At 42.2% G+C, this 68,344-nt stretch overlaps 2 protein-coding genes across 8 annotated transcripts; both read left to right on the top strand.

Annotated features, from left to right (window-relative positions):
* The first annotated feature begins 8,300 nt into the window (after window positions 1-8,300).
* On the top strand, window positions 8,301-19,428 carry LOC310864392 (lysosomal amino acid transporter 1 homolog). Of its 4 annotated transcripts, none has more exons than XM_083773081.1 (9): window positions 8,301-8,525; window positions 8,748-9,196; window positions 9,815-9,944; window positions 12,540-12,633; window positions 13,204-13,313; window positions 13,678-13,779; window positions 14,872-15,057; window positions 17,022-17,171; window positions 17,225-19,428. In XM_083773081.1, the coding sequence occupies exons 2-8, from the start codon at window positions 8,991-8,993 to the stop codon at window positions 17,124-17,126; spliced, it is 933 nt and encodes a 310-aa protein (XP_083629207.1). In that variant the 5' UTR covers window positions 8,301-8,525; window positions 8,748-8,990; the 3' UTR covers window positions 17,127-17,171; window positions 17,225-19,428. The 4 variants fall into 4 exon arrangements, with proteins under 4 accessions (XP_083629207.1, XP_083629208.1, XP_083629205.1 ...); XM_083773082.1 differs by having other exon boundaries at window positions 17,022-17,173; window positions 18,062-19,428; XM_083773079.1 differs by having other exon boundaries at window positions 17,022-19,428.
* Window positions 19,429-24,405: 4,977 nt separating this feature from the next.
* On the top strand, window positions 24,406-59,977 carry golim4a (golgi integral membrane protein 4a). Of its 4 annotated transcripts, none has more exons than XM_083773789.1 (16): window positions 24,406-25,111; window positions 39,467-39,541; window positions 40,203-40,252; window positions 40,361-40,414; window positions 40,725-40,875; window positions 42,067-42,149; window positions 42,738-42,821; window positions 44,427-44,606; window positions 46,452-46,739; window positions 47,551-47,939; window positions 50,705-50,781; window positions 52,615-52,676; window positions 55,428-55,637; window positions 55,923-55,991; window positions 56,299-56,391; window positions 58,341-59,977. In XM_083773789.1, the coding sequence occupies exons 1-16, from the start codon at window positions 24,925-24,927 to the stop codon at window positions 58,500-58,502; spliced, it is 2,214 nt and encodes a 737-aa protein (XP_083629915.1). In that variant the 5' UTR covers window positions 24,406-24,924; the 3' UTR covers window positions 58,503-59,977. The 4 variants fall into 4 exon arrangements, with proteins under 4 accessions (XP_083629915.1, XP_083629914.1, XP_083629917.1 ...); XM_083773788.1 differs by having other exon boundaries at window positions 47,533-47,939; XM_083773791.1 differs by lacking the exon at window positions 46,452-46,739.
* The last annotated feature ends 8,367 nt before the right edge of the window (window positions 59,978-68,344 follow it).

Raw genomic sequence — 68,344 nt, 5'->3', positions numbered from 1 at the left:
CCCTCCCGACCCCCAATATAAATTGACTGCTACAATAACCTTAATCATAGAGACAATACACCATAAATAAATACTGAAACCAGATATAATCATTAGGGAAGGTGTATGCATGTACTATGTGTACTATATGTAAACTCTTCATTTCCATTTTCCAGCCTTCAAGACTTTTATGGTCCAATGTGGAACACCATTGATTGATTCTTGATTGACTATTAAAATAAATGTGTTCTGGAAATGTACCCTGCCCAGCTGCCGTGTTAAGTGGTCAGATGGGTGGGCCCCGATCCAGAAAAGGTTGAGAACCACGGGTTCAGACATAGTTTGACTTTGTGTCTTAGATGAACAGAATTGGCTTGATTCCAAACTGAGACAGCCCAACGTATGAATGTTCATATTCTTATACGACAAAGGTAGCACGACAGAAAATGACTTATAACACTAGACATTGTTTCTATTTTTAGAGATATTTAATTTACCTCCAAACTTGATACATAGCATTGAGGAAATAGATTTTTCAATGACATAAAAAAATACATAATTAATAATAAAGTAAAGGTGGTAATGTTTTGATTATTGCTGATAGAATTCATGGATACTACTGTAGCACTGGCTGAATAACATGGCATATGCATCATTCTCATTTTAGAACCAATATTTCATGATTTCGTGATAATGCCAGCCGATGTCTCCAAGAAGTAGACAGGTCCACAAACACGTTTCAGGCATTTTATTGACCTCCAAAAGTGTCTTTAGACATTGCAAATACAAAAATAACTACTGGCCAAAATAACATTAGACAATTAGGAAACAAAACGAACTGTAACTGCGATGAGGCCCTGGCTCACAGTTCTAACCTGTTGCTCTTTCACGGCTAGCCTCAAGTGAGACTGAACTGCCTTCAGCTGCAGCAATCCTGCTCTTAACCAGGTGGGGCAAACCATCCCCTAATTAGTAAGTGGTAAATTATCTACTCAACCACACGGCTATCTAAGGCCTACGAGTAATTCTTCCACATTACTATCTTTTAGAGGAATATACATTAAACTACATTTCATTTATAGAGCGTAAGACAACATAATAGAATGGAAATGTAACATAAAAGGAACAAACACCCCTCCTCCTCCACAGTACTTGGCACCCTCCAATCTAGAGAGGAGTGCCAGCCCTGCAGAGGGGAGACAGGTGACAAACAATGCAACCTCAGTGTCAATACAAATATAAACATATTTAAACCTCTTGCAATCATTGTGTGGAATAATAACAATGTCATTTGTACAATATATATAGGGCACAGGCCTGCCTGCAGTCTTATCTGTTCTGAGAACTGAGTTCTATTGAGACAGTACTGGGAGTAAACTTTTGATTTAATAGGTCATAATTTCAAGTACTGCTCCATATTTTAGAAGAACGGTTTGATTTGTGCAGATGCTCGTAATGTTAAAAAAAAAGAATCTGTCATGGGACATTCATCCATTTCTTCCACAACACTAGTCTCATCGAAAGACCTGCAAGAAGCCTTTCCAATCCATTATCTTGTTCTGGCCAACAAGGCTGGAAAATATTAATTAATTTACACAAGACAGTGAAACCAGCTCAATTGTAGTCAGTTGTGGTTGGATTGTTTGTTAATTCTACAAGCCACAGTACCGCAGTACTTGTGTGAAATCTATGAACAATCAGTTGTACAACCCATCTCATGTGATAGAAAATAGAGATACTGGTGATGTATTCATTTATTTATCCATATTGCTTAATAAATGGGTGCATTTTCACATGCACCCAGGTGGTACTTCCAACATTTAGCTTCCTGAGCTTCCTGTCAGATCTGTCACGACCCAAAGTTCTGCGTTTCTAACATTTCCCATCTATTTTCGAAAGTCAGGCCACACATTCTACATCACAATGGTGTGATGTTTTAACTTTGTGGTTATTCCTCTGTAACTGGGCCACCAGCATCCTCTGTATAATTGATTGTGTGAATGTCATAAATAAGTAAGGATAAAGTCATAGAGAAGAGACTCCCTAAAGACCTTTTTGGAAATATGCCTACACTGCAGCCAGCAGCGGAAATAAGTAAAACACTTACTCAAAGTTAACCCACAGGGCGTAAAACAGGAGAGAGAGAGAGTGTGTGTGTGTGTGTGTGTGTGTGTGTGTGTGTGTGTGTGTGTGTGTGTGTGTGTGTGTGTGTGTGTGTGTGTGTGTGTGTGTGTGTGTGTGTGAGAGAGTGTGAGTGTGAGTGTGAGTGTGGGAGAGAGAGAGAGAGAGAGATACACAGAAGGAATAGAATCAAGGCCACAGTCTGTATTATAAAATGTTACTTCACAAATACACACGAGACATGCACAGTTACACGCACGCACACACACACACACACACACACACACACACACACACACACAAACAAACAACTGATATGAATGACAAGCAGTAAATAAATGGCATATGCAACAGCAGAAGCTAAGCTTTATAAACAATGTTGTCTGTCTGTACAAGAAAGATTAGCCTATTCCAACACAGAAATATAACCAATACATCATATAATAATGTGTATGCCTAATAATAACATATTTTTGTATTTCTTATCCACTGACATTAACCCCCTCACGTATTAGAAGGGCACTATGAGTCACCAGAACCAAGATCAGGTTTTTTCGATTAATCTAAATCTATCATGGTTCAAATGCAGTTTGAAGTTACAGGAAGGGGGCATGTCTGATCAAATGAATATCAAATATCTAAATACTGAATCGAGCAACTTGGGGCGCTCACAAATGCCTGAGTAGACGATAAAAGACCAATTTTTAAGTGAAATATCCCTTTAATTAATAATGTATTTTCTCGTGCTCTAGATTATAAATACATTTGTGTGCATGTGGAACCCAACATACCAGCAACATTCACATATATTTTGTAACCATTCTTTATGAATTAGGCCATGCATGGGCAACTGGCAGCCCAGGGGCCACATGCGGGTTAATGTGGCCTGTATGCAGGTTAAAATCACAAATCAGAATACTGAAATATTATCGATTTCAGCTTAGATTGATTTAGTATTTATGTTCATAAAGTTAACATTAAGTATAACTATAAATGCATTTGAAATGTAATAAAAATGTTACTTCAGGATTCCAATTCAAAAATAGAAAAAAAAGCTGATATATATTTTGTGTGACAGAATAACAAAGTCGGGCATTAATTTAGGAAAAAAGTTAAAATACAGATATAAGAGGTTTCTGCCTGACAACGTGGCCCTCTGGAGAGAGTGTGGAACTATAGTGGCCCTCTCCATATTCAAAGTTGCTCACCCCTGTATTATACTCCCCAGGCCAGTACCCTCTGAATTCCATAGTCCAGACTCACAGACAGAGCGCTCAAGAAAGCATCTTGTTTTTACAGTGTGGGGGGTGTCAGGCAGGTAAATGGAGCTTAATCCACCTTCTCACTAGCCTGATTATCAGACTGTAGCTTTCTTGAAGCTTCCACTCAGAGAGTGGGCGGGGTCTTTGGGCTGGATCCATGCAGGCTACCTTCTTTTCAATGTGCACAGCACAGTAAGATCTTCGGTGTTACTTTATCTCTAGACCAAAACCACCCATAAGGGTCCATTTGGTTTCCTTTGTGCACTCTTTTAATTAATTATCACAAAAGACATTTAGGCAAACACAACAGTCGGCCTAATATAAATCTATAACGTGAACTATATTTCTGGAGGCTGTAGGGCCTGTGCCTGTGCCAATTTCAGCAGCCTGTTTTTCAGCCACATAAGTTTCATTTATGCAATTTGATACATTATAGTCCTACTGCAATGCGCTCTTTTCAGGACTGCCTAAGAAAACAACTGACAGACTACAACTTGTCCAAAATGCAGCAGCTAGAGTTGTAACTAGAACTAAGATGAGAGAACATATTACTCCAGTTTTGGCATCACTGCACTGGCTTCCTGTTGTTTTTAGGATTGATGTTAAATTAATTTTACTTGTCTATAAAGCTCTCAATGGTCTCGCACCTTCCTACCTACATGACTGCCTGCCTAAATATGTCCCAAACCGGCCCCTAAGGTCTTCCACTGCTGGCCTGCTCGCTTTGCCTAAAATAATGTCAACTAAAAAATACGGGGAAGCAGCTTTTTGCTTCTACGGGCCGTCGGCATTGAACAAGCTCCCACTGTTCCTTCGTCAGGCAGCCTCTGTAGACATTTTTAAAGCTCAGCTCAAGACCCACCTCTACAACATTGCTTTTAAGTGATCTTTTATTTTTTGTTATTCACGTCCTCACTGTATTGTATTACTGCTTGTTTTTTAATGTCGTTGCCTTATTGTATCTGTTCTTATCTTTGTACCACCGCCTTCTCCTGATTTGACACTGCGTTATTGTCCTATTGTTTTAACTGCATGCCTGTTTTAATGCCGTTTTGTTTTGCTTTTGTTTTTATTATATTTTCTGCTCTGTAAAGCACTTTGAGCTACATTTATGTATGAAAGGTGCTATATAAATAAAGTTTATTATTATTATTATTATTATATGACAAGTCTTTGATATATTAGAGGGAAAAATAACAGGTGGTAGCTGCCAACATGGTGATGACTACCTGCTCAGTCTGTAGTTCATAAGCTATGAGATAATGAGCATACCCCCCCCCCCCCCCCCCCCTCCCCTCCCCACCTCTCTCTCTCTCTCTCTCTCAGAACTCTGACCTTGAAGAGACAGATTGTATCAGCTTTGTCGGGCGGTGTAGCCCCATTTGACCGTCCGAGATGAGATACAGCGGGAGAGGTTCCGATTGGTCTGTCTGGATGTGCGTCGAGGATGTATGCTACCTAAACTTATCGTATAGGCTACATGCCCCCAAATTAATTCCACTGAATTTCCATATGAAAGTGAAAAGAGATGGGAAAGAAAATGAGTGAAATGTCTGCAAACAAACCGAAATGCAATTATAATATGATTGCATTAGCCTCAATAGTCTGTACCTAACATTAGCTAGATGTAACATAACGCAATTCATAATTGAGTAAATAATGAGAACAAGATATATGAATCGCCAGATGATGCAGGCAGTAAAGCACTTGTGGATGGATGGTCAAAAGGCTGTTGGATCATACTGACGGTGATGTAAGTATAGCCTAAGCTTAATTTTCTTCAGTATGGGACCGTCATGACTCGTGCCTCATTCGGCCACATACAGCAGCCTCGCCTCCCGCGGGGCAACTTTCCCGACATCCAGGAATGGATGGCATTCATGTTAACCCCGGCAACGCGTCTCTATATACGACCAATGACAGAATAACATGCCTTAAAGCTGCTTCAATGCAGGTGAATTATAGCCTACTGACAGAACGCTTACCTGTGCTCCGTAGAAGGACGCTGGGTTGAAGGGAGTCACGTCCAATTTAAGATCGCTTTAGTTTAAAGCGACAATCTTGTGCACACATATCCATGCACGGCTCCAAGTTGTCCCACAGGGCAGGCATTGTCCCTGCTGTGCTCAGCATGGGTGAGGGCGCCATCCTGTGGTGGATGAGAGGGAGCAACAGGTGGATGGATGGATGGAGACAGGTTGTGGTGTCACGTGGAGGTGGAGAGAGGAAATAAGTATTGAAAACATGTATGAATTGCATCTTTGGAAATAAACATTGTAAAGTTGCCAACGGCCAAGGCTCCAAGAACAGTCAGAAAAAGTAGGTTAAGGGTTTTTATTCTCCCAAAACTCCTCCACTAACCACCAGACAGTTTTCTTCAGTGCAATTCACATATCAATTCAAATATCAAAAGCAAAAACTAAATACTGGCCAACAATAGACCAAATAAATAAATACTTAAGCAAACACAATTGAACAAGACCAAATAGGATGAGAACTCTCTTCAGGTTAAACCGTTAAACCATGGTCAGACAAGGCCCTATAGCTCTCCCTTAGGACTGTTACCCATGTTAAAGCCCACAACTAACTGACTAGTCTGTCCCTGCAGCCTCCATTAAATAGGAGTGGATCCTACCAGCACAGGACAAAATCAATTAACATTTCTTACACATAAATAGTTATAATGTATAAAAGTAACCAGTCACAGGGCAGCCCGTGCCCTATACACACACACACACACCACACAGACTGTGGGTAGTGGGGCTCTCTCTAGGTCGTCCTCAGACGAGCCCTCCATCGTCGTTTCCACTGCTTTCCAGTCATCCCGATTCTCCATACATCCGGCCAGTTCGTTGGTACTTTGCACTCCTGCATTGCTCTTGAGTACATCCACGTATGTTAGCGTGGGGCGTCCTCGTGATCGATGCCCGTGTGTTGGTTCCCAGAGCACCAGTTTGCTGGCTGGCAGTTCTTGATGTCTTTGGCAGTGTCCTGCTAGTCTCATTCTCCTGGCTGCTATTTTCTGGCTCACTCTTGGTAATCCCTCATACAGAGTCTTGTTAGTGACATGTACAGTCATGCTGATGTTAAGTACTGCACGCAGCATTCTGGTGTAGCACCCGTCAAGGGACTTCTGCAGGGTTGGCTTCAGGGTCCAGCATTCACTGCCGTATAGGAGAACAGACTCCACTGTTGCGTAGAAGAAGCTGAGTTTGATTTGTCGGGGGAGATTGGAGTTCCATACACTGGGCAGACAGGTCCTATCATATAATGTCAATACTGTTGATGTATGCATTTACAGGATGTACAAATGAAATGATACACACAGGGAAAACATTCAGTTTATTAACCTGTGTGTTTATTGTAACCTCAGTGTTTGTATGGCCTCTCCAGTGCTGGCACTCTTCTATCTGAATCTGAACTGCTGAACCAGAGCAGGGCTCAGCCATTCAGTTTAAGAAGGGGGGGAAGGTGCCAAGTACTGGTGAGGAGTAGGGGTGTTTCACAATGTCAATTATCAAAGTTTGTCACTCTATTATCTGGGGAAATGAATGTAACCCCATATGATGATGAATCTAAAATAGAACATCTAGGTTCAGCTGATACCTCGATATCTGTGAGCTTGTAGAAAAGCTGTGTATATTTAATTGCTTCTCTGTTGGTGGTAGAATCCTCTCCTATAAAGGGGAGACTGCAGGCAGAGCTAGTCAGTTATGCTCATTGCTCGGGCAGGCATCATGCTGACAGCCCAGTGAGAGAGCTGCTAGGGCCCATGTCATGGGCATAGCCTAGTGCAGTTTTGTTATTTTTCCTTTTTCCTGTGCTAAGTATTTTTGAGTTCTTTGTTTTGTATTTTGGCCAGTATTATTTTTGCTGTTTGATTTTTCCTTGTGAATATCTGCACTGGAGCTGGAGTTTTGGAGAGATAATTAAAATCCACCAAAAAGCATTGCTGACTGTTTTTGGAGCCTTGGCCCTTGGGCAACTTTACATAACCTAAACATACTAAAGATGTGTTACAATTAAACAAATATAAATAAGCATGAAAACTCAATGACAAATACTCAAAGCATAAGAAGTAACACCCCTCTCCTGCACAGCACTTGTTGGCCCATTCCTAATCAAGGGAATTTCCACCAGCAGTGCAGGAGACACAACAAATCAGTGATTACACTTTCAATACACAAGGTTAAAACATTAGTCCTTTCATATTATAGAAATCAGTTTCATGTGTTCAATTCATTTGTATATAGGGCACGGGTAGCTCTGGTCCATAGCCTTCTACTGCTTCTACGATTCTGCCCTGCGCACTAAATGAAACGCATTAGAGCTATGGACCAGAGCTATAGGGCACGGGTTGCCCCGTGACAAACATACTGAGAAAAACGTTGACACGTTCAATACTCATTTCACCCATTTATATATCCTATTGTGTGACCACAATCCATAAACAATCCATAAACGTGACAACTCACTGTAGCAGCTACACTGTAGCTGCTACAGTGAGTTTTAGCAAATGTTGACACTTTGTAGAAATGATTTACATAGCCCATAGACTGGCCAATAACCGCATGGCTGCATTCTAAACCACAGGGTTATGTATCATTATCAACTTATCCGTGTATTGCAAACATACAGTAGTGTATAATGAGCTATAATGCAGGTTGCTGTTTCAACCATAGAAGACAGAAACTTAAGAAATATAAATGATACAAATGCTACAGCACGGTAGGCTACAAATAAAACAACAAATGACTTGGCTGAAATCAGCCAAGCGTCGTTAATTACCTTTTTGTTTCCCAAAGACATCATGACATCACAGACATGTAGACTTTTTTGTCCCCTTTTTATTGTCCATACTTCAAATGAACAGCAGAGAGTGCTCAAGCCCCAGAAATCCAGAACAAACGGAAGTAAAAGGTTGTTGCCATTCCGGGAGGGGCTGGCTGGTTGAACTTGATGAGATAACTGAACTGAATCCAGTAATATGACACAGCACTGACAGCAGACACACAGCTGATGAACAAAACATAACATTAGGAACTGTCATCCGCCATAGCGTCATCTGAAGTCAACAGTGCCGAGTGTTAAAGGGAGCATGATGGAGCGAAGCTGCACTAACAACAACACGCGAAGGCACAAACATCAAAGTAGTAGCAGCAGGTGAGAGATTGTTGAAGCATTGTTGTCCTGGCTGGTTCAAGTTCCAGCGTGCTTTGTGTGGTTTTATAATGTGCACTGCTGTGTACACAAGGCGTTGATGAAGTACATTAATTTGAGATGTTTTACAATTATCATTTTGTGTAGCTCAAGCAAACGCAATACTTGAATTTGCATTCGTGTTATTATTCTAGTTTCCCCTGTCTTACTCTTTCTATCTCGCAGACTCCTCACACCTGTGCGTCAGGTCACCACTCATCCCTGGAGGAAAGGGTGGTGTTGAGGTGGTGTTGGTGGTGGTGTGTTCTCATTGGGATCAGGACAAGAACAGACCCGATCATTATAGCTTACGTATTTTCCGAGCGCGGCAGCAGACAGACCGACCGTCAAGTTCTAATCCATCTCTCACAGTATAAAGGGTCTTCTCAAGTCGAGGGGGGTGACGGAGAATCGAACGCGGTCGCCCCCATGGCCTCCGCCCGCTTCCCAGGGAAACATGTAGACGTGGCTGCTGCTGCTAACTCGTCCCATCCACCAGTGGGTCGTCCGCTGTGTGTGAACGGGACGCCGTGGATCCTCTATCTGCTGGAGGAGTGTGTGGAGAATGTTTGGGAGTACTGGAGCGTGGTGATCGGCCTAATATCCATGTTCTGTTTTCTGCTCTCCACTTTGCCGTGAGTATGATGATGGGCAACAGGAGATAACTGGAACATGTTATTTTGTTGTTGGTCAATTAATAGTTCCAAGACTGGAACTATTATAGGCCTATACAGATAAGTATACATCTGTATAGGCTATATGAAAATGGTTGGACCCTTTTTATATATAATTTTTATCCCACAATTTTATCCCATTTTTCACCCAGTGTCAATTATATAATGTAATCTTGGGGGGGGGGGGGGGGCAGCGGACTGACCTCATGCTTCCTTATATGCATGAGGAGTCCAAGCTACTTCTTTTCACCTGAAAGGGGAGAGTTTCCCCGTCTGGACGTAACACGTTATTCCAACCAGTTCCTTTCCCCTCCAGTGAGGACCCTGATGTAAACAAGTAGTGCTTTTTCTTTCTTTCTTTTTTTATCCTCGTAGCAGTTTTTGCCTTTCATTGAAATGTACCCATTCTACATACTGTGAATTAATGTAGGCCTATTAATCAATCCATGTGAACAAGAATACGATTGCCTGTCTGTCTGTCTGTCTGTCTGTCTGTCTGTCTGTCTGTCTGTCTGTCTGTCTGTCTGTCTGTCTGTCTGTCTGTCTGTCTCTCTCACTCTCTCTCACTCTCACTCTCAGTCAGGTCTGTGAAGCTCATCGTAATGGTAAAGTGGAACAGGCCATGTCTTTTGGGTTCCTCTTCTTCCTGTTCAGTGGAGACCTGAGCAGCTTTGCAGGCTGTTACCTCACTAGCCAGCTTCCTATTCAGGTAAATGCATGCTTTAAGTTCTCAATTAGTTACCAAGGTTCAATGTTGTGCTTTATCATCTTGTGTATAGGTACTGCCAGCACTCCTGAATCCCGCACAAGTCTCCTGCATTTCCCCAAATTCACCAGAACACAGGAACTTACATCTACTATGTTAAAAGGTTTCTGGAGGAGGACCCCCAGAGCTAGCCCTAGAATGGGTCTTGTTGTTTCATACAGTATATACAGTATTTCACATACAGAGCCATAGAACACCCTGCTTGATTTCTGGTCGGACTTTAACACTCCTTCAGCGCCACCTGGTGGTCACCAGTAATGTCTTTGAGTGGCAATTCTCCCATTATAAAGAAAGAAAGAATTTGTAATTCTATTATGCATGTAATGTGCATGTCATCACCTGTACACCAGATTAGAGGAATTTTCTAAATATGGATGAAAAAAAACGTCCCTGGCACTCGGCCTAAATGTGATAAATGCTCCGTTTGTACTCACCCATTAAATAATTCCAAAGACGTGGAGTGAAAAATGGTCCTCTAGTTTTATATCCATTCTCCATCCAGTTCTGGCACAAAACGTGTATTTAGTCAATTATCTCCACTTTTTCAAGAGATGCACATGGACATCTTTCTCTCCGGGCGAGGGGGGCCGGAATAATCGATGAACTGATTTTACAAATATGTCCTGTTTACCGCAGACGTCATCACCAATTGACCAGGGAAACACAAAAGTTTGGGTCACACAATTGGCAGGTGCTTTGCGATATGTGCTGGGTAATTAATCACACCACCTGCCAATTGTGTGACCCAAACTTTTGTGTTTCCCTGGTCACATGGATATAAAACTAGAGGACCATATTTCACTCCACGTCTTTGGAATTATTTAATGGGTGAGTACAAACGGAGCATTTATCACATTTATGCTGCACATCTTTCATTTATACCAGGACCTGGTGCAAGCGATCTATGCCTGTGATACATGAAAATTTACGAAGTATAATTAAATGATCACAGGCATTCTAGGTCTACCCCAGAGCATGCAATTATACAGATATGTTCACTTAAATAATGAATGGTTATTATTAAAGATGCATGGGTCTTGCATTGCTTCAGTCATCAAATCAATTTCTGTAGGCCTACTTTTTGCATTTTAATAGCAGAAACTGTACCCATCATTTTCCAATGCTAGGTGGCGGTGGATCAGGGGTAGAGTGGCCGGATGGTAACCGCAAGGTTGCCTGTTTGAACCTGGGCTCCCCCAGGCCTCATTCACACATCCAAACACCAATCAAGCAATGTTCGTTTGTTTTTCTGGGCCACCACAATGCTTTTCCAATGGGAGTCACATGGTTTGATCAAACAATTGTGTTTGATTGCTGATTGCTCCCCTCTCATCAAACAAAAATGTTTGGTCAAACCATGTGACTCCCATTGAAAATGAATTGGAGCAGCAATCAAACAGCAATCAGACATCACACACGGACAGAACATTTGTTGTGTAGGTGCAACAAGAATACTATCTCATGGATTCTCACAGTCCAATGTTAGCCCTGACCAATGTAATTTGGATTCCATAAAAGCCAGTTCAAGCCAGCTTGTCTTATATGGCAGGGGTTCCCAAAGTTGGGGACACTGATGGTGGGGTCGCAAAATTATTTGGGGTCATCAATAAGATTTTTACAAAAAGAAAATACACAAAATGAGTTAAAGTATTACAGTATTACAAATACATTTTAACCATAATTGTTAACAAATAAATAAATAAATGCTCACTAAACGTGTATGTTCATGTGCATAAAATTACCCCCGGTTAGGCTGGGGTCACAAGTCAATGACAGCATTATTTTGGGGTCGGGGGCTGAAACGTTTGGGAACGGAAAGATTAAGAGTATTTGAATTGGTAAACGAGCAATAGAATAGAGGGTATGCGCATGCTTAAAGTGAGTGTCAAAGCAACATGCAAAGTGAGTTTAACATTGTTTAACATTGTTTATTGCAATCAGATATGACTTTTCTGTGTGGATGTATGGGCTGTCAAGGCCAGAAAGTAGTTTTTTGCCACTCAGTAGGCGTTCCTGCGTAACTTCCTGGTTTGATGATGATGTCACACGCATACCCTCTATTCAATGTTCAGAAGCATCTTCCATAAAACCCTAATGGTCTTGGATATTTCTTAAAGGCACAGTCGCAATCTGTGATTTATGGTTATGTAGAACAGCAGGTACAATTTTACCAAAACAACATAATCTTACATATTGTGATAATTGTTCAGGAAACGGTGCTTGTGATGGATGGGGTTCCTTTCACACCGTTTCACAAATCACAGATTAGGACTTTGCCAACAAAATGTTCAGTTGTGAGATTTAATTTTGCTTTTATTGATTGAAATATGTAAGAATTGCTGTATAAATTGTAATTGTACTAATTATACTTAGAATGATTGTGATACCGTTTCTGATATGAATGCAATTTGAACGATTTCATGTTATGTCAAAGCCAGAAAGTAATTTTTGGTCACTCAAAGTAGGCGTTCCCACATAACGCCCGGGTATGATGATGATGTCACACGCATAACCATGTTAAATCTCTCTCTCTCTCAGATATTTACTGTAGTGTTCTACATCTTCACGGACATGATCCTCATTTCCCAGTTCCTCTACTATAAGATCAAAAACAGCTCTACCAGAACTAGAAGTAAGGCCTACTGTAACACATCCATGGTCACATCTAATGCACTGATATTTAGATAGTGTTATTGTCATTAAACAATACATGAAATGCACTGAACTGAATTTTATATATATATATATATATATATATATATATATACACACACACACACACACACATCTAATGTACATGGAGCATTAAACTACTTATTAAGGGGTACAGCTAAGCTGTAAGGTGTGGTACAGATGTGTGTGTGTAAAAATAAAGGGAGGCTCCGCACACTCAACTTCAGGCATGCCTGAAGAAGGTCTAATGACCCTAGTGATTCAACGCATGGAATTCAATGGCCATACCACACCAAAGGGTCGTGGCGGTTTTAGCGTTAACTCCTTGCAACCGTTTGGACCAAAGTTGCATGGTGACCCTTTGGTGTGGTTAGGGCTTTAGGACCGAAAGCTTTCTATTCCAAAAAATAAAATAAACATATGTTTTTGCACCGTTTTGAGTGACTCAAAGGAGTATATGAAAATACTACTGCATGGCAGTAGTATTTATTGTTTGTTTATTGTTTTTGTCTGTGTCCGTGTCTTCCAGAAAGCCCAGTGTTGAAGTGGCTGTGTTTGCTGTGGTGTGGTTCCGCCACATTAGTTCTCCTAGTTCTGCCTAAGCTCATCTCGGATGACGAAGCCAGTTTATACACACAGGTAAACAGAGCACTAAGTTGATCTATCACGTGTGTGTGGGTGAGTCTGACCATGTGTGTCTAAAAACATTGTACTTTTATAATTGCATTAAATTAAACAAATGCATAGTTTTGAATCTTACTAGATCCTTGCTCGATATCCTTGGACCCCGAAGAGTACTAGACCAGAGTTTATCAATGTTTTGACCAACATATTATGATGTAAAAAAAGATAATTGAAATCAATTTGAACTTTTTTTATTTGATTTGCGAATATTTGACAATTTGAAAAGTAACTTATTAGCAAACGAATACTTATTTGAGCCAAACCGATATAACATACATTGATCTACTTCCTACTACCCTGTCTCTTTGTCTTCACCCAGATGCCTAATACCTCTAAAGCAGTGGAGATCTCTGGCTATGTCTGTGGATACCTGGCTTCCATATTTTACCTCTCCTCACGTTTCCCCCAGCTCTATAAAAATGTAAGTAAAAATGGGACCATTTAGCAAAATCCAGGATGATGTCTAGACTATACACCTAGATACCGTAGAAAACTGTTAACGGTGTGTGTGTGTGTGTGTGTGTGTGTGTGTGTGTGTCAGAGAAAATATATGAATGTTTGTGCCAATGAGAGAGTGTAAGTGTGTCTATCTAAATGAGAAGCAGATATCCAAGACAATAGTGTTGTTGTGCTGAAGGACTATCTTGGCCTGAGGCGTGCTGTTGCTGCTGCTAATCACTAGAGGAAATCGTACCTCCTGGGGGATTTATACCAGAGAATGTTCTGGGCAGACAGTTACACACACACACACAAACGTTCCCCGAGTCAACATTTGCTCTTGGAAAATTCATGCATAACATGGAAATTTCTCTCAACAGAATGAATGCCCAACCTTCTAACATTCATAATGAAATGTCTGAACCATCTCATTTGTCCACAATCTTTACTTAACACCTTTATAATGTGTCTATCAGCAAATAAAACAGACAATTAAACAGCAGTCTAACACAGATGCACATTGTGTTGCCAAACAACGTTTCCACATTGTACACTGTTGGTTTTAGGTTGCGTAGGATAGAATCTCAGACCCATTATTGCATCAGAGCTGATGATTTAGCTGTGGCCTTTTAACCCTGCCAGTTCCAGTACCATAGAGTTCACTTGTTGACCAACTGTTTAACTTTATGCCAGTTGGGTGTCTAAGTCACCACACTATACTCCTGCCTTCCATTTGCCCTGAGATGTGCCTTTTTTGTAACATTTAAAATAGAATTATTTATAACTACTGACAAGTAGTCTCTTGAGATAGACTTGTTCACACAATTTCCAAATGCTTCTGTACAGTCTGTACATTGGAAGTACTGAACATACAAAGAAAATCAAGCCTCCCCACACTTGCATTTCGCCTTTGCAGTCACATAAATAAACACTACATTGTGATTGGTTGCCAACAACTTCCTGTTCTTGACTTTTACGAGACTAGCTATACTGTAGTTGTCTGGCTTGAGAGACTACTTGGTCAGTGGAACAGAACAACACTGTACACCTGTTATGACTACCCTGTCCATTGCAGTTCCAGCGCCAGTCCACAGAGGGCACATCATACTTGTTGTTTGCCCTGGCTATGATGGGTAACGGGACGTATGGGCTGAGTGTCATAGTGGTCCTGCCCGCCCTGACGGGCTCCAAAACCAGCTTCATCATCAAACACCTGGCGTGGCTCATCGGTAGCCTTGGAGTCCTGGTCCTCGACTTCTTTGTATCCTTTTACACAGAAGTCCAGGCAAGTGTTACGCCTGATTTATACTAATGATTTATATAACCGATCTACAAGCTCAAAATATATTGCATCGTGGCAAGTTGTTAGATTGTAAATCGGCTATTTTCAACGCACGACACCAGCACGGAACTTGGTATAAATCACCCTCTATATTAACTTGTGGGCATAGTCCATCATGCGCTCTGACAGCCTGGAAGCTACATTAAAACAAGAATGAACTAGAAAGATGGCACTCGGTAAAATGCATGTGCATTGTGCACTAACCCTATATATGTACAGTAATTGACAAGATTTGTAACTTACACATGTTGGGGAGAATCTGGAGAATCTGTTTGGAAGTTATATATACCCTTTTGTAAAATTCCACATACACCACCAAAAGCCCCGTTGGTCAATCTATGTGAAAAGTCAATCGGTTAGATCTAGCAGAACTCAATGGATTTCATGCAAATCCATTGAGATATCCTGCTAACAGAAAATAAAAAAATAAACCTAATGACGTGAAAACATAACCCCATCTCCCTCCATTGGCAGCAATAATGAGATTGGATATCGATGGTAAATTATAATGTATAAATACTTAATATAAATGAAAGCAATAGAATACACCCGCACACTGTGTATTTGCTTGGTACATGAGGATTTTCTTATTTAATGAAGCAACGTTTCGCTCCCTCCAGACCTTCCTCAGGCATGTGCCTCAGGAAGCTAATGCCTGAGGAAGGACCGGAGAACCGAAACGTTGCTTCATTAAATAAGAAAATACTCATATACCGAGCAAATACAGTGTGCGGGTGTATTCTATTGCTTTCATTGATGTCCACTGGCCTACGCACCTGTGCATACGCCTGATTTCTAGGTGTGCGAAAGTTCTCTCCTATACTTCATATAAATGGCATTAGTTGTTTTGACAGACTGGCAAATGAGCATATTTTCTCGTCATCTTTGAAGTAGTTGTATTAAGTGTGTATACTGTATCGCTGTCAGAAACCTTTTCTTTTTAAGGAAATGGAAAATGGAACCTGTGTTCCATTTCTTGTTAATACCTTTCATTGACAAAATATTTAGACAGAATTAACCACTTTTCAAAATCGTGAAATAATAACAGATCTACAAGCTCATACAGTATTGTTGTGCGCTTGTATACACTATTTTTGCTACTTTTAACAAAACATAAAAAGTTGAAATATGACGATACAAGGTTCCTGCCCGACATTCAAGCATTTTAGTGCAACACCATTCAATAAAAATATACAACACAGTATAATGCAGCTTGAAAAAAACAAAAACAAGATTCTTAGATTTATTATCACAGAGAACCACAAATGACTACACGGCCAATAATAATAGCAGAGTTAGCAAGTTAACGGTTCATCTCTCCGCAACATAAGAGTCAATGTTCTTGGTTGTGCTTTGCTGACGCTCCAATGTTACTTGTCTGAGGGGGAACTATGTCCGATAGCCAAAGATGTCATCTTGTCGTACTCTGAACTTTATATTTTTGTCTTTGTGAGACTTGCATATTCGCTAAGGCACAAGATAAAATGTAAATGCATTCCAGCCAATTTTTGTCTAGAAGCATCCTTAAGGTTTTTACACACCGGGAACATAACGAATACATTTACCAAAGATGCTAAACCGATACTTATAGTACAAACTATATCCATACGAGTTGATAATTTTGATTCAAACATTGGCCTAGTTTTGAAAACAAAAAATGTGGTATCTTTTTCACTGTAACATTTCCATTCTGTGTATGTATTCATGACACAAACAACACTTTGAGGGGAAAAAAGAAGAAGGGGGGACGGGGGGACGGGGACGACAACTTTCCAAGGCACTCCTTCATGGTGTGTAGAAGGACAGTATATGAAAAGATAGTAAATACTGGAGTAGAGCATGTCTTATTTAATAGTGTTCTTTATGAGCCTTAACCATGTCAGGTGACTGCCCAGTTCATCATGTATAGGAAGAACAGCAGCCTGCTGATCAAAGTCCCAGAAGTGGAACCTCTTCTCTGTGAAGAAGAGGAACTTTCTGTTTTCTAGCATCTATAGCTGACATGAACGCTCTTCTATGGTCATTCCACCACACAGTAAGAATTCAATAACACTCTTGTATAGAACACTATGGTCATTCCACCACAGTAAGAAGTCAATAACACAAACAATCTCCTTGTCCTCTATTGATTATTTGGTAAGAACCTTCTTGAATGAACGCTGATGAGGATCTTGAACACTCCGTAGAATGTAATTATTAAGATTGCTTTTATTATTTCTTCTTTTCTTTTCTTTATTACATTTGTTCTAAATCAGTTCTGCCAGACGATTCCTGGCTCAAGTTCTTATCCATCAGCTACCTTTAAAATACCTTGATAACTTATTGAATCAAAGTCTCATCATTGAAAATGTTAATGATTTACATTTGACTGAAACTTATCTTCCTTCAGTTTTCACTTGGAGAATGGTGACTATTTTGCGTGGTTTTTGGACTATTTTGGTACTGCAATAAGGAACTACTGTAGAATTGTGCTAGCTGCCAAACTTTACTGAGGTTTATAGAACCCCAAAGCCTTACCTGTACATTATTACCTGGACTACAGTGCCCGGACATGATTTCAGCACAAAAGGAAGTGTCCATGCTAATTAATGCTAAGTAAAGTTAGTGCCAAGCAAGCCGGTGATTATCAAAAGAAATTGAGATAACCGGTGCTTTTATATTGAATTTATTACGTTTAAGGTTCAAGGTTTCTTTATTATCTTGTGGACGTGTACATAAGAGTAAAATACTATTCACCAGGCTGGACAAGCAGAACGCAACAAGCTGTGCACACGGGTTCAAATTACCATTGAAGAGTTTAGTAAAAAATCTCTCCCCTGAGGGGAAGGATAATTCTGAGAGATGGTGTGTAATTCTAGTGTGCACCATTGTTGTTGCTAATTGCAATACACAGACTTTTGTGTTTATTTTTTCCTACTTGCAGGTATCTCTTCACCATGTTTTTGTTGTCTTTTGGGACAGAGCCATTAAACAAAGACCAGCATAAAACTGGGATCGTCATACTAGGGCAACAATGACCAGGAATATACAGTATGTATAAAGTCTGTTTAACTAGGCCTACCGCTTGTCTTCATGCTCCAGTGTCCTCTATGCAATGTTAAATGTGGGCGTGTGGGCCTTTCGTCTGTGCCTTTTTATGGCTTTCTTTAATTACACGTGCTGGAACCTCTTCTCTTTCTAGACTTTTTCTACGAACTCCACTCCTTAGTGACTAGTAGTAATAACTGTCCTATTAGACCTTTAATTGAATGCCCCCCACCCGCCCGCGTTGTGACAAATTCCTTTCAGGTTGATGTGTGCGTGAATGGAACAGATCTGAGTAGCCAATGGCTTGCTAGAGTAGTTTGTCTGTGAACAAGCGGGCAAGAATATGTTTCAAGCATTTACAATAAAACGGTTTTGTCAAGTGCATTACAGCCAAGACTAGTGGTCAGTTCTTCTTACGCGATCAAGGGGTTCATTCCAAATAATGACTTTGTATTATGCTACAGTGTGTTTCATTTTTCATCCAAGTGTAGTTCTCATGTTTTCTTCACAAGGTGATTTGGGAAGGAAACAAAGGTAATGGAGCATGCACCTCCACTCTAGCCCAGGTGCTGGACAAATGGCAATACAAGAGGAAGAAATGGAGTCTGCAACACTAGTAGAAAACACTCAGCTCCACTGGTTTATTGATTCAACGTTCAGGAATGTTTCCTGAAGAAGATCCCAGTGATCGAAACGTTGAATCAATAGTTGCAGACTATTTCTTCCGATTTTGGAAGGAAACTAATCATTTGCTTGGTGTGACATAATGAATTAGCCCTTCGCTAAGTCCCTCCCCAATGCGTCCTTGTCCAATAGGCACGTTAGCAGCGAGGAGACGGGACAAGCTGTTCTTCTCCCCCATAGAGATGCATGTTAAATGACGGGATTTCTCCATATAAATAATGGATCATTTCGGTAGCAAAACCTTCAAAATGTCTTCTAAATCTATTCAACCAGGCCTGCAGTAGGCTATGCACTGGACAAATGTGCATGACATTATTTAAATGAACTAGAAATACGAGGAAATGACAGAGGGAGAATGAACTTTTAACGACCACCCGACCAGAGTTTTCATGGTGCACGGTAAGACTACGTCATTAGTATTATTGCCATCACCTGGGTGGGTCAGTCGTGTAACTTTCTCGACGTTAAGCTGTGTATGTGTTCACTGTTCAACAACACAGCCATGCAAAATAACACTGACAGCTATATGAGGTGGCGGAAGCTTGACCTGCATAGCAACAGTTGCTAAACTGGACAATCGCTTTTTGGGGTGAAATTTAGCGAAGGGCTAATTAACCAGCACCTGCAGACTTCACTACCTAATTTATATGGACATGTTTTTCCTTTTTCCTCCTTCCTTGTGTGCATGACAAAAATTTAGAAAATCACACTTGTGTGAAGTGAGCGTCACCTTTCAACAAAATGATGAGGGATTTGGCTATCCTATGCACAGCTTTGTATGTCTATCTATACCTTAAATCCTAAACATGAGTGAAAGTTATTCATTAAACATTACAAGGTTATTTTGATATCACAGTTACAGTATCACAGCTTTATGTATATTGTATATCACAAAGGGGTCTCAAGCCAGCTATTAGTTAACGTGACCACTAATATCAGATTTTAATTGCATGACAAAAAATGTTTTAACAATTTATTAATTGAGAGATTTCATGAATTTCTCATATTCTTGTTCAGCCATGAGTCCATCAAGTTCACTGGGGTTGCCAACTGTCATCTTGATTAGCCACCCAACATCATAACGGGACTTATTCACAAGTGCAGGATTGTGTTCCACTGCTGTGTTCATTTCAATCACCTCCCCAGTAAGCGGGGAGTGTAGCTCAATGGCGGCCTTAGACCATTCCAAAGTAGCAAATTGTTCCATTCGATCAATTTTTTTGCCAACTTCAGGGAGATCACAGTATGTAAAAACCCCCGTTGCAGAATTACTGATGCCAACTACACCCTCCACTCGTACCCACTCATGATTCTTTGTGAACTGTGCTGTGGACAGTGGTGGAGCTGTAGCCGGTGTCTGAAATATTGCTGCTGCTGCTCCTCCATAGAAGCCGAGGCACTGAAAGTTGTGCCATTTGTGGGAAGGGGAGCAGTTTTGTGGAAACTTTTGCAGAATAGCACTGTAGCACTACTCGCATAATCATCTTCACTGAGGCCAACTGCTAGCTAGCTTAGGCTATTTCAGCTATTTCACTGACTGAACTCTTATCGGTCTGTGTTTGTGGTTTAGTTACATCATGATGAGGTCAGTCATACCCAAATATGAAGCCCACAATATCTGGGTGAGTCCAGGTTGTCTAAGGGAACAAAAACAAACCTGGATGACCTGCTCCTCGAGCAGGGTGTTACCATTGCCGAAAATACTGTAGGAATATCCCTCCGTCATTGGTGGGGGTAAGGGCAGTGTGAAGGGCACTGCCGCCTCATCCATCCCTGGAGGTTCAGGATTCAGATGTCCAGAATTCAGTTGCCGGCTCTGAGTTCAACAGCACTAAATTCCTGAACATTGTGGCTTTGAGTCACCAGAGCACCATGGCTCTGGTGAGGGTTTGTTGGAACCACACCGGTGGACAGTAGCACTTGTTGTGGCCAATGTCACCAGAGCACCATGGCCAGCACCAGAGCTCTGGTGAAGGTTCATTGGAGCCACGTCGTCTCAGGGGGCGGCGGGACTCGTGGCGAGGTTTTCCCATCAGATCCCATGCATAAGTCTGTGCTTTGAGAAGATCGAGTGCCTTGAAAGGTCCCCTGGTGGAGGAACATCTGGTGCAAGCTGCTGACAGTATTCCTTGGCCTGGTCCACAGAGGTTCTAATCCTACAGGCCAGGTTTATGATCTTCCTCTTGACACAGCTGGTCTGTCACTTTATATATGTATTACAACTAAGTCCTTCAACTACACTGAATAATTGGTTCAGGGCCTTTCTAACACCTTCATTCCAGTCATTTTAGTCACAAATATTTAGTCACAAATAATATTTTGTGACTAACTCAAAACACATTGAATAGCAAAATAGCATTTAGAATAACACATTAATACCAGTAAGAAGCCCTTAGGGCGAGAAACGAAAGAGCAATGTTGGGTGCACGCATCCGCCTGGGTGACTGCTGGGAGAGAGCTGGTGCTTTGGCATGGGGGGTCGGATCAACATATGGAATGAATTCTGTAGTGGCCATATATGGAGCGTGTCTTGAGTGTACAGGGTTTGATGAAGTCAGATCAACATATGGAATGTCAGAACAGGAAGGACGGGTGGGGAGGATCAACATATGCAATGTCAGAACAGGTCAGCTCCATATATGGAGATCTAAGGGTTTGAGGTCAGATGTAGAGTTCCTGGCCAGCTCCATATGTGAAGATCTAGGTGATGATCCAGTCTTCTCCATGTATGGTTATCCAGGGTTAAATTAAGTCAGTGTCGTGATCTTCATAGTAGAGGGTTTGATGATCTCAGATTGACATAGAGCGTGTCACGAGGCATGATGGACTGACAACCATATATGGAGATATAAGGGTCTTCATGATGTCACGTTCTGTCACAAGGCATGACCATATATGGAGGTGTGATGTCACAAGGCGTGACCTTATTATATGGAGATGTGATGTCACGAGGCGTGACCATATATGGAGATGTGATGTTACGAGTGTGACCATATATGGAGGCATGGGTGACTAAAGGATGGATGGACGGAAGGGAGATGCATGTTTTCATAGTAAATGCGATTATTATTATTATTATTATTATAGAGCACCGAAGTCTGACGTCAATATCGGTAGAGGGCGCAAATCCACAGGTTCATGTACTTTTTATTTGCATTGTAATCCCCATAGGGGGATTTTAGACCGCCTCATATAAGAACTGTGTTTGAAAAATAAACATGTCATCTCGGCCGTTACACTCATATAGATATGAAGAATTAACTGACTGCGAGAAAATGCTATTGTTACTGCTCCTGAATTAGTTACATTTTCGCTAGAAACAGACTGTATCATATACTGTATGGGTGACGGACGGTCGCAAACGATCCAGAGACACCTCCCCGATAATAACATTGATACAGCTTGTTTATTTTTGGACCACGATGCTTATATGAAATGATTTTAAGATGACCCCATGTTATTCTCCATAGAGAAATTACTTATGTGAACCAGGGGAATCGAGGGGATGAGCGAGTGACGTCGGCGCTCCATTATAATTATTATTATTTTGCATTCAGAATTTTAAATGCCTCTACTGAGTTTGTTCTCATTAAAAACAATGTAATTCTGTCTTCTAATGAGAGCATTCACTATGTCATGCCTATCTATGCCTTTTCAGTCTAGCTTGGGTTTTTATACCTTTTTAGAAATCATAGAATGTTTCAGTTACATATCTATTATTTAAATTGTTGATTGTTCACGTCAATGTTGACACTGTATTTGTCTGAAAGATGCTTATGTTAATAGACTACTTTGTTGTTTATTTTTCTAAATGCATCCGACCGTATCATTTCAATTATCCTTTTTTTTTGTATTCATTGCTCCATGCTCTAATGCAATGTTGTTTTTTATTGTTAATGTCTTCCAATGTGGTTTTTAACTTCATAATACTATGACAATAAATTGCAATTTTTTAAAATATGTCTTTGTGTCTGATGTATTGCGGTTAAAGCCTCACCGTAGAGTATATATTAATACAATATAACTAGTAATGCACAAGATAATCTGTAGCGTATTGGAATCGGCCATAATACCATATCGGTATCGGATCGGTCTCAAAATAATGGATAATCGGATATTGGTCATGACTTCATAATTTATTTGTGCACACCTAAATATAACTTATACAATTGGGACGGTTGTATTTTGTCTCCCTGCTATTCTTTTGAGACATTTAGATTGTGTCGAAGGTCATGTCTCAGTGAGAAGGCCGGTTCTATTATAAGCTCAATGGTGGTAAAAATAAAATAAAACAGTAGGCCTACTTATGGAGGAAACCAAGTTCAACTCTGGGTACTGTAATTACTGCATTACAGTACTGTAATGCAGTGGTTCTCAAACTTGTTTGGCTTCAGTACAGTACCCCCTTTACCTGATTTGTCTGACCAACATTTTTCTTAGAATACAGCTAGAGGAAACCATAAAACTAAAAGGTAGTTTATCATCATAAACTACCTTTTGAAGACCTTAAGAATGACTGACATTACATTGAAATTGAGTTATTTTAAATTGTGGCAGGCATAACGGTTAATTAAGTCCAATTTAGATATCAATATGTTCAAATAATGTGCATGCATTGCTTTCTATTTAATAACAGACATGCTAGTTTTTTTTATTAAATCTGTACTTTACATATATGAGCAGGTTCACATAGGCACAGATTTAGTTAGTTACAGTTAATATAACACTAGAAAAGAAACCCCCTGAGCATGCAGCTGAGCTTCAGTCTGGCTAATTAGATTTGGGACCCCTGCTGGTGGTCCCAGGTCAGAACTCTACGACGTTGAGAACCTATAGTAAAACCATTTTAAACGTCATGTATGACGGACAGACAGTCAGACAGACAGAGAACACAACGGACCTGATTGATTGGTGAATTTATTAACAGATTGGAGAATTACAGTTACAAGCACGTACTCAATACAAAACGGTTAACTGAGGACGACACCATAGTATTACACTTGTTTACAATAGGGCCCAATTCATCATAACAATTTGAGACGTACAAATACCGGTATACTCTTCTTTATAGCTAAAAACAGGACATCATCATAGAGGGGTAAAATGGGGGAGGGGGGGGGGTGCACCCGGTATAGGCCGCTATAGTATGCATCTAGCCTGGCTTGGCCAGCCTCATAGCGGGGATTCACTGAAGATTCTTCCCCATATGCGGGGAAGAAACTTTGTTTTTATTTTCATTTTTTTGCGGGGAAGAATCTTCAGTGAATCCCCGCTATGAGGCTGTCCAAGCCAGGCTAGTATGAATCCACCCTACATCGGGTGCATACAGTGAGGGGGAAAGGGGGTGGGTGGTGGTAATCCTCAATCCTGTCCTGCAACTTTTACCCAGAGTCGGACCCACAGAGTCCCAGACCCTCCACCCTCACATTCCAGGAACTTTTTGACAGAGCTCTGCGGTGACCAATTGGGTAAAATGTCTTCCTTTGTGGGGCGGGAGTAGGGTAATTAAGGCCTTGTTTTCGGAGGGGTGGGACTTCCTTTTAGAGTTGCATTTGGATGGCAGGCAGCTGCTTTGCTTTTTAGGTGACACGTAACTACACTAAACTAGGTGCAACGTAGGCCACCGTCTAAACAAATTAACTATTTTCCGCTTCTGTTGGGCAGCAGCACTTTAGTTCAATCTGTCTAGTCGTAAAGGATTACGCGAATGGTGCTGCGGACTGTTGCGCTGCCTTTGCCTTCTTGCTTTTCAGGAAACAACGGGAGGAGTTTGATGCGAGTTGTTCAAGTCAAAACGAAAAATCTGAGCTTCAGCCCCTCTGAAGTAACTGGAGGGGGGTTTGTGTGGATGTGGCGATCATGCATCACTGAGAAGTCCTTCATAAGATCACTGATCACCTATACAGTTTAGGGACCATCGGTGAAGTCCTGTAGAAGAACATCTGGAGGACATGCAGTGAGGGGCAGAACAGTCGGGGGGGCAGAAAAGTGAGTGGAAGTTTCCAGCAGGCAGCAGACACGGGGTTCGTTCGGTCTGGGGCGGAGGGGAGCGGGAGGTCCACCGCCACTACCACCATGGGTAGCGGGGTGTGCTCGCGGAGGCAGAGGAGGATTTTCCAGTCGCTGCTGCTGGCCACCGTGGTGTTCGGTATGATCTACGGGGGGATGATCTCGTACGAGATGCACAAGCAGCTGAAGAGGACGGAAGCGATGGCACTGAAGTACCAGCAGCATCAGGAGTCCCTCTCTGCGCAGCTTCAAGGTACTGTAAACACACCTCTCATGACTGACGAGCGTTGTGATTGTATAGTTAATCTCAACCCTTTTCATTTCGATTACCCCCCGTTTCATATGCATTTTTGACCACAGACAAATGTACAAATGTATTGTACTCTTAGTTACATAGCCTATTTGTAACATGTATGTAAGGGTCAATTTAGATTTGGTTCCTATCAATAATTATCTGGGGACTCCCTGGAAACCCATCAAGGACCCCTGAGGATCCCTGGACCCCACTTTGAAAAACTAACTGGTGTAACAGTGCACAGTAAAGCCCTCAGTCAGTGTAACCAAATGGACCTTTAATGCAATGGGTCCAATTGCACTAAGTCAAGGGGTCCATTTGTATTGTATGTAACACAACATTTGAGTTACAAATTAATTAAATGCACTGATAACTTTAAAGGAGTAAAAGTTGAAGTCAAGTTGAAGCAACTTTCCAAGTGTCAATCTTGTTACTATATATTGTGTACTGTGAACTACCGGTAGGTAACATTAAGTTGTATTAGCAGCCTAATAGCCTATACTACATGGTTATTTCCAGCCTACCGGTATATTGTATAGATCTAACAGTGTCAGTCCGTAACAGTACTTGAATGTGAGTGTGTGATTTATTGACTGTATAAATCGGTGCAAGTCTCTCTGCACACAAACACACATGGTTGTTGTAGCCACCCTGCCCTGGGGGACATCTCAGCTGAGATAGTAGTAAGAGCACATCTGCACCAAACCTGTGCTCCAGCCTGCAGAGCCAGTTTTACAGCCTTGTAGAGAGATGTCAGTGTAATTCAACTGCTATACCTACGTACCTTAGTTTAGAAGTAGTCATAACGTTGTTACATTGGGCTCCAACGGAAAAGAGGGTTGGGAAGGCTATAGTCTCTTCTATGTGGAATAACCAACCTGTCCATGAATGGGTTTAGCCATTGGCGGCCATGCTGTTTACCCCTTCTTCACAACATACATCATACTAGCAACAGGATGCTAGAGTAGACTTGACTGCCGCTGGAAACTGAATACCGTATATAAGTTAGTTTCTCTGTGTCCAACTGTTAACAACTGCCATGCTGATGGTAGCATCACAGTATAGCTGCACTCAGTTTTAACTACATTATGATCTTGGAGCAAATGTTCTAAATTGTAAAAGACTATCTAAAAACTATCTACAAGCCTACAAAGCATCACATTGCGACATGTTGTGAGCTTGTAAATTGTCTTTTTAAGTGGTGCAAACCACTTCCTTAAAGGTATATTCAGTGATTTCACTTAATTCAAATATCACTTATTTTTTTGTTTTGTTGTGGTAATCCTCCCTACTATAGAGTGTGCTGGCCATATAAGGAGTTCCTCCCTGTCCCCAGTTAACCCCTGGGGGTCAAAAAACCTTTCGTTTCGTTTTTGACTCTCTATCCTGATTGGACGAAAGGCTGGGTCCCACAGCCAAAAACGAAACCTAAGGTTTTTTGAGTGAAATCACTGAATATACCTTTAAGTGAGTGTGTGGGTAGCTGGCTGGCTGGCTGGCTATGAGCATGAAAACAGCATGGTTGTTTTTCACCACCTGTGCGCAACCTAACACACACACAAACACGCACATATTAACTGTATATATATATGATTTCAGGTGTGCCAGTACAGTACAGTGACAGTACAGTACAGTACAGTACAGTACAGGGACCCCCACACGGTAACTGTCATTTCTCAACCGTTTCGGACGTGGGTGGGGTGGCTCGCCGGAATCGTGCCGGCACCCTGGGTGCGTTCCCGGGGACCCCCACTTACTTCACATCGGTGTGATTTTTTGTTATTTGCCATTGGACACAAGTCTAAGATATAAGACAGCCTAGATGTGCTTCCTTTCTATTCATTAGTCCTAAAGCTATAGACAATGGTATCAAGCTCACTAAAATGACCAAATTATAGTTCCTAAACTTCCTAGTTCCTAGTATAGGAACTTCCTACAAATTCTTCAGTTAGTGTGATGTTCACAACATGTCAGTCAAACACAAAAGACAAATGGAGCTGATCGTGATAGACATATATGCCCAAAGGTGTTCAAATTCTGACGAAGTAGTGGAAAGTAATTGTTATGCTGTCTTCTTAAACCCCCAAAATCAAAATTCACACTGCTTTGAGTCTGCTTTAGCTCTCACTCAAATTCTTGAATGGCACCTCTAGTGTTTCTCACTTTCTCTATCTAAATGTATCTTTTATTCATTTCAAATTGATACTGCCTATATTCAATCAGCAATATTTCAGATATTGCCCAGAGAAAACACTCATAGAGAATGATTTTCCTCCGGTGAAAAGAAAATCCCTTTCTGGCCAAAAAATACCGTTTCTACGTGTGGTTGGGGGCTCAGAGTGCTTCCTTAAGGAAAGTAGGCTTTCTAATGACACAACCCGCCTTTGTTTTGGTGAGTAGCAAAAACGTTATTTTTTTTACGCTAAAGACGAGAGGCTGGTCTGTATTCATGCGAGCCCTGGAAGTCATCGGTAACATAGTTCTAAATGCAACGCATTGGAGCTATGGAACAGAGCCAACATGCCCCTAAAGCTGTGCATCGAAGCGTATTCAGTTCAGAGAACACAAAGACTTGCCCATAGGTAAAATTACAGTTGGGACCTTTTGCATTGCAGAAAAACACCACACCCATGTTGTCATTGTTCAGAAATGGTGGAGAAGACGCAGTAAATTTTCAGACAACGGTCATTTGATATAGCCTATGCTATGTTGTAAGTGACCTATATATAGAGGTGGGCTACAGCTTAGGCATTTGGAGTGGGAGTTATTGATGCACTGTTGTCAGTCATTAAAATAACCAACTGGCACTTACAGCTATGTGCATGTATCCTGATGTGTCTGCCTTGGCAATACACATGTCTGTTGGCCATAATGCTATGCTACTATTCAATTCATTATAGGAAGAAAATTGAGTGCCATATACAATTATTAATTGTTTTTTCTTCCTGGTCCTGTAACTGATTTACAAAGTGATATTACAATGATCATGGTCTTCATTTACTCTGTGCTGGAGGACAAATATTAGTTTAGATCTGGATTCTTATGAGAGTCTTGGCAAACGTTTGCGTGACCAAAATAGCATCCCTCTAATGAAACAATTTCTGCAGTGATAAATATTGCCCAGTCATTGTTGTTTTAGATGATGAATGGCCGATTCACATCTGAAACTATCTCCATCTCTGAATTTCACACAGAGGCGTGCTCTGAATCAGCAGATGGCCAGGCTGCATGGAAGCACACTTTTATTTTATTTTTTAAACACTTGTTTCTGTTTCACAGTAGAATATCAGATTCTATTTTTACACTACAGCAACGCCTCTCGAGTCGATACCTTCACATTTGCAATACATTTAAATACTATAGGTTGAAATAACAATAAATAGAGGGTATGCGCATGCATAAAGTGAATGACAGATCGAGTGGCAAAGTGAGTGACAAGGTGAATTTGATGTTGATTAAAGTAATTTAATGCAATCAAATATGACTTTTCTGTTTGGATGTATGGGCTGTCAAGGCCAGAAAGTAGGCATTTCCGCATAACTTCCTGGTATGATGATCACGCGCATAACCTCTATAGCTATGAAAGTGCCCAATCTGTATTGTTATTATTATTATTATTATATTCTTTTTATTACAATTTTTGACTGAATTCGCAACAGAATTATCCAGGCTTTACATATAAACTCCAGTAGGTTGGAGACTTTTACAATGTACAAGTGGCTCTTCTTCAGCTTGAAGTCAGATGAGTTAGATGATTGATGTAGAAGTCCCACTTCCCACCTGTCTAGAGTTGCAAAAGTAATCCGAGTCACAATTTGAGTAAAAGACAGCTGAGTTTGGACACTTTACCAACCAGCACCCCACCCAGGAAAACAGTCAATTGCTGCTGAGTAATAATTAGGTAATCACTTTTTACTTCTTTTTTCAACACCTGTAATCTGATTACTGTCCTTTTTCACTGAACTGTAATGGATCAGGGTGAGCCATGTTTTGTAATCATGGAATCAGATACTCCATGGTACGTCCTCTAAGCTCACAGTGACGGGAAAGAGAGAGGATTAGATGTGAGGTCATGAGCTATATGGAAATGCATTTTGAGTTTTGGGGCGATATTGTGAGTGAGTATTTATGAGTTTGATATACTCATCTGGGCCTTACGCTTGGCCTGTGTTGATGCAGTTGTATGAGTAAATATTTCTGGGCAACCATAAAGAACTGTGTACACCATTCACTGCATGTCGTGTGTGTGAAAGGACTGACATCAGTATCACATACGTTTGCCAGTAAAACCAGCTGTATATGCACAGGCACACGTACTGTATACATGCATTTGCATTAGAGATGCTCCGATATAATCGGCCACCGATTCACTCTGACCGGTGATCTGCAGTTTACCCTATCTGTGATTGGCTATTTACCCTATCAATTTACACCATTTAAGTGGTATAAATGTCAATCAGATATATAGTATATTTAGTATATCATTTTTCCTCTTTGTGACAGGCCTAAACATTCTCCCCTTCCTCCCCACACAGGAACAGTTTTGACGTGGGTTTTGACATATAATAATTTTCAAAATATTCAAATCTGCCCCTTTAGTCAGGGGATATTAATAAAATCTGGGAATACATTTCTTACCAAGAACGTTCTTCACCAATGTGTTTGTAAAGGTGTCTACTAACATATCCCACATTGGTTTATATTCAACCACCCTAGAGGAATTTTTGACAGCTGCTGAAAGTTGGGGTACCATACAACCATTATAAGGCAAAATTCTATAAATTTCATTATGCCTTAAGTAGCATGTGACGTGTCAAACTAGGTGGTTTTCATCATTCTGAATCCATTCCAAGGATTAGTTTTGCACGAAAAACTGTCCTTGGACTAAAAATGGCCATAGCCGTCATCACAAATGTGATGAAGTCAGCACATTTGGGCATATTTGGGCAAGTAGCTATGGCCAAACTTGGGGTCAAACTAGGGGGTTTTCATGATTCTGAATCCATTCCAAGGATTAGTTTTGCACGAAAAACACTCCTTGGGCTTAAAAAGTCCATAGCCGTCATCACAAATGTGATGAGGACAGCACATTAGGGCTCATTTGGGCAAGTGTCTATGGCCGTTTTTAGCCCAAGGAGTGTCTTTCGTGCAAAACTAATGCTTGGAATGGATTCAGAATGATGAAAACCACCTAGTTTGACACGTCACATGCTATTTAAAGCATAATGAAATTCAGAACATTTGATGCTGTTGATGGTACCCCAACTTTCAGCAGCTGTCAACAATTCCCCTAGGGTGGTTGAATATAAACCAAGGTGGGATATGTTAGTAGACACCTTTTCAAAAGCATTGGTGAAGAAAATTCTTGGTAACGCACAACACCGGTATCGGTATCAGCCGATCATGAGAAAAACATCGGGATCGCTCCCAAAAATCCTGATCAGAGCATCCCTAATTTGCATATCTATACAGTATGTACACCTGTGCAATATACATTACAAATGTGATTATTCGGTGTGCAGTGTGCACACACACCCATGCAAACACAAAAACCAGGCATCCCAGTAACATTTAATAGTGCTGCTTGTGATTTGATACGCGTCCAGTCTGCACACCACTAGCCAACCCTGACCAACGCCAACCTCTCCACTGCTAACCCAGGAGACCAGTAAAGGTCACTGCCTTACTAGGGCCCCTTGTTTGTTCTGACCATGCACTTTAACAACACCATATGGGACATGATCCATTGGCCTTAGGGGACACGTGCTGTCACTAAGCCTTGGTTCCCGTTTTCTCTAAAGTGGGTAACAGATAAGGCTAGGTGGAAAAATGAACCCATTGATGTGTAGGCTTAGTGGGATTGTGTTGCTAGGTGCTGCAGTGCTTGGACCTGTTTGGTTGGATTAGTACTAGTATTCCCAATCCCAACATTATGTTACAAAGTTCTCAATGTTGTGCAGTTCAAGAAAAGACTCATAAGGATAGAGAGTAGAGAAAGAAACACGGTAAACGAAGTCTGATAACAAGATGGCAAAATGTCAAATATACATACGGTATATCATGGTCAAAACAGGAATAATATTAGACAGAAATGCTTCTTGTGCAGGTAGAGAAAGTAACATCTGCTGCAGATATAAATATCAGCTGATAATATAGATTCACAGTCTTGTGCATGTGAGAGACATCACTTCAATTTCAAACAAGAATGATAACAAGACTGATGTGATCAAGCTCTTTGGATTCCACAAGAGTTGGCAAAGCAACTACTTGTACAGGAAGCACATCTAGTCGTAGCAACTCTTTCATTGATAAGTTCAAGCAGAGGGCATCCTGGGTGCCATATATAAAGTATGAATAACACATGATTAGATATTTTCTATTGTGGGGCACCCCAGTGAATCACAGGATGAAGGGGCCGTTCACACCAAGCATGATAACTAAACTATAACGATATTTCTGTGTTTCCACACTGAACTGTAATGTTCTGTAACAGTGGTACCAAGCACGTTTGAGCCCCCCACACAGAGGCCGTGAGAGTGAGAGACATCTCTGCCCCCACAGTGCTGCCTGAAAGGCACATGCAATAGGCTATATACGGATAACCTGACTCTTGATTATTGCGACTGTAGGTCGCATTTACTATGAAAGCCTGCATCTCCCGTCCGTATGTCCGTTAGTCACCCACGGCTTCATATAATGGTCATGCCTCGTGACATCACGTCTCCATATATGGTCACGCCTCGTGACATCACGCCTCCAGACCCTTAGATCTCCATATATGCATATATGGAGACGGCCAGCAACTCTACATCTGACCTAAAACCTCAAACGCATAGATCTTCATATATGGAGCTGACCTGTTCTGACATTCCATATGTTGATCTGACCTCATCAAACCCTGTACACTCAAGACACGCTCCAGTACAGAATTCATTCCATATGTTGATTTGACCCCCGATGCCAAAGCGCCAGCACTCGCCCAGCACTCACGCCTTACTGGTTAATTATAAGGAGGCTAAGGTGATGCCTGCAGGCCTACCTACCTGCAGGCCTTCTCTTTTTTTGCAGAATTCTGTTGGAATTTCTGAAATAATGAGACATTAGAGACAACACATAATGAGAGGGCAACATGCCTAAGAAAGGAGACTGCAAGTCTATGAGCAGTAGATTGACTGTAAACAAATCCAACATTTCACTGCTCATACTTACACACGAGTAAGTGACAACTGACAAATACAAATAAAAGTTATAAAACCTCTTGAAACTTCATCTATACACCATTCTTCTCTGTCTGTTTTTGCATTTAGTTACTATTGCAATCTGTAATAACTCATGTCTGAGTGCCAAAATGTCTACCACACTAAGCTGAGCTAATAGAGCATGCCTGCTTGCAACGGAGAAAGTGTATTTTGACCATCAGGTAGTACCACCTGTAAAACCAGTAGTGGTCCTACTTGAGCACAGGATCAGAATTTCTCAACATCAGAACAGGCAGACCAAATACAAACACTGCAGTTTGTATTAACATACTCTAGTCTACCATACAGATCAATTGTTAGTGTCTGCCCTGAGATTTGGGAGGTCGGGGTTCAATCCCCGGGTGGGTCATACCTAAGACTATAAAAGTGGGACCCAATGCCTCCCTGATTGGCATGGCAAGGCATCAAGGGTTGGATTTGGAGTAAATCTCTGCAATATACTAGTGTCATGTCCAGGGCGTTAAACCGCCTCACCCTGCTGCTGAGCAATGGGCCACATTACTCGGGAACCACTTACTTAACATACATATTGGTCAAAATAATGTTTTATCCACTAAAAAAGTTGTGGATTGCAGCTTTAAAGTTTAAACTCATACTAGTCTGTTTTGATCTCAGCTGGATGTGTGCAGTATTCCCCAGAAAGAGGGTGTGTCGCTTTGGGCTGAACTGAAAACACAGTAGGTCTCATAGTGGGCATTGACACATTTTGTCTGACATTGTAAATGACTCTGCTACTCTGCTGCCTTCACTCTACACTCATTTGAAACTGATCAGACATTGTTTTATTATTTGAACATGGCAGCCAGTAGAACAGTGGAAAATAACGTGTTGCATTGCAAATCGGATATTTTGGTAATGATTCCGAAAAGTGGTTAAGGTCTCATAAGAACGTCATGTGGGGACTGTACAGCTATAATCAAATCCCATCAGAAGCTTCACTGCTGTGCCTCCACCCCCATGTCCCTCTCAGCTTCCTAAATGTCTCTCTCCCTGGTCAACACATACTGAGAGTGGGAGAGACTGCCCACTTCCCTTAAAAACAAAAACTAAGTGTATGACCTCAAGAGTATAACATGCTGATATGACTGTGATGCAAGTAATGACAAGCTACTGTGTGTGTGTGTGTGTGTGTGTGTGTGTGTGTGTGTGTGTGTGTGTGTGTGTGTGTGTGTGTGTGTGTGTGTGTGTGTGTGTGTGTGTGTGTGTGTGTGTGTGTGTGTGTGTGTGTGTGTGACACTGTGTGTGAGTGTGTGTGTGGTATAATAAGATAAACATTTTAATAAAATAACCGTCTTGGAGAACAGGTTTGTTTTTAAAGTACCCCAGCATCCTTATTCTGGGGGAAACATCTGCCTAGAATTGCTGATCTACAAGCTCACAAAACATTGTGTTGCGACGTGTACATTTTTGGTTAACAGATTTGGTGTAGACTAGAGTGGCTAAAAAAGCAAACCAAGTACAGAGCCAAGTATTAAAGGACCACTTCACCACTTTTCAACTTCTCTTCCTATAATTGGTCCTAACTAATGTTCATGATAAAATACCACCATTTTTCCTACTCCGTCTGTGTCTCATAGGAAGGCCGTGGGCAGTTCAGACATCCGTCCACCAGTGACATCATCGATGGTGAATCCAAGCTAATAGAAACGGCAAAAGTTGAAGCCATCGTTCTCACGATAATACAAATCTAAATATATTTTAAAACAAATCTTGTTTAAAAAATATACATGCCTAATGATGATGTCACTGGTGGACGGGTGTCCGAACTGCCCAAAGCCCTCCTATGAGACACAGACTGTCTATCATGAACATTAGTGAGGACCTATTATATGAAGAGATGTTGAAAAGTGGTCCTTTAATTGACATGAAAGTGGTATCACTTCAGGTTGAGTGCGTTGTCTTCTTGAGTGACAGTTTAAAATGTGTGCAATGTGTGCTGTCGTTGTTACAAAACAAACAAAACTAGGTTAGCAGGTCATGCTACAGTACGTGTGAACAGCTTTTCATAATGTGAGCACAGATTAGTCTTTCACCACGTAAAAGTCTTAAACTCTATTCTTAGTAAAACAGACCTGAGTTGATTTCCTTTGCCAAAATAATCTACAAGATCACTACGCATCGCATTGTAACACGTTGTGTGCTTGCAGATATGCTATTTTTGGTGAACTTTCCCCCCAGAATAGGGATGCTGGGGTTCAAGGGATGATTCTTACGTTTGTTGCAGGCTTTAGTTAGCCTGGCTCCAGCCCTGAATCGCTACCATTAAAAAAATGATGTCCTGGCGATTCAGGTCTGGTGACTCTGCCTACGGCGGTGTCAGTCTCGATCGAAAATCTCATCGCAGCAGCTGATTGGCCATCAACCCCGTCACTCGACAGTGTCAAACAACAAACATGGCTGCCCCCACTGCGGTGACTCCTTCTTTATACTCTATGGTGGGGAGGGCTTTCAGTCTGAATAATGAAGTGAAACAAAATGAAAATTCAGACTGAGTGTCAGGCTAGGTTTTAGTGGATTCACAGAGCAATATTGCTATGTATCTACAGTATATCTCTGTCTCTTTCTCTCGCTTTATTTCCTCTCTGTCATTCTGTTCTACTGGGGTTGGTGTAAGGCAGAATAGTTTACAGCTTGCCCTAGTCTCTTCAGCTGGCATTCAGGAAGTATATCCACATCACCAGCTTGACAACCCAGCCCACAAGGCAGGAAAGATATAGGCAGTGAGGAGAACGGGGAAGAACTAGAGTTATTATTGAGACTTGGGGGCTCTGCAGTACCCTACCCTGGCAGTCTAGACACAGGCTCACCTAAGGCTGTTTTCTTTTCTTTGCTCTTTATGGGCCTTCTTTCCCTTCACTCTTTATTCCCAGTGATATTTCATTGTTGCTAGCTCCAGCAGCCTTTATGTGCACACGCAGTGTGAACAAGCTCATAGGCTCACAAAATTTGCAGGAAGCTGTGTAGTTTTCTCGAGTATACAGCACTTCTCTCTCTCTCTCGCTCTCACTCTCTCTCTCTGAACCTAATCGCATAAGCTGCTGGACCAACAGCAGCACCAAAATATATTTTGTATACTGCCAGTAGGACAAATAAGTAACTTTAAGTTTGATTTGATTTAATTAATATTGAACTTTATTAATTTTGTAATTGAAGTGAGTTGAATTGATTGAAACCTTGAGCTTGTACTTACTGGTATGTATCATACTTCATAGATGTGTCATAAATGACTGATCATGTTATAATATAGATGATTGACGTCACTGGCTTGGCCTCAAAAACAAAATGTAAAATTCACATTTTCTTGTGAATTCCACATTGGAGCCGTGGATCTCCAGGTGACCTGAGGATATGAGAACTGCATATCATGTGGACCCGGGCCAGGTCCACATGATATGCATTTCTCTTTTTACTAAGATAGATTATGCAGACTTTCATATTAGGGATGCCACAAAGTGACCATCAGCCAAATCAAATAGTCGACAGCTCTGCTCTTTCTTTCTTTTTCTTTTTAATCAATATCATATAAAACTTTTAAGATTTTATATTATGCACATGCCATGGTCACATAACCATTATATGTTGCAAACTTTGATGGTTACAGTTTTATAATCAGTTTTGATGAGTAAACCTTTGTGGAGATCTTCTCAGTTCTCATTGTATGCTAGTTACTGCCATTCAGGATGGAAAATGAAATCCATTTGGATGTACCGTAATTTCCGGACTATAAGCCGCACCTGAATATAAGCCGCACCAGCCAAATTTAGGGAAAATCCCGTATACAAGCCGCACCAGACTATAAGCCGCACCGGACTATAAGCCGCAGCTACGTTAGCTCAGAGCCTGAGATGGCTCTGCGTTAGCTGTAAAAATCCATAGATTAGCCGCACCGTTGTATAAGCCGCAGGGTTCAAATCATGGGTAAAAAGCCGCGGCTTATAGTCCGGAAATTACGGTACTTGATATAAAGAGAACATGTTCAGTTTACTAGTCTACACTCTACTCTACACCTGCCTTCATTTCATCTGATTGTCTGTCTGGCAGGCACTTAACAAGCGATCGTTAACTGTGTCTGTTAGAGAGAGGGGCAGAGAAGAGTGGCTTTGCTTAACTTGATTTATACTTATATTCTCCACTCTGATGAAGGTACATGTTCGATATATCATGCAGCCTTACTTATTAGCCTATATTTTGGCTATATTTTCGATTATTTTCGATTATTTTCGATTTCGGAGACTCCGACGATTAATCGGAAAATCGATTAATCGGCGGCATCCCTATTTCATATAGTGCAGGACAGGTCTGAAAACAAAGGATATTTGGGTAGAGAACTTGTGAGAACGGATTTAACAAGAGAAGAATATTTGAGAACAATTGAGAAGACGTAGGCTACAGTATAATAGAAGGGCTCAATCAGAAGCAGGCCTGTAAAGGTTCAATTGGGTTAGGGATAAGAAAGGCCGTGCCTTCAAGGTTTATGAACACGTCGGCCTCACCCTAAATTACAGGGGAATTACTCTGTGGGAAATGGGGGGAGGTCTCTTGCGGCTTTCTTCCAGTTCCAGCTATAGGTGTAATTTATTCTCCAATGTGATGCAAATTGACAACAGTCAGCAAAACATCCCCCGTTAACCACTTAAAACCTGTACACTTCGTCCTAAGTCAGACTGCAAAAATATCCGATCTACAAATTCTGAGCTATTTGCGCAGGTTTCGACAATGTTGTCAACTTGAACTTTCACCTATAATAACATGACCACAATAGTGACGACAGGTTGAATGTGGTTTTAAATCAAGTGTATGAGTGGAGATGAGCCTGAGAACTAGTAAGTATATGACCTCAGTAGTGACATACTGTGGAATACCACAGCTTTTTGCCAGTGGATGAGAGCTGTCTGGGTCAAACAATCGCGAATAGTTTGTTTTATATTGTGTGATGTACTGTAGCAGATGGGTGGGGTAAGGGTTACCACATCGGGTGCAGCCTGGACAGGATGGCGTCAGATACATTGTTGATGACTGAAAATGATGGCCTACTAAAATGACTTCCATTTTCCTACACAGTAAAGTCCTGAGTTTTTGCTGGGGGTGTACAATATGGAATCATGGAACTAGTTGTACACTCACTGTAGGTGTTACATTAAAACACATGATTCTACACTGCAGGTTAACATTAGGTGATTAGGCACACTATTGTATTTGTGGTATTCTATCAAAACGAAGTATTATACGTTTTTATGCCTACTATTTGACAGGTGAGAAATACCACAGCTTTGTGTTGATAGAGGAGCTGTAGCAGTGTGTCTACATGGTCTGGCTGAATAAATACTCAGTCACATACTGCACAGGAAAGAAGGTTATCGCCGCTGTCGGGCAGAAATCTACAGATTTCATCTTTTGATGATTTTATACTTTGTATGAGTGTCCTCTGTCCTGAAAAAAATCTACAGAGGTTGTAGATTTTCACTATTATTTGTGAGGGGCGCTATCCCCTCCAACTTCTGGCTTTCGGAATTACATCATATGGCAGCCAAGTCTATGGACTTTTTAAATGTTTGTTTAGAGCAATTTAACAGGATGGGTTTCCTTCCGGCAGCACCCCCCTGCAAGCACACACTGTAAACATGCTATTATTAGCATTAGCGCACACTGTTTACCTCTCGCCAGAAACGTTTACATGTCGGGACTCGAGAGCGATGCGGTACAAAATTATAATTAATATGGAGGTTTGAAAATCCTGCTTTGAACTGAGGTAAACGGAGAAAAGTTAACGTCCCATAGCTGGTGGTGACGGAGGCGTTGCATAGTAACCGGATCAATGTTGCTTCGGGCCTCAACCATACACGGAGTATATAGACCACTGACCAGTCCCGAAATGCCAAAAGCTTGAAGCCTGTAGGCATTCTTGAGGAAAAGTACTGAGAAATAGACCTCTCTGAGCAATGCATTGGGTTTACAACGAACCTAAAGTAGTGCCACCCTACTTCACACCAATAACTGACCCCTTCACAGAGCTCTAGTGCCGTCCTGACTCCTGATCAAGAGTACTATTCCATTCACTATATTTCAATGTATTCACCAAGAATTCATTTTAGTCTATGGAATATTTAGGGGACTTCTGCTTCCTATAAAACCTTCCTATATCCCCGGGTTCAAGAGCACCAGACTATTAGGCGCAGATGATCAGAAATCAGCAGAGAGTGATCGTCGTTTGCGCTACTCTATGCCGAAATGAAGTGGACTCTAGACCACGACTAGACCGGAGCACACAGGCGATTTAGAAACATAGACCAGGGTTTCCTCCGATGTGGGTCTGGTGACGCGAGGTTACTTCTCGTAGTAGACTCATACACTTCCATCAGCAGACGGGTGCACACCAGGTGCTGGTCGCCATATACTGCATAGATCATGGAGATGGTTGGCCAGAACTTCATCTCAGGCTTGATGAATGGCAAAGGGTACGCAGCGTACAATATGAGATAATAGTACTGTAGTAACTGTACTATTCTTGCCTCCAATAATTAACTTTTCTTTTTTTTTCTCCCTGAAAAGCAATGTTTTGGACAAGACGGTACTATTTATCCATGTGTTGTCTTTGCTGGTCCCATGAAAGTACACTGACCCTCTGGTCATAGTCTCGCATAGCAAGACAACTATTCCACAATCTCTGAATGCTATATAGAGTCTGGAATTACCTCTCGAAATCCGAGCAAGGAAGCTGGCATTTCCGTTCACGAAAATATATTTAAATATATTTTTACATTATATTTTTTAATATCCATTTGTGCTAAGCTGCAAGCTATATATGCTTAGATTATTTTGATTTATAATTGCTCATGATCAGTGCTTCCGTGCTCTCAGAGACAGTCCAGAGCACTGCTCTGGACTGTATGACGGAAGCAGTTTAAAAGTGCGAGAGGCAACAGTCTGGCCACGTGAGACTACTCTGGTCATTACACACCTCATTACCCCCCCCCAGATCCCCCCCCCCCCCTGAATCTGTCTACTCCCATATATCTATTAATTAATTAATTCATCCATCATTGTTTCTTCACAGTTGTGTATGAGCATCGCTCCCGGCTGGAGAAGTCTCTTCAGAAGGAAAGACTGGAACACAAAAAGGCTAAAGAAGGTAGGAGAGTCCCAGGCCGTGGCGTAACGGTCTGGGCACCGGACTGGTAATCCAGTCGCAGTGTGCCGCGGGTTCGACTCCCGAACCCGACACGGCCTTTACTGCATGTCATCCCCCCATCTCTCTCCCGTTTCCTGTCAGCCTACTGTCTGTCCCTTAAAAAATCAATAAAAGGCGTAAGCCGCAAAAAAAAAAAAAAAAGAAGAGAACGTTTTCAAACATTTTGTGGCTTAAGGCACACCAAAGTGCAGGTCAACGTCTCAAGGCACACCATCTGCAAGCTCACAACGTGTATGTCACCATACAACGTCTGAGCTTACAGATAGCCTACTTTATTTTATTTTTGAGGGGCGCTAGCCCCTCCTATGTCCAGCTTTGAGGGTTTGTGTAAACACAAACATTGTCCTAACACAAACATTGAATTTTTTTAAATATATAATTTAAATGTATTAATGAAAGATGCTAGGTTCGAAACAGGTGTTTTTGTATAGTTTTATATTGCAAAAATACAGCACACTGAACCACTGGTTTGTAGATTGTCTATATTCGTTATGAATACATACAGGTGTAAATTGGTGTGCCTTGGACACAAATAGTTGACAAGCACTGATGGTAGAGCATTGATTGGTTGTTGACCTCTGCTCTGACTGCTGTTTTACAGATTACCTGGTGTACAAACTTGAAAATCAACAATCACTGAACAAGGAAAAGGTATATTGAGGCAGTGGTTAAATACCCCACCTGTTGCACATTGTACATTGGCTGTGTTTGGAACAATGCAGTGTGCGAGGTTGTAACTGTTTTGTTCTGCTCAAACAGCAAGATGCCGGCAGCAGATTCAACTCTTTACATGTGCAGCACCAGATGCTTAAGGTGAGTTTATCTATCCCTCTGACTGCCAAGTGTAGTTTAGTCCTGTTGTGATCTCTTTTATGAACATGAGAGCAGATTTAAATAATAATAATTATTATTTAAAGAAAAGGATATTAGAAAATAGCAGCTTGGTAGATCTGCTATTTTCACTATTTTTGAAAGTCTTTCAAAATGATGGATGGGGATCAATTATGAATTGATTATTTAAATAAATTATCGATAGTTAAAAAAAATAATAGAACAGTTTTATTAACTGTTGCACCCCAATATGACTCATGTTGGTTTGTCTCAACTACTGTGGCTGCTGTAGAACCAGCATGATGACCTTAAGAAGCAGTTCTATGAGCTGCAGGAGCAGCATCAGGTCCAGGGAGAGGAGCACGGGCACACCCTGGACGAACACAAGGACCGCTATGACAAACTGCAGCAGACCAAAGAGACGGAGATCTCCAAACTCAAAGGTACGGACGCACCATGCTCAAGGGACCTAACGTTTCACTTTGTCAGGGTTTTTATTGTCTGCCAATGACAAGGTTTTATCGTCATATTCTTCCAATTGCCCAACACTTGCATGTACTGTATGTGTATAATTATGTACATATCAGTGTAATTCAATGATACATACTGTAGTGTAGTTGTACACACGGACACAAACGGTGTACATGAGTCGACATGACTATCATTAATTTCCAAAGTCTACTACTAAGTAGACTTTACTTTCAACTAATACTGCAGTTTGAAGCTCAAGTCTAATGTTTTACACGGATTTTAAAGGATTATTCTTAATGCAAGATTACAGTAAAACTTAACCCCCTTACTGACCAACCTAATTTAACATTGAATTGATAATTCTGCCAACACTATTCATGTTTAAATTCGTCATTTTAATGCCAAAAGAAAAATCTGTGATATATTATATACATCTCTTTCACACACGGCAATCATATTGTAATATATATTATTGCCACCAGGTGGCGGGAACGCACCATTATGCCTATTTTGACCAAATCGAGCAAATCTGACGATGTAATTTCCAGTTGTACGCATCACAACATCCACTAGCTTTCTGCATTCAGACAGACAGTCTGATGTCCGTGGAATGCTAAGCTATCATCGTTTATTTTCATAACCAAGTCAAATTAAGCTCTAATCAAGCCCAAAATATCGCATTTTACGCAGCGATGCACATAAAGACGGCGCGCGTGCACGATCACCTGTGCACGCGCGGATTTCGGCCGTTAGCCAAAAATGCTAAAAGCTACATTTTGTTATTATTATGCTCCCGATTTCAGGGGAGAGTGTCATTACGTCATTACGTCAGTTGGCCATGATGGATTTATGGCTTTCACTACGTCAACCGTCACTGGCCATAAGAGGGTTTTAATGTCTGGAAATGTCATTGTCTTGTTTCCATTCGGGTCTTGTGCACTCACACACAATCAAGAAATGAACAATAAAAAACAACAACAATTTAGTCATCTCAAAAACATGGAATCTATGTTGAATTACATTACATTACATTTGTTATGGGTTATGATGCTATTAAAGAACAAACAAACAAATGTGTCCACATGCACTGCAGAAAACAATACATTACCTGTCCATTATATGTCCAGTTTTAAAGTCTATGCTTCATGTTTTTCTAACTGTAGAGCATTCATATAACCTCAGAGAGGAGAACAAACAGCTAAGGAAAGCCCACCAGGACATTCATGTGCAGCTACAGGATTCGAGGGTGGGTCATACATTTTATGTTCAATTTGAGTGTGATTAATTAATTCATGTGATTTGCAAGAGTCAATGTCACATTGCAAGGTCAAAGTATAGCCCCATGCTTCTCCATAGCAGAGTCAATGTCACATTGCAAGGTCAAAGTATAGCCCCATGCTTCTCCATAGCATGTGGTGCAGGTAGTAGAAGTAGAAGTGTACTTCTAGTTTAACCCATTCTGACCTGAGATCAGATTCATACGAGGTTTCCGCCGGACACACACTGGTCTGATGAACCCATTCTGACCCGAGATCAGATTCTAAAAATGTCAGTCACTCTTCGATTTTTCAAAAATAGCAGACCTACAAGCTCGTATCGCGCCACTCGGTGGCGCGATATGAGCTTGTAGATCTGCTATTTTTAAATAGCTAAAGCATAACATGATGCTGAAACCAAAATGGGTGCCCGTTCAGAATGGGTTAATTTGGCTGACGCATAGCAATGATTGATTGATTACAAGGTCAATTTGAACTTGAAGAGCCCAATAAACTAATATATTATTTTAAGTCCTATAAGAACTTTAAAAAACTAAACATTTTTGCATTGTGTGTAGATTCAGCATCAGGACCTGAAGACAGCCCACGACCAGCTTGCACTGACCTTAGAGGACCACAAGAGTGCGCTGGCAGCAGCTCAGGTACAGCCACACAGCATACAGGGGAAACCACCTACAGCAGCACACTTACAGTATCAATTCCCCAACCCAACAATTCTCAACCTTCTGTCATTTTCATTGTTGATTATTGTAAGGGGGGGGGGGGGGGATCTACAAGCTCACAAGCTGTGGCATTGTGAAGTGCTGTGAGCTTGTAGATATGTCATGTTATTCTATAGAAAGTGGTTAAGTGTCTGGGGTTCATGTTGAATCAATGACAAGTATCATAACAAGTGGTTTACACATACAGTAGGAACGCAGGTTCTTTCTTCCATTTCCTGCAAAGCAACTGCTTTGGGGAACAGGTGTTCACAACCGCATCTGTTGTGAACACCTGTTATGCTCACCTCATTCTTGTGAAAGTTACAAAAACAAACCCCACTTTCGATTTGTTGTCATTCTGGTCTGACGTGGTCATAGACTAGAACAGTAGTAGAGGGTCTCAAAGTGAGGCCAGGGCTCTTTGAGGGACTTCCACGGTGTCTCCAGGTAATTGTAGATAGTTAGGAACTTCAATAGACCCTTACAGGTCTGGAACTCTGATAGTGTACAAATGGAACCAAATGGACCATTACGGTTTCCATTTAGTTCCATTTGTACACTCTCAGGATTAATTGGGATCCCTAATGCATCACAAACTGGGATCCTTGAAATTAAAACGTTTGAGAACCACTGGACTAGAACGACTTGAAAAAGACTTTACGACTATTATCGCTAAATTAGTAGACTATATTGGACATGCTGGTGGAGAAGTGCTGCTATCTGTCAGACACTTAGCTGACAGATAGCCTTGCTTCTTTTTCCTTCTTGCTGCTACTGTTTATAATGCTGTGTGTATGTGGTCTTGTTTCTTCTTCAAAAGGCCTTACCTTTTGCCAGACCATCATTGAAAATTAGAATCTGTTCTTAATGACTTGCCTCGTTAGATAATGTTTCTCAGAACGTTAGTCATTTTATAGAGAAGTTAGTCCAGTGATACACTTTTTTTTTACTCCTTTATTTTTAGTAAAGATGCGTTAGTTGGAATGAAATAAACTTCCATTCGAGCTCAGACATTTTTAAATCTCAACTCAAGACTCACCTCTTCGGCCCAGGCCGTAGCGTAACGGTCTGGGCACCGGACTGGTGATCCAGTCGCGGTGTGCCGCGGGTTCGACTCCCGGACCCGACACGGCCTTTACCGCATGTCATCCCCCCATCTCTCTCCCGTTTCCTGTCAGCCTACTTTCTATCCCTTAAAAAATCAATAAAGGCGTAAGCCACAAAAAAAAAAAAAAAAAAAAGACTCACCTCTTCACTCTTGCTTTTAGTTGAGTTTTACTATGCACGTTCCTACCCTGCCCTGACTGATTTGCTGCATGTGGTGTTTTTATTTGTTTTTATTTATTTTATGTTCTTATATTCAATTTTGTTCTTTGCCATTGTTCTATCATTTTAACTACTTGTGTTTTATTGTATTATATTTTTGTGTCCTGCCCTGTGAAGCACTTGCGATACAAATAAAGTTTATTATTATTATTATTATTATTATTATTATTAGTTGTAACTGTACTTTGACAACGTTGTATGTGTTTGTGTCACCACCAGATGCAGGTAGACGAGTACAAACGTCTCAGGGAGACTCTGAACAGGATGCCCAGCTTGGGACACGGCCAGCAGCCTCAGGTCGCAGCGGAGTCCCACGTCCAGCCTGCCCCCATGCTGATTGAACCTCACAAAGAGGAACACCCACACCAGGACCAGCAGCACCAGGACACCCAGTCCAGGGTAATGTGGCAGTTTGGGAATGTGTCCATAGAGCACCGAAGTCTGACGTCAATATCGGTAGAGGGCGCTAAGTCCACAGGTTCATGTACTTTTTATTTGCATTGTAATCCCCATAGGGGGATTTGAGATCAACTCATATAATAGAACTGTGTTTGAAAAATAAACAAATCATCCCGTTTCACGGATATCAAGAATCAACTGACTGTGGAAAAACGCTAATGTTACTGCTGCTGAATTAGTTACATTTTCGCTAGAAACGGACTGTATGAAATATGACTGACTAACTGTCGTAAACGATACAGAGACACCTCCCTGACAATATCGCATTTTTGGACCACAGTTCTTATACGAGACAATTTTTAAATGACCCCATGTTATTCTCCATAGAGAAAAACTTCCATGAACCAGGGGATGAGCCAGTGACGTCAGGACTTTGGCGGTCTATTAGGGCTGAAACTGTGATTACTGTATTTTCTTAGGCATTATTTTATCGATTGATTCTCCGATTTATCGAATAAATTGCAGTTCATATATATATATATATATATATTTATTTATTTTAATTTTTAATTTTTTGAGGGCCCCTCCTATGTCCAGCTTTTGGTGTATGTGCACACACTTTGTCCAGCACAAACATTACCGGTACATCCCATTGACAATGAATGGACAATTTGAGTGTTTGTGTAAACACAAACATTGAAGACAAAGGTGAGGACGCAAATTCTGATTGGCCGGAATGAGATGATGATGTGCGATGATAAGATCGCCCCTCACTTCACACGGGTGTGATTTGTCGTCTCCACCAGGCCGAAGGCATGGGGAGAGAGTATGTTTTGCACTCTGTGAGTGTGTATGTGTGTGTGTGTGTGTCCCCATCTGTGTACAGCTAATCTCCGGCACAGTTAACCTGGTGGATGCCAACAATGAAGCTCTGCCCCACATTTTCCAGAATGGCCTGTTATAGCGCCACCATTGGCCGACTTTTGAAAATTGGAACATAATGCCTCAAATCATCCAATTGCCAAGGCGTAAGAAGAAATGGCACCCTTTTCACATTGGCCTATTATAGCGTCACCAGGAGGCCACAACCTGACCTGCCCTGGTGGAGACCTATTCTAGTTTTCTACTGTATTTCAACAAATTAACCGTTTAAGCATTCTTTAATATTTCGTCATGCAAAAATAGTGATTTTCAGATGGAGCTCTGCACTAAAAAATACATATTCATTTGCAGGTCCCTGACGTGGAAAATGTTTGAGAACCACTGGACCACTAGTTTTCCTTTATATTTTTTGTCCCATGATTTTGTAACCCATTTTTCACCCCTGTGTCAATCATCCTGTGATGTGATCCTGGGCTCTACACACCCTCCGCCAACCTAGTGAGAGCAACGGACTTAACTCATGCTTCCTTCATGCTTGAGTGTCCAAGTTGCTCCTTTACACCTGACAGGGGGGAGTTTCCCTGGTTGGACGTAGCGCGTGGAAGGAACACGTTATTCCAACCAGTTCCTTTCCCCTCCATCAGGCGTCCCGGCTGGCCAGGGGGAGGCAGTTTAGAGACCAGGATTACTGCATGTTTTTGTGAGGGTACCTACCCTAGGGGACACGGGGAGAACATGCACTAGTTCTTAAACATTTGCTTTAGAATTCATGGAATTTCTTAGATTGTTGCCATTTATTTCTGAAATTATTTTGGGGAAAAAACTCCGACTTTTAAACATTTTTAAACAATTAAAAAGAAAAGAAACAATAAAGGGGATATTTACGCTGCGACTCATAAAAATGGACCCACTTGTCAGTGTCACACAATCTTCTCAAATGTCCAACGCCCCTCTGCTCTGCAGCTGGACCTCCAGGAGGAAAAGGTTTATGTCCAGTCAGAAGTCCCCTCCCTCCCCGCGGTGTCCCAGCCTGCCCTGCCGGAGGATGAGGAGGAGGAGGAGGAGGAGGTGGACCGAGAGGGAGACGCGGAGCGGAAGAGGGAGCTAGCGGAGGAGGAGATGGCTCAGGCCGGAAAGCCTCAGAAACTGGAGGAGGAAGACCCGGACCAGCCGCACGACGAGGAGGAGGAGCCGGAGCAGGAACAGCTGGACGAGAACGCTCTGGACCGCCAGAGGCGCCAGCCTCAACCGGTCAGGAGTGGTTTTGGGAATTGGTTTTTGATCAGTGGGTCCATTTCTATGACCTGACCCCGTCGTCAGATGGGGGCGGTATTGAGTTCAGAACAAGAGTGAAGCAAGCTTCTGTCAAGCGTTTTCATTAATTAAAACATTTATAATTTCATAAATAAATGCCAACAATCTGAGAAATGCCGTAAATTCGAGAGGCGTGATGTTTAGGAAATATAGTCTTACAGCAGTTTGGTAATGCAATGACACCCCCATAACTTCAGATTTACAGACCTGTAAGGGTCCATTTGGTTCCTAAATATCAGTAATGTAGCTGGGAACCCCCTGAAACCACCTCAACGACTCCTGGGGGTTCCTGGACCCCACTTTGAGAACCACTGGTATACGTTAAGTACAGTATAACTTGAGACCCAAAAGAGAGATTTGTATGTCTCCCTGTGACCCAAATGAAACTAGTGAAAATAGCAGATCTACAAGCTCCCAATGTGTCACATTGAGCTTGTAGATATCCTTCAATACTTAATTTGTTAGTTAAATTGGTGGTTGTGCCAGAATTTCAGAGGTAGTTCCTACACACCTGGACGTGGTTACATTTAATGAAATCATTTTCATGTTTACGTCTTTGATCAACACTCTGTGTTGTTCTATTAATGTTCTACATCATCACAGTAATTGATTTAATCGTCCCAAAGAGAGATCGTACATTCACCTTGTTTACCTTTCAAATTAACACCAGCTGCTGTTTTTCTGTCAGTTCGTTTTCCATCTGTTCATCTTCCCTTTTTCTGATCCCCAGGCGGAGGAGCACCACGAGACCCACCTGCATCAGGAGGCCCAGCCACATCAGCCGGCCCAGTTGCACCCGGAGGCCCAACTGCACCCGGAGGCCCAACTGCATCAGGAGGCCCAGCCACACCCGCCGGCCCAGTTGCACCCGGAGCCCCAGCTGCAGCAGCGTGATACCCATGTCAAGGTGGAGCGCGAGAAATCGCCCTTTGAGCAGCAGCGGGAGCAGCAGCGCCTGGAAGCTCAGAGGGCCCTGGAGCGCAGGAAGCTCCAGCTCCGTCAGGAGGACCTGCAGGCCCAGAGGCAGAGGGAGCAGATGGAGAGGGAGCAGCGACTGAAGGCGGAGCAGGAGAGAGAGGCACTGCACCACAGGGAGCTGGACAGGAGAGAGCAGCTGCTGAGAGAGGAGCAACTTAGGTCAGGGCAGTGACTGTGCATGGAAAACACTGTGTGTGTGTGTGTGTGTGTGTGTGTGTGTGTGTGTGTGTGTGTGTGTGTGTGTGTGTGTGTGTGTGTGTGTGTGTGTGTGTGTGTGTGTGTGTGTGTGTGTGTGTGTGTGTGTGTGTGTTCCAACATTATTTAAATAAATAACAATAAATATATTACCATGTGCATTTGTCGAGCAAAGTACAAATTGAAGATAAAAGTGAGCGCAGAAAAGTAATTGGCCGGAATTATATTTGTGATTGATTTGATTGGTTGATCGGGTGTGATTTCTTTTATTTTTTTAATAATCCGCAATAACAAAAAATCACACCCGTGTGAACTGAGTGGTGCAACCCCCCCCCACCACCACCTCTCTCTCTCTCTCTCTCTACAATTTACAATTTACAATTTAGGCATTTAGCAGACGCTCTTAATCCAGAGCGACTTACATTTAGGCAAGAACAAAAGCATGGGAATACATCACATAAAAGCATTTATCATGAAACATGCGTAAGATAAGAAGGTAACAGTGGAATATCTATATGATGAAACTATACATACACTATACATAATAAACTATACATATTCACTACTATGCTATACATATGTACTATGGCGTGCTATGACTATATACAATACAATTATAGTGCTGTCTACATAACATGCTATAAGTCTGTGTCAAATGCTATCTAAGCCAACAGAAATGCTATGTAAGGGGTTAGGGTAAGTGCTATGGGCCATGATGGAGTCTGAAAAGGTGGGTTTTCAGGCTACGGCGGAAGATTGGGAGTGATGCTGCAGTTCTGACTGCAATGGGAAGTGCATTCCACAGTTTTGGAGCCAGAAGGGAGAAGAGTTTGGGACGTGTGGAGCGTTGTCCCGGCGTTTTTAGTGAGGGTACTTCCAGTTTCCCTGCGTTGGCTGATCTGAGTGCGCGGGAGGGTTTGTAGGGTTCAATCATACTTGTAAGATATGGGGGAGCCATACCTTTGGTTGCTTTGAATGCCAGCATCAGAGTTTTGTATTCTGTGCGGGCAGCGACCGGGAGCCAGTGGAGGGAGCGGAGCAGGGGGGAGACATGTGAGAATTTTGGCTGGTTGAAGACCAAGCGAGCTGCTGCATTTTGGATCAGCTGGAGAGGCTTAAGTGCACATGCTGGTAGGCCAGTAAGGAGGGAGTTACAATAGTCGAGTTTTGACAAGACTGTTGTCTGGATTAGGAGCTGGGCTGATTCCTGGGTGAGGAACGGTCTAATTCGTCGTATGTTATAGAGTGTGAACCTACATGATCGAGTGACAGCTGTGATGTGAGCTTTGAACGAGAGCTGACTGTCCAGGACAACACCAAGATTCCTGGCTGTTGGGACAGACGTTACCAGGGCGTTGTCTACGGAAATAGTTAGCTCCCGCATAGGGCAGGACTTAGCTCTCTCTCATTAGCAGGCAACACAGCAGTACTATCCCTCTCTCTGTTTCTGGTGCCCCCTACTGGTACAAATAAGTCGTATACTCGTGCTCATGGCCACATAGGCACAGGCATAGGCACGGACATTGCTGGTTGTAGGAGTGGTTGCACCACTCAAAAATAACACCTGAAGTGAGGGACGCTCTAATCATCGTACTTCATCATCAAGAATGGTGGTCCCTTATAGAGCGCCGCAGTCCCTCCCCCTTTTCAGAAAAACGAGTGGCCCAGGAAATGAAAACCCAATTAATTCTCCCATCGGCACTTCTTATTTAATTTATTTAAAGACGGTTACGCCGCGGACAAAGCCAACTCGGATCGTGACAAATCATGACAATGAACACAATGTTTTGGGCCGATCAAATCATTAGAAAGAAGAAAAGAAAGTCAGGAGACAACACTATTTGTTTTGTTTTTTGTCTTATAAATTATTTGATCGGCCCAAAACATTGTGTTCATTGTCATGATTTGTCACGATCCGAGTTGGCTTTGTCCGCGGCGTAACCGTCTTTAAATAAATTAAATAAGACGTGCCGATGGGAGAATGCATTGGGTTTTCATTTCCTGGGCCACTCGTTTTTCTGAAAGGGGGAGGGACTGCGGCGCTCTTTTGGCCAAGGGTTCCCACTGACATACAGATGCCGATTTTCTCTACACATATGACATAAATTCTCCATCCATTGACAATGGCATTTAGACCGTCGGACGTGTGGAGCCGTCCTAGCTAATCCAACCGATGGATTGCGAGGACGTGTACACACGTCCTAGCGCATTTTCATTGATATCAAACGAGAGAAGAATATTCTGATTTATTTTCCTTTTTGTGGGGGGTTGGCCTCTCCTTCTGCACCATTGCTGATCGCGCATGCGCGTTGCCGTTCACTTCCCTGTTTACCGCTCAGAAAGAAAGGCTCGTATCTCCTAATCTAGGGAGCTCTCCGTGGATGTATATACTAAGCTCTTCATTTCTGACTTCAACATGCCTCTCGTTTAAAATATGAACGCAAGGGATTATCGAACAACTTTATCGTAATCATAGCAAGGTAAACAAGCAACATTATTTCTCCCGGTTTTTGTACGGAACGGAAGGGGGGGGCTTTCAGAGTAAAAGCTGCCATATCTGCATGGCACCCCGAGCTGCTATTTTGAAAAAGTATCCCGGGGCTGATTGTGTTAATGTTTGTGTTTAGAGATAATCCACACTATAGCTCCCCTCAAAAAATAAGGATGTGAATAAATTGGAATCTTTTTGAAAAAGGTCTCTGACTGCAGTTTGTCATCACTGTGTGTAGGAAGAAGAAGGAGTACGAGAGCATGGACAACGACATCGCCCAGGGAGAGGACGACAATCGGATCGATGATGAGGACGGTGAGTAGGTTTGCCCTGACTTTCAGCTTCACCCAGCTGATGGCTGCTCAGATGGTCATGATCATAGACTAACCTTCACGTAAATGTAGTGTATAATCTGGTCGTAAATGTTGTGTATGTTGGATACATCAATTCCTAACCACTGTAACACAATATATATTGGCTGTTGTGAACCTAGTGGTGCAACTCCGCTCCCCCCCCCCCTCCTCTCCCTCTCTCTCTCTCTCTCTCTCTCTCTCTCATTAGCAGGCAACAGTGCATCACTGTCTCTCTCTCTCTCTGTTTCTGCATGGCACAACAGCGCCCCTACTGGTACTCATACTGGTGCTCATTAACGTCACATAGGTTAACCACACACAGGTGAACACGGACATTGCTGTTCCTTGGAGTGGTTGCACCACTCAAAAATAGCTGATTTACAAGGTCACAACTTGCTGTGAGCTTGTAGATCAGCCTTTTTTTTAAAGAATGTAAAAAATGATTGAATATTTCACTTGGACCTAGGCTAGCATTTATTGAAAAGTTAGGATATAATTCACGCCAGCATTTTTTTTAGCACTTATTTTGAAAAGCCACATTTCCAGACTTCCGGAAGTAGACATATCCTAGTAAGTTTAACGGGTCTCGTTCAACTGTTGTTTACAAGATGGGTCTATGCCGGGGCACTGGAGGGCTCCTCATCGCCGGCTCTGTGCCATGAAAGAAACGTTGTTTTGACCAAAAATGCCATCTGGGATAAGGAATAAGAGAATAGGAGATACAGGCGATTGAAAGAAACCGATAGAATGGATTATTTTGGCGAGGGCGATCAAATATGGGCGATCCATTGTCATGACAATGGTATCTACCCGATGCTAACGCAAGTAGCATTATGGCTTGATCGATCGAAAGCGCTATAAAAGCGCAATTTCCATTGATCAACGGCAATGGCGGTAAGCGTGGTATTAAATAATAGGCTTCAATTGACCTAGATCTACGCCAATGGCGAGGAGGGTGTTAAAATAAAAAATAAAAATGAAATGTTTCAGAAATATATAAAACTAGAAAAAGTGCCCTTCTGGGCACAGGTCTCCACCAGGTTATCCACAGATCCGTGCAGTTAGAGGTAAAAACAGTTTTCGGCCAGTTATAGCGCCAACTTGAGGCTTAGTTGAAATTGTTCATGTGGCATTTCGTCCTCGGCCTAGTGGGAATGTGCGTGCACAATTTCACGGAAATCACGTGATGTGTTCATGATTTGCAGCATTTTGTTTGAAACTGAGCACTCCTGTGAACTTTGGAAGCCAATCTTAACCAATCAGGATGGAGTCTGAGAAATCTGAAAGACCCGTTTGGTTGAATGGCTCTAGAGAGACTGTGTACCAATTTGCGTGATGTTTGGACAAAATCTGTAGGTGTACTGTGCAAAAACTTGTTTTGCACAAAGCGGCCTCCTGGTGGCGCTATAACAGGCCGTTCTGGAAAGCTTGGGGCAGAGGTTCATGGTTGGCATCCAGGGAGTGTGTGTGCAAAATTTGGCATCGACCGGGTTAACGGTGGCTGAGATTAGCTGGTCACGGACGGACGGACGGACACACGGACGGACGGACGGAGTGCAAAACATACTCTCCCCATGCCTTCGGCTGGTGGAGACAATAAAAAATAAAAACACAAATCGTGTATGGGGACAAAATATTTTCTGATGTGGGTCCACGGCCAAATACATACATACCAGTACATTTGGGAATCCTTGAAAATGTTTGACAACCACTGTTTGGTTTTTTTAGGTTACAATTTCCTCTAGTCCTGGTGCCATTTTGAGTCCATATTGATAATGTGTGTCCCTTTCAACAGAGAGGGATCTTCATGGGGAGGAAGAAGAGAAGCATGATGAAGAGGATAATCGAGTGCCGCAGGTATGACCATCCATCCTTCATGCCCCTTGTTGGAACTGAAGGAAGCTCACGCGCATCACGCCGTGACACATTGTGAAGCTTGTCTACTAAGTAAATCAGACACGCTGTAAACTCTTGTTGATCCGAGAAAGCTTTTATGTCCTGCAGTTGAAGAGACACAGTCAGACAATCTAAATGCTTTCTTCAGCTCCACTTCCATTGGAATGCATTCCTTGTTTGCAAATGTTTTTTGTTTGTTTTTACTTTTAGTTTTTTAACTTTTTTTACTTGGGTCCTTACTAATGTACTACTTACTTACTAATGTGTCCTTCTATAAATGAGTGAAATCTGTTTGTGTATCTCTAGATTAGAACCACCTGTCTGAACTCATTCAGATTATTATAAGAAGGGATGCAATTACCAGTTTTGTGGGGTATAATGGGAATGAATGTTAACAGTTTCCGTGCCGCGAATGGATTACTCCAGGTTAATGTCGCTGCCGTATCGGACATACCCGCCTTTTGTTTTATGTGTTTAATCCGCCGTAATGTAATGAATCAAAAGAAAATCCGTCTTCGTCGCGGAGTATGAGACTGGATGGCTTCGCTGTGATGACGAAACCGGAAATCGTCACATGCTGTGGGCTGCTAGGGCTTCTGGGAAATTGAGGCCAATGGAAATGCATTGGTTGCAACGCCTCATTGAAACCAATCTTGTGTGCGTCTTCCGGGTGCACCAAGATGGTGGATGCTACACACAGATCATAACAAACCACGGGAGCTTTTTTTGATGGATTTTCGCGGATTAAAAGCCCAAATAATTCAGCGTATGCTCTAAAGGTAATACAACAATCTCGGCAGTGAAGGGGGGTTGATTAAAATGCGGGTTAATCGTAAAAAACAGTCAAACTGTTAAGGGAATAATAAGTAATAAAATAAAATTACTTTTGAAAAAAACAAACATTTTATTGAGTAAAGCCAACTGTTTATCCACCCATCTAATCACTAAACGAACTCACTTAATATCACCTCTTCATTAGGGTTGGGATTTGTTAGGATTTTAACGGTTCCGGATCCTTACCAGATCCCTCTTAACGGTTCCGGTTCCTAACGGTTCCCTTAACGGTTCCTAATATTATTTCTTTCCCCTTTCTTCTGACATATATTATGCTTATATTATAACTAACCTAACCAAGTACTTAATAAACACAAATTCAATTATTGTATTTGCACTTTACAATTATGAGGTGGCACTATTATTTAAACTTCACCACCACCAGCTAGCCACCACGACAATATCATTGTTGCAATTTGTACTGTGTATTAAATATACAGAACACATTGCAATAATGATAATTTAATATGAAGGACCCCAGTTACCCTAATGGAAACAAGCCATAGTGCTTTCTTGGGTTATAAAATCCTCTTAGCAGACCTTGTATTGAACTGTAGGCTACGTTTCTATGCTTTTTTGCTGCAAACTGTTTATACAGTAATCAATGTATGGAGGTATATATGCACCTACTGTAAAGGCTGGGCTCTCAACAGTTGCACGATTAATTTAGAGCCAAATCAAAAGCAGTTGAGTTGCTTATAAGTTGTAAAAATAAGTGCAGACAAATTGATTTTTATTTAATTCATGGCTCTATAGTTTTTTTTGTTTTTTTTGCGGCTTACGCCTTTTATTGATTTTTTAAGGGACAGATAGTAGGCTGACAGGAAACGGGAGAGAGATGGGGGGATGACATGCGGTAAAGGCCGTGTCGGGTTCGGGAGTCGAACCCGCGGCACACCGCGACTGGATCACCAGTCCGGTGCCCAGACCGTTACGCTACGGCCTGGGCCTATGGCTCTATAGTTGATTGATTTTGAGATGTTTCCTCAATGTGGACGTGCAAGTTGCAACAACCTTTGCAGGAAACTATGGCATCGCATTTATTGCACTTTGCGTGCTCGGCCTCAGAGTCATTTCCCTCTCTGTTAACCACACTTGCTCCGTGGCGGTGACCGCTCGCTGAATGCACAGAACAGTGGTATCCGCCTCACTCACTCAAGTGCAATAAATGCCATAGTTTCCTGCAAAGGTTGTTGCAACTTGCACCAGTTGCACGTCCACATTGAGGAAACATCTCAAAATCAATACGCCTACACGAGTCACACGATTAATCTACTCACTCATGTCAAGTAGTAGACGTCACCCGGCTCTGCATGCATGCATGCACAGACCCATGCTAAATGACGACTGATGAGAACCGTTTGTGGAACAGTTCATAAAAAATCACACCAGTGTGAACCGAGTGGTGCAACTCCTGTCTATTGGTTCTCTGTATCGTTCCAATTTGTATCGTTCCAATTTCACCACTCGTGCTCATGACAACAGGATCATTGCTGGTTGTAGGAGTGGTTGCACCACTCTGGTGCCCCCTACTGGTATAAATAAGTAACATACTCGTGCTCACTTATACATACAGGTACACACACAGGTACACGGACATTGCTGGATGTAGGAGTGGTTGCACCACTCAAAAAACGATGGAACCGGCTCCGGATCCGCAATGTCGGAACCGGGTCTGAAATGGACCCGGTTCCGAATCCCAACCCTACTCTTCATCTATTCACACAACCCCTTAACTCTCACTACATATCACCAATTCATCCATTCACACAGGCCCTTATCACTCATTAGATTTCCACTCCAAATTTTCACCACTGCCATTCTCGTCGTCTTCTCCACTGCTATGTTCCACTCTTCCCCCCCACCCCCGGCATGTAGGCGGCGGCAGAAAGCGATGTGGATCCCGAGGACGACCCCAACAACCAGGGGGAGGACGAGTTCGAGGAGGCCGAGGACCAGCGGCCGCAGCACCGGCTGCGAGGGGAGGAGGAGCAGGAGGAGGAGGAGGAGGTGGAGGAGCCGGTCAAGCTCACAGACGGAGCTGCGCACGCAGACCCTCATCAGCCTGCCGTGGAGGAAGAGCTAGTGGTGAGATGGAACATTTCAAGTGATTCTCAAAACTTCATCACTATGCATGCAGACCCTTTGTGCAATGTCAGCGTTACAAGAGCCCATTTGGTTCAATTTGTACATTGTCATCTTTGTGACACTCTGATGCACACTCTGTCTGACAGACACGTATGTGCACACGCATGCACGCAAACACACACACACGCAGTCACGCATATACACAATATATATATATATATATATATAACAACTAGCAGATTGGCTAAAAATATTAAATATTAACAAGATTGTGTGTACACTCAGATGGCTGGGAATCCAGATCAACAGGAAGACACACTAGATGACCAGTACCAGGAAGAGGGAGAGGATGAGGTCTGCACCTTACAGACACACACACACACATACACACACACACTCTGACATTTGACAAAGTGTAAGTCAGTTCTGTGCCCAAAATATCACATAGACTGTGATCTGTGTCTGAACACTTGCATACTTACATAGTTGTAAGAGTGGAACAAAACCTTAGCATGTAAACATTGATTGGCTCCCCCGTAAGTGCACAGGTCCACCTATTTAAACCATTTTCAATTTAGAAATAAGACCTAAAAAATACAAATATAAAAGATATTAAACAGGCGTATAAGTGGGTGACTGTTGTTTTGTTGCTGTGTGTTAGGCTCAGGAGGACTTGGCCGGTGTTCCCAAGAGAGAAGAGGTGGAGCTGGAAGTAGAAGGGGAGGACCCATATAATGAGGAGAATGGAGAACAGGTGAGTTCCACAGATTACTAGAGTGGTGGTTCCCAAAGTGGGGTCCTTGAGAGAGTTCCAGGGGGTCCCCAGCTAAATGATAATTGGTAACCAAATGGACCCTTATGGGCCTGTAACTCTGAGAGTAACGGGTCCATTTTGTTCCATTTGTACACTCAGGGTTAAATTAACTTTGATTTTATAGAAATGCCATTAAATGGGAGTCCATAGCCTAATGCAGGTCAAACTGTCCTTGACATGAAAACGGATTTTTAACAGATTTTTTTTCACCGGAGGAAACATATTCCCTAATAGTCCCTTTTTGGCCAAAAGGTACCTTTTATACGTGTGGTAGGGTTCTCAGAGTGCTTCCACTAAGGAAAGTAGGCTTTCTAATGACACAACCCGCCTTTGTATTGGTGAGAAGCAAAAACTTTACTTTTTATTTACGCTAAAGACGAGAGGCTGGTCTGCATTTATGCCGAAAGCCCCGGAAGTCATCGGTAACATAGCCTGGAACTCACCTATGCTTTTTATGGCATAGGCAGCTCCCGGCAGGATCCGCCCGGGAGAAACTATGCGCAGCTGCGCGACATGAGACTAATTACTTAGAGCGACAGAGAGAGAGAGGAGCGTGTGTGTATACATGTCTGCGTGTGCATGTCAATTTAACAAAGGTGCAGACGATCAGAAATCAGCAGAGAGTGAGCAATGTTTGCGCTACTCTATGCCGAATTGAAGTGGACTCAGACCCAGACTTTTCTTTCTCCCTGGAAATAAAAACGTCTGGGTTTCCGAGGCCATCGGTAACATAGCTCTAAATAACGGCATTAGAGCTATGGACCAGAGCTAATAATAACTATAAAATAGGTCTTTAACGATTAATGCCAGGAAAATACAACAATTATAATATTATAGTATAATATTTCGATATCTAGCATCCCAGGCAAGCCAGCCTCATTTTCATAACATACAGTACATTTTCATAGATTTACTGTATTGTGTGTTTTCACCTGTGTTCATTTGCAAAGCATTTGGCTGTGTTGTAACCGTAACCTGGCCAGAGTGTGGGGTAAATGAAGGCTGGATAAGGTGTCTGGTGTCTAGGTGTCTGCTTACCACCAGAGCCTGCTGATTTACAGGCAGGTTTACAGCCCAAGGGACAAGCCGGCGAAATATTTCACTGCAAATGCAATACAACATCAAGCTAAGCTCTGCAAGAACCACAACAAAATAAACGTCCCTTTTTTTTTGCTACAAGATTTAAATCCAATTAGGTATTAGATATTGCAAACACAGCTCTTCTGTGCCTTTGTTCAGCATGGCGTTGGCTTCGTTCAGGCTTTTATTTTCAATATGGCAAAAAACACAAAGTTGGAATATGGAGATAAGAGTAACGATTATTTCCATTGTGTGTGCCTGTGTGTAAACTGAGTGCAGTTTTAGCATCTGGGTTGTGAACTTGATGTGAACCCTGCAAGCATACTGTACTGTACATCTTACAGAAATCAGGGAGTGCCGGTGGTAAATGTCCCCCTGCGGAAATCTACTGTAGAAGCATAGCCTGCAGGTGGATTTTGGGGTGGAGGAGGAGGTGGGGTTGAATAAACTCAGGAATGTTGGAGCAGCAGCAGCTTATTGTCTCCACCAGGCCGAAGGCATGGGGAGGGTGCGTGTGCGTGCGTGCGCGTCACCAGCTAATCTCTGGCACCGTTGATGCCCCAAATATTCCTCAACAGTCAACAGCCTGTTATAGCGCCACCATGAGGCCGATTTAGGCAGTTTTGCTGATTTTTATTTTTAACTCGATCGATTAAAAGCACTATAAAAGACGTAGATCTGCACTAATGGCGGGGGGCCAGATTAATTCAAATGACGCGGATTCACGCCAAAGGTGGGGAGTTGTTAATAACCGGGGCAGCCATAACTCCCAGTGGGCCTGTGTCTGTGGTCTGTGGTGTCTTCATCAGGACGAGGCAAAGGAGGGAGGAGCCAAGAGAGAAGAGGACCATCACAGGAAGGTGGGCCAGAACAATGAGGAAGACAACTACGAGGAGGAGGAAGAGGAGGTGGACGAGGAGGACACTCACGCACGGGGCAAGCCAGGGACCAATCGGAGGGCAGAGATGTGAGACGGACATGGACCTTGACCAATAGCTGTGCCTGCCTCCCACCCCCCTCCCCACCCTCCTCCTCCGCCCCATGGATTGTCATCGGAGTTGGGACCAGCAGTCATTCATGACTGGGTTTATTCCACCTGGAAATGGCATGGTTCTCCATGGTTCTCCCACAGTGTAGAGGTGGAACTGAACTGAAGGACCTCCACTGTGGAAATGGACTTCTGAGAGATATGGGATCTTATTCAATGTTTTTGTGTTATTTCCACACTCGTCTGTCTGTCTGTTTTGGTCTAATTGTCCCAACTGCGGACAGTAAAAAAAAAGAATGTATATTTTGTGTGTGTGTGTGTGTGTGTGTGTGTGTGTGTGTGTGTGTGTGTGTGTGTGTGTGTGTGTGTGTGTGTGTGTGTGTGTGTGTGTGTGTGTGTGTGTGTGTGTGTGTGTGTGTGTGTGTGTGTGTGTGTGTGCAATGTCCTTTCGCGTTCCATTTGTTTTAGCGGTCATATCTCGTATTATCTCTGTAATGTTACTATCAGTAGGTTGTTGCATTCCAATCAAGCTGATGATTTTATACGTTATTTATTGTTGATTGTGACAATTCTGACAATCTTGGATGGCACAGTGATACTTTTTTTGTATGTTTCTTTTTTTTAATGTCTGAATTAACTTAGTTGGTTACTGCCTGCAGCAACGATGTCTTGAAACTGACATTCAGGAATATTACCACTGTATATCAGCACACACAATCCCAATGAGAAACAGCTCTGTTGTAGTTAGGGCAGGGATATTATATATCATATGAGAGACTAGATATCGCCTTGAATTTTGAATATCATAATAATCAGGATATGGTGTCTTTTAAAATCACTTAAACCGTATTTTATACTTCCAAAAATGGACTACAATTGTCAGGAATAGCCAAAATAGCCCATCACGCAATCCTTGCTCTTTTTGACATGTTTTGGATTTTTTTTTAAAGCAAATGTATATTATAGTAACTACGATATTATCATCACCATATCGACATTGAAGTATTTGGGAAAGAGTATTGTGATATTTGATGTCGTCCATATCGCCCAGCCCCATGTCCCATGAATAAGTGCCTATTTAAATTTAGGAAAAACCGCAACACCTACAACCTTTCTCTATCAAAAGTCCAAAGCGTACAGCAGGCGAGCAGCTCAAGGACACAGAGGGACTCCGCAGTTCCGTGAGCGGGGACTTCAGTTGAGAGATGCAGTAAGTACCACAGCAGTTTAATGATGAGGCTCTTGCAATTGGTTTCATCAGCTCTGGATGGAGGGTTACTGTTTTCACACACAGTCACACACCCACATCTTTATTCTACTGTACAATAGTAATATAAATATACTTGCAATTTGTATATATATTTTTTCCACCAAAACAGAGGGAGTACTGTATTCAAGTATGTAAATCATAGGAAGTTGTGAATGAATAAACACGGTGAAGGTTTTGAAGATTTTATGCATCAGAGCTGGTTGTGATTCTGTTCTACTCAGGTCTGAGGACCACCAAGGTCCCTTACGGGTCTGTAACTCTTGAGAGTTAAATCAACCTTTTTAAAGTGATTAAACCCAAACAATCTGTTCATAGGGCATTAGAGCCAACACTAAGAGTATATAAACCTTGCTTCCCCTCTGCCTCTGGTCAATGTCAATGGACTACAAAATAAAGCGTGGCTATGAAACGGGTTATAAAATGTCTCACTGGCCAATGAAGCAAAGGGGTGGGGCAAAGCCACACCAGTGGAAGCCAAGGTGGTAAGTGAGGACGTGTTGAGTTGATTATGGGTTTACCTGAAATCAGTGAAATCACACAATTATTTATTATTGAAGTCAACAGCACTATTGGATAAAAGTGTGCTTGGTGATGTGCTGCTTGGTGCAGAGTTTGCTCAATATTATTATGCCATACCTTGGTGTCGTTTTGATTTTGTCAAAAGTATGCATTTGCAGTAGGGGAAAGTACATTTATGATTTATAGGCATAATAGAAGTCTTATCCGGAGAAACGTAAGTGCTAGATCAGAGCGAATGGCACGCACCCTGTCAACAAAATGACAGGGTAAATTGTCGATCTGGCTAAACAAAATGCAATCTAAATAACATTCTTAGACAAATGGTATATGTTTATGTAAATATACATAAAGTGAACAAGTACCCAACATGCTGTATATAACATAGTATATAACTCAGTAGTTCTAAAAAAACTAAGAGTTCAGGGACCCCCAGGCCAGGGGTCCTTGAGGGGATTCCAGGGGGTCCCCATGCTATTGCTAAAATGTGGGTCTGTGCGGCCTAATGCAATAACTAGCATCTAGGCAACAGGAAGTGATGCGGTGAAAGACTGCGGTGGGAAATGGACTGTGAGTGCTGCTGACTGTGGGGGTTCATTGGGTTCATTCCACAGCTTGGGTAACCTGACTTCGCCAGATTGCGGCAGTATTGAGTTCACCAGTTCCCTCCTGCCTGCCAATGTTGTCCAGCAGGGGGAGTGGTTTCACCAAGCTACAGTTTGGGAGCCAGGAGGGAGAACAGTCACAGACACGTAAAGGCATTGAAGGAAAGGGACGGATACATTATGTCCTGTATTACCTTAGCTCTTGTCCATAGCTCTAATGCGTTGCATTTAGAGCTATGTTACTCTCAACTTCCGCCGCTCGCATGAATGCAGACCAGCCTCTCGTCTTTAGCGTAAATAAAAAGAATGTTTTTGCTACTCACCAAAACAAAGGCGGGTTGTGTCATTAGAAAGCCTAATTTCCTTAATGGGAGCACTCTGGGCCCCCCACCACACATATAAACGGTACTTTTTGGCCAAAATGGGATTTTGTTTCCACCGGGAAAAAAATACTTTTAGTTACTCCGCTGCGCCCTCTACCGATATTGCCCAGAGAATTGCCTCATAGAGAATATTTTTCCTCTGGTGAACAAAAATCCCTTTCTGGCCAAAAAGTACCGTTTATACGCGTGGTGGGGGGCTCGGAGTGCTCCCATTAAGGAAAGTAGGCTTTCTAATGACACAACCCGCCTTTGTTTTGGTGAGTAGCAAAAACGTTCTTTTTATTTACGCTAAAGACGAGAGGCTGGTCTGCATCCATGCGAGCGGCAGAAGTTGAGAGTAACATAGCTCTAAATGCAACGCAGTAGAGCTATAGACCAGAGCTAGTATTACCTGAAGTAAGAAGGGGATTTTGGGATTCAATACATTTTGTAAAAGGCAATTGCTTTTCCCTCATTAGGAAAACTTTGAGAAAGCTTCCTTTAATGAAGAAAAGAATATGGAACTTTCAAGAGCAACATATTGTAGGCCTACTTGAGAGGATTGGTTGTTGAGTGTGTATTCATGCGAAATGGTTACCATCAGGGTGGCACAAATTGGCCCTTTCATTCACTAAGACAGTGATTTTCGCATTAGGCGGCGGACCCCCAAGGACCCAACTTTGAGGACCTCTGAACTAAGTAACTGCAGCATTCTGTAGCATTCAAAGCAGGTACTATTTTATTTTAGATGTATTTTATACATTTTGGGATCTTTGTATGCCTTTATTTGATAGGACAGTAGACTGACATGAAAATGAAATGGGGAGACACGCTATGGGGGGACGGAATTAGCAGCATAGGCCATTCATTTCAGATTTCATGAGCAATCATATTTCTACTTAACTCAAGTATTATTTCAGTGAAGTAGCAGCACATTTAATCTCCCCCTTTTGTGTTCTCTTCATTGCCTTCGGTTGCTGTTTGCATTGATTGATTGGATTCTTTATTAACATGTTTGATAATAGTACGGCAGTAGGCTACAGTCAATAAGCTCTGCACTGCGTAAGTGTGTATTGTTCTCTGTCACTGTCACACACAGTGACACACTTTCTCTCCTGCATTTCTATTTCTTACACTCTTTTTTTCGTCTACTCCGCCCCCATTTCCGCCGTTGCTCTCTGCCTTTCATCGTGTGTGTGTGTGTGTGTGTGTGTGTGTGTGTGTGTGTGTGTGTGTGTGTGTGTGTGTGTGTGTGTGTGTGTGTCTGAAGCAAGTGGCATCATCGTACACAATGGACAGCTAAAGTGTGTGTGTGTGTGTGTGTGTGTGTGTGTGCGTGTGCGTGTGCGTGTGTCGCTGTCTCTATTTCTGTTTCCTCCCTGTCATCTTCCCTCCATTGGTGTCAAAATAGCTCATTTCCCCAGGGGAATTGTGGGATGTTATCATGTTGGAGGAGTGTGAGTGTAACATGTGTCTCATTACTGTGCTCATAGCCTGCCCCAGGGAGAGATTCACACCTTGCTATCGCACGCACACACACACACACGTTTTACGAAACTGTATTACTATACTATTATGAGACATCAGAATTTTATGACCTAATTTATAGATGGAATGAAAAAGCATTGCATGGATGCACCTGGGATGTATCCTCAGTGATCCAAAGGTCATCAGGGTTTCGGGTCTCGCAACATCATACCCCTCACTCAGGTGACCCAGCCGGGGTGATCAAGTCTCGACTTACAGCCCAGTAGCTACCCTCGATCAGTCCCATTAGGGAAAGACCAGAGCCACACAATCCGTTGCTCCGGAACTACTGTGCCGGTACTGGGAGGTAGATCAATCTGGTGCGTGGAAGGACTAGGCTCTGTGGGTTGACTCCCCCTCCTCCTGTGCGGGCCCCTCCTACGTCTCACCAGGTCCACTCCTGCTCTCACCAGGTCCAGGAAGTCTGGACCAGACTTCCAGCACCAGATAGAGTATTATATAGAGGTGAAAATTACATTTTTACCACTGTTTGCCATTTGTAACCCTGACCCTAAAGACTGAGTTTAATTGCGTTTACTCAAAATTGGGTGTGTGACAGCATCACAGAACTCTATCTAACCATGTGAGGACCAGGAAAATGTTCCTTGCAATGTCTATTTGTGAAATTGTATATCCTATTTGTGGGGATATTTGGTCCTTACAAGTATAGTAATACAAGTGTGTACACATACACACGTGTGCACGCGCACACACACACACACACACACACACACACACACACATACAACAGTGACAAGCAATTGTTGCAGAGATAATTCTCCTCCTACACACTCCCTCTCTTCTCTCTTCTCCATCGCTATAATCGTTTCACGAGTGAATAACCAAACATGAATAATTCTAATGTGTTGACTGCCAAGAGCCAAAGTCTATCTTCAGATGCATTGATTGTCTCACATCTTCCATTTTATTCCCAGTGGACAGTGGTGGAAGTTACAAAGTACATTTACTCAAGTACAATTTTGAGGTAGGTTTACTTGAGTCTACTTTATAGTTATTATACTTCTCACTCTCATCTCAGAGGCAAAATGTAGGCTACTTTTTACTCCAATACATTTGACAGCTTCAGTTACTATGCAGAATTGTATTATTATTGTCTCCACCAGGCCGAAGGCATGGGGGGAGAGTATGTTTTGCACTCAGTCCGTCCGTCCGTCCGTTCGTGTGTCCGTCCGTGTGTGTGTCCGTGAGCAGCTAATCTCAAGGTGGCGCTATAACTGGCCGAAAAGTGTTTTTACCTCTAACTGCACGGATCTGTGGATAATTTACTTTTGTTGCCCTTTTATCCAACCACCAGATGAAGGCAAGCTGCGATGTCCTACATTCCTATCCTGGTGGAGACCTGTGCCCAGAAGGGCACTTTTTCTAGTTTTTATTATTATAATGAGTTTTTTTCACTTATTACTCCTACACATTTTGTCCAAACATCACAAACTATCCTGCTGGAGACCTGCTTTTCTAGTTAAAGCTATATTGTTCTTCAAAGCTTCAGTACGCCACAGGGGGGAAGATGCCGTGAAATACTAAGCATATTTATTTGGTACAAGATACGTAAATGTCATGCCGTTGCATCTTTGTCGCAGTTAGCTGGAGATAAAGGTATGTATTTATAATCTCAGACACAGACACACATAAACAAATCCTAATGAGGCATTTGACTGGTACTTTGTTCCCGGGTCTAATGCTCGTTACAGAGATATGGAGTGTGTCTCTATAATTGTGCAGTGCAAGAGGTGTCGTGCTGTGTGTGTGTGTGTGTGTGTGTGTGTGTGTGTGTGTGTGTGTGTGTGTGTGTGTGTGCGTGTGAAAAAGATTCTGGTTTGTGTTTGGGTTAATGGGACTAAACATTTAGAGGTTAAATGTAGGGGTTAGGGTTAGTTGCATGTCGCTGTCCGCACACCAGAAATAGCAGAGCTTGCAGATCTGTTATTTTCAGCTTTAAAGTTAGTGGTAGAAATGGAAAATAATTGTATGGCATTCAATGTTGATGCCCTCTCAAGTATAGTAATACTGTACAAATGTGTGTGTGCGTGCTCGTGCGTGCGTGCATGTGTATTTAGAGAGTCCTATCATGTGTGGTTGTTTGTGTGCATACTATGCTTGTATGTACAATAAGCGTGTCTGTTACATGAGGTCTACGGGTCATTAAGCAGTCAGTCAGGGGAGGACACAGAAGGCTATTATGCGAGTCTGGTCTGAATGCTAAATGTTTGATAAGCCAGCAAATAACGGATGTCCTGTTGTGTTACACATGACCCATGGTGCACTGACTGCACTATTGAAACATAATGGGGGCTCAGGGAGGGCATGTGTATGCTCTCTCAGAGTTAAATAAACCCTCTTTTACAGTATAAATTGTGGTCCCAGAGATAAACATCATATACAAATGTGGGGTCTGTCAACTCAAACTGCGGGTCCTTGAAATTAAATAAATGGTTGAGAATCACTGCTTTATATCACATACAAATAGGGCAGCTGAACAATCAGATTAAGCTGTAGTGTAGTGTTTGACACTGTGCAAGTGACCTAGCTGGTGAAGGAACTGAGCACGATGCCAAACGTTTGCTCATTTGCTGCAGATGGTGTGGTAGAATTCACTGCTGAGGAATCCCAGTGCAAAGACCAGTGCTGAAAACTGCTACAGTGGCCACCTTCTTTGATTCACAGACGTAATAAACTAGGGCAGTTTATTACGTGCCAAATGATCACCACCGCGGGTGTTCTAATCCACCGCGGTGCATCCGCCTTTGTCGAGCGTCTACGCTACACCCCATGTTCGGGGGAGGGAAGCCAGGTGGGGATGGTGGTATTTGTCACTACACGTACACGACTCCTATTCCTATGGGCTGGGGCGGCACCTGTCAGCGAGGAGTGTTGGGCGGCAGGAATCGGACAAAGGCTCTATGCCCTCCCTGTGGGGGCTATCCCCACTAGCAGGTGAGCCAGGATACAAGTACAACTGCAGGGAGAAGACAAGTAAAAATCTAAGAATGAAAAAGGGTCGAGAGTGTGATGTAATGCGACAGTGCGGACTAAGAAAAAACAACTCTGGATTTCTGCCCAGTGCTCTCTTCTGTCTAGCGGCAGGGTCAGTGTTGGACGGTGGTGGGCCTCTTTCCCTTTCTAGCTGGGCCTTAAGGGTTGGCTCCCACAGTGTCAGTTCCCTGCTAACCTCATCCTTCTCCCTCTCTCTCTCTCTCTCTGACCTTGTCTGTGATTCATGGCAGGCCTCCGTAGCATTATTTTGTAGATGGCATCCAGGGCCTTTTCCTGCTGTATTGTAACAAGTTTCAGCCTGTGGACTTCATCAGTGTAGTTCATACTTGCACCATATATCTTGAAGGCAGCAGCATTAACTTTTTTTAAGTGCTATTTTCCCATTGTCATTGCCATAAATTAGGGCAATGGTATGGGGTAGGTCTAGGTGTTAAACAAATTACTCCCAGGCATTTGTTCTTGACCATGGTTGGAATTGCACATAATACAATTTACACAGTATTTGATTAGATTATATTTTTACTTAACTTAATGTTGTGCTTGTGATGTGAGCTACAATGCTGCAATACACCCATGCATGATGCTGTGAATTCCAAATCTGTGTAGTTTTGAGACTTCAGCATGGCTTTAATAAATGCAAACAGCAACTGAGACACTTTTCAAATCATTATTGTCTATTTATTATCCAAAATGGCCAGAAAGAAAGGCCTATACAAAAAAAAAACAATTGTATAATAAAAAGCATTGGACACATGAGTTGTAGTAGAAGTACTAGCCTACATGGCGTTGACGGTGGTTGCTTAGAGTAGCATGAGTTAAAAACTGTGCATGGCTTCACTAACTGTAAACGGGTCACAGAATGTTGCATATCCTGATGATAGACTGTGGGAACTGCATTGCAGGGGGCACCAGAGAGTCCTCTGGCAGCTTGGGGATTCCATCCAGGACCTGCAGCTTTGGCAAACAGGAGAAAACACTAGAGAGAGAGAGAGGGGGGAGAGAGAAATGTGAATTCAAACATTAATATGACAGTCATACAGTAAGTATCGCTTCACAACATAGAAATAGGGCCTGTATTCAAAAATATTACTTGAATAAAAGTACAATAGTATTTGGCTTGGCATCAAAATGAACCAAAGTGAAAATGTCCGTCTGCCTGTCAGTGTCTCACCGTGTGCGGTAGTCCTGAGTGAAGGTGACAGGGTTCCTGGTCAGGTTGAGGGAGCGTAGCGGGGTGTTCCCCAGAGCCCCCAGCCCCCACAGGGAGCCAATGGCGTTCTCCGACAGACACAGGTGCTCCACGGCGGGGAGCTTTGGCAGCTGGCGCAGGCTCACCAGGTGGTTGCGGTGCAGGTTCAGCACTCTGCACCTGTCCATGGAATCACATGTAGGGGTGTGACAGTTAATCCAACTAATCGCTTATTTAAAATATGGTATTGATAATTCCTATTTCCGGCATTTCATTATCGGCAAAGAAATTCAAAGATTTCAATATAATTTCTCTATTTTTGCATGACACTGTTGCGGCTAAATGCTTAAGAGTTTTTTTTAACCAATTTGATTAAAAGGTTTGAATATACGTAGCCTATAAAAAACAACTAAGACAGTAAGCTTGTAATTCAATAAAATAAAACAATGGTAAATGGTGTGTGCTCTGTTGTGGATAATGCGGACAAGCAGTTTGTTTTCAAGCAGTTTGTTACAAATGCCAGACAGATGTTCTGTTACAGCATAATTACTTGATTAAATAATGTGAGGTTAAAACACCTTATTTTACATAATTATAGTAGCCGTAACGGTTATAAAATAGAGATAAAACTTTGACTGAAAACGCACAGCTCGTAGTCACGATGCATCAATTTTTTATTGTTCCAACGTTTCGGCAAAAAATTGCCTTCTTCAGGGAATCTCTTTTGCATAAACAGACACTTGAAATTCTGCTTAGTTTTCATGGCAAATGTCGTCATGTATTTGTGATAATCATCACAGTACAACGGTGTTGCAGTGGAGCAAGTCTGCATCTTCAAGTTCCTTGCATACACATCTCAAGGGACCTGAAGTGGGCCACACACTCCACAAAAGTGGTGAAAAAGGCCCAACAACGACTCTGCCTCCGGTGCCTGAAGCAGTTCAGAGTGAGCCCCCGCATCCTCAGAGCGTTCTACAGCAGCACCATAGAGTGTTCTGACGACGAGCAGCACCACTGTCTGGTTCATGAACTGCACAAAGCACTGCAGAGAGTGGTGCGAACAGTGCAGTGCATCATTGGAGGGGAGCTTCCTCCCTGCAGGAAATACACGAGATATGTTGTGTGGCTAAAGCTCAGTGACATTCAACACCCCAGCCATAGCCTGTTCCACTCGGCCAGGCAAATATTACCGGAGCATATAGGGAGCCGTACCACTGTTAGTACAACTGTTTTTACTTGTCAGCAATCATACTGTTGAACAAGAGCTAAGTCTGGTGACACTGCACAGACTGAACTGAATTTGTTTTTGTTTTAATAGGGACTCCTTTATATTTATACACG

The sequence above is a fragment of the Protomyctophum parallelum genome, assembly GCF_964188405.1.
Source record: "Protomyctophum parallelum genome assembly, chromosome: 9".
Lineage (NCBI taxonomy): Eukaryota > Metazoa > Chordata > Actinopteri > Myctophiformes > Myctophidae > Protomyctophum > Protomyctophum parallelum.
This window is presented reverse-complemented; position numbering and strand designations above follow the sequence as displayed.

Bases quoted from the DNA above. Each gene is read 5' to 3' on its own strand.
- LOC310864392 (XM_083773081.1), top strand. From the start codon at position 8,991: ATGGCCTCCGCCCGCTTCCCAGGGAAACATGTAGACGTGGCTGCTGCT. The intron at 9,945-12,539 runs GTAAATGCATGC...TCTCTCTCTCAG, and splicing joins CTAGCCAGCTTCCTATTCAG to ATATTTACTGTAGTGTTCTA. The intron at 13,780-14,871 runs GTAAGTAAAAAT...TGTCCATTGCAG, and splicing joins TCCCCCAGCTCTATAAAAAT to TTCCAGCGCCAGTCCACAGA.
- golim4a (XM_083773788.1), top strand. From the start codon at position 24,925: ATGGGTAGCGGGGTGTGCTCGCGGAGGCAGAGGAGGATTTTCCAGTCG. The intron at 25,112-39,466 runs GTACTGTAAACA...GTTTCTTCACAG, and splicing joins CCTCTCTGCGCAGCTTCAAG to TTGTGTATGAGCATCGCTCC. The intron at 50,782-52,614 runs GTGAGTAGGTTT...CCCTTTCAACAG, and splicing joins TCGGATCGATGATGAGGACG to AGAGGGATCTTCATGGGGAG.